Raw genomic sequence first — 60,175 nt, forward strand, 5'->3', positions numbered from 1 at the left:
GATCTCAGAAAATGCATTGATGTTCTGGGCTGAACTGAGTTCAGCCGTAAGAACTACACCATTTCTTTCTTTCATTATGACATGACTCCAGCAAGTGAAGTTTTTTCTCCAATTCATGCCAGTTTCAATTTTGCAAAGACTCCTTGATGCCTCACATAGTAACTGCCTCCCTGATGTCTTGACAAATTTGGCTCAATAAAATTCATTTTGATACCACTGAAATTAACCAGTTCAATATCTGTGATTAAAATGAGAAATTAACAAAGAAACAATTGAATACATATATATTTATACATATTCATTTTTATTAAACATGAAAAAATTATTAACATTTGCTTATATTAGTTACATAGGTTAACATGATCTACAGTGCAGAAGACTGACAGAGGACTCAGGATGTCTCCTAACAGAGATGCTTAAATGAAGCTGTACTTATTTGGTAAGTTTACCTCCAAATTGAGCAAAGGACTGACACACAGGCAGATTCTGTGATATCCTGTAATTCCAGCATCAGACCTCCAATGACAGAAGTGGGATCAGAATTCACAGTGCACTTCACTAACCCAGTCTTCTGAGAGGAAGGACCTCAAATGCATTGATCACTATAGTGTGTATTGTATAGTGGTGATAAAATAAAACTATTTCACAGAATGATCTGCCACATACAGCCCTTAAAGGACAAACCCTTCACTATCTTAATATTTAATTAAATTGTCCGGAAAACTCTCGGTATAAATTATCAAAATGAATTTCTTAAATCTCACTTGACCAAAGTACCTTAGAATATATACAAGTTAGCACAGCAGGCAGATTTGTTCAGAACACGTCATGTGAAAAATTGGCATGAAGAACAGCAAAAATGATGCTTTTTAAAAATTGCAACAGAAGTGTTTGCAAAACTCCGGAAGAAGAAAAAAAATCAGAAACGAAGGAATGATTTAGGAATGAGAATCCAGGGCTATTTTCTGACAGGCAGTAATACACGTTCTTTTAAGCCATTGGCAATTCATGAGCTGCTGCATACCTTCCTGTTACATGATGATAGATCTGAAGAAAAAAAATTAAACACATTTCAGCATATCTAAAAGCAAAAGATGTACATGATTAAGCATTTAATACACATTCTCAGCAGGTATAAGAAATTGCCAAACATAACCAGCATTATGTAACCGAAAGATAAGTTGCTGCTGAAATCCTAACCTGTCTTTCAATGTCAGTCAGTAAAGAACTGGCACCCAATCGGAAGAGATTCGGATTTAGCCAGCAGTCTCCCAGCTCTTCTTTGATCAGTATCAGCCAAGACAGTGCATCCTTCGCTGTGCGAATACCCCCTGCTGGCTTAAATCCAACCTGCAAAGCAAAATACAATTCTTAGGAATCTACATCCGAAGAGTCAGCTCGTACATAAGGATTCCCTTTAAAACACTGATTTCAAAATGGTGTTGTCCATTAAGTCTGTTCCGCCATTCAGTGAGATCACACTGGAAAAATTCGTGCTCCAATATAGTCCTGATCCATCACATTCATTTAACCCTCTACCTTCCTTAATTTTAAGATTCAAAGAGCATTTATTATCAAAGAATGTATAAATTATATAACCTAGAGATGTGTTTGCTTGCAGGTAGCCATAAGGCAAGAAACCAAGAAAAAAATATAAGACTAACACCAGTGCACAGAAGAAAGAATAAAATACACAACTCATGCAAACAACTGAAACAAATAACAACATTATGAACCAAACTGAGTCCTCAAATCCGAACCACGAGCAAACTGGAGTAGGCCCAAAGCCTCACTTGTCAGCTCTTCATATTAGTGGGCAGTGTAGTTCATACCCTCAGCTCCATGGAGAGAAGAGTGACTATTGCGGAGAATGAGCAAAATCAGCTCTCGCCTCTGATCCAACATCTTGTCTTTTCAGTCTATCTGGGCCAGCGTTTAAATCGACCAAACAACGGAACAGCAAAAAGCTCCGGAATCCTGGAGAGAGGAGTGAACATCGCAGAGAGCAAGCAAAATAGTCTCTTGCCTCCAAGCTGGGCTGGCGTTTAAATAGTCTAAACAGTGGATCATACCTCACACGCGGACTCGGCCGCTGTGAAAGGCTTGGACCACGCCACCCAGTGAATCACTCCAGGCCCAGATTTCACCACCTAGCCCAAAGCAGCTCTCAAGCTCTTCAAATCAGCTCGGCACCCAGACAGATCCAACCTCACACCCGAGCCAGCTGTGCGGGCATCGGAGCTCATCTGCAATGATTCTGCAATACACCATCCAAGATCATCCCCCTCACTGTTTGCGGTGATAATATAACACAATTTACCTCAGGAAAGGTGTTTCTAGTGAGATTTCTTAACTTTTTAAACTGGCAGTGAGCTGCCGCATGCATTCGATGGCACCATCTTAACTGGAGTTTGTAGCATATTTTACAACATAACCCCTGGTTTGCCATCTAACTCTTTGCTTACAAGTTGTGGTGTAGCTGTCAGCATGAGAAGTCTTGAGTTCTACAAGTGAATCCAAATTATAAAATTGTCATGTTGAATCACTTCTAGCAGTTATAATCCAACAGAAAAACTGTAAGCAGACTTAGGTCACAAAAGGAAAGCTTAAATTGTTAAAAGGCTACAACATCTAGAATCGTAAACACAAAAAAAGTTTGTAAATGAGTGAGTTTCTGAGCTACCTCAGTGTTCCAGTGCATGGATCACAAAAACTAACGGGCAGGTCCAACAAGTGGTTATGAAGGCAAACAACGTGTTGGTCTTTGTTATAAAATGGTTGTATTTATAGAAAAGGGAGGTTTCGTCAAAGTCAAGTTTATTGTCATATGCACAAGTACATGTTAGCACAGATGCAGTGGAAAACTTGCAGCAGTGTCACTGGCACATGACACACAAGTAGAATTCACAAGAAAAAACGTTAATTTTAAAAATGAGTAGGTCTGCAGATGCTGGAAATCCAATGCAATGCATACAAATTGCTGGAGAAACTCAGCAGATCAGGCAGCATCTATGGACATGAATAGATAGTTGACATTTCAAGCTGAGCCTGTTCTTCAGGACTGAAAAGGAAAGGGGAAGATGCCAGAATAGAAAGGTGGGGGAGGGGAAAGAAGCTAGCTGGAAGGTGAGAGGTGAAGTCAGGTGGGTGGGACAGCTCATGGGCTGGAGAAGCAGGAATCTGATAGGAGAGGAGATTGGACCATAGGAAAAAGGGAAGGAGGAGGGGACCCAGGTGGAAGTAATAGGCAGTGTGAAGAACTAAAAGGTCAGATTGGGGAATGGGGGGGGGGGGGGGGCAGGTAGGAAATTTGTTTACTGGAAGGAGAAATTGATATTCATGTCATCAGGTTGGAGAGTAGCCAGATAGATTATAAGGTAAACACGAGGAAATCTGCATATGCTGGAAATTCAAGCAACACACACAAAATGCTGGTGGAACGCAGCGGGCCAGGCAGCATCTATAGGGAGAAGCACTGTCGATGTTTCGGGCCGAGACCCTTCGTCAGGACTAACTGAAAGGAAAGATAGTAAGAGATTTGAAAGTAGGAGGAGGAGGGGAAAATGCGAAATGATAGGAGAAGACCGGAGGGGGTGGGGTGAAGCTGAGAGCCAGAAAGGTGATTGGCAAAAGGGATACAGAGCTGGAGAAGGGAAAGGATCATGGGACAGGAGGCCTAGGGAGAAAGAAAGGGGGAGGGGAGCACCAGAGGGAGATGGAGGAGGCCACCTACGCTCTGTCGGTCAGAGAAAGCAGGATCTCCCAGTGGCCACACATTTTAATTCCACGTCCCATTCCCATTCTGATATGTCTATCCATGGCCTCTTCTACTGTCAAGATGAAGCCACACTCAGGTTGGAGGAACAACACCTTATATACCGGCTGGGTAGCCTCCAACCTGATGGCATGAACATTGACTTCTCTTAACTTCCATTAATGCCCCTCCTCCATCCTTACCCCACCCCTGATATATTAGTTTTTGTCCCCCTCCTTTTTTTCTCTCTTTCTGCCCATCACTCTGCCTGTTCTCCATCTCCCTCTGGTGCTCCCCTGCGTCTCAATATCACCAAGACCAAGGAGATGGTGGTGGACTTTAGGAGATCTAGGCCTCATATGGAGCCAGTGATCATTAATGAAGAATGTGTGGAGCAGGTTAAGACCTACAAGTATCTGGGAATACAGTTAGACGAGAAGCTAGACTGGACTGCCAACACAGATGCCTTGTGCAGGAAGGCACAGAGTCGACTGTACTTCCTTAGAAGGTTGGCGTCATTCAATGTCTGTAGTGAGATGCTGAAGATGTTCTATAGGTCAGTTGTGGAGAGCGCCCTCTTCTTTGTGGTGGCGTGTTGGGGAGGAAGCATTAAGAAGAGGGACGCCTCACGTCTTAATAAGCTGGTAAGGAAGGCGGGCTCTGTCGTGGGCAAAGTACTGGAGAGTTTAACATCGGTAGCTGAGCGAAGGGCGCTGAGTAGGCTACGGTCAATTATGGAAAACTCTGAACATCCTCTACATAGCACCATCCAGAGACAGAGAAGCAGTTTCAGCGACAGGTTACTATCGATGCAATGCTCCTCAGACAGGATGAAGAGGTCAATACTCCCCAATGCCATTAGGCTTTACAATTCAACCGCCAGAACTTTTTAAAAGTTATTATTAATGCTTTTTGAGATAGTGATTTAGATGCATATCATATTTTTTTACTGAGTTAAGTATTGTATGTAATTAGTTTTGCTACAACAAGTGTATGGGACATTGGAAAAAAGTTGAATTTCCCCATGGGGATGAATAAAGTATCTATCTATCTATCTATCTATCTATCTATCATTCTTTCTCCCTAGGCCTCCCATCCCATGATCCTTTCCCTTCTCCAGCTCTGTATCCCTTTTGCCAATCACTTTTCCGGCTCTCAGCTCCACCCCACCCTCTCTGGTCTTTGGTCTTCTCCTATCATTTCGCATGTCCCCCTCCTACTTTCAAACCTCTTACCATCTTTCCTTTCAGTTAGTCCTGAAGAAGGGTCTCGGCCCGAAACGTCGACAGTGCTTCTCCCTATAGATGCTGCCTGGCCTGCTGCGTTCCACCAGCATTTTGTGTGTGTAGATTATCAGATGTCGGTCCATGGATTCCTTTCGTACCAAGATGAAGCCACCCCTTAGGGTGGAGGAGCAACATCTTATATTCTGTCTGGGTACCCTCCAACCCGATTGCATGAATATCAGTTTCTCCTTCAGACGCTTGCCAAAGCCTCAATCTCTATTATAACCCTGCCAGGCTCTCATCACACTATTACCCCAACTGGGGCCCTCAACCCCACCACTCTAATCCACAAGAAGTCAAATTTCTGGCAGTCAATCCCCAACTCATACAGCCCACAAAGATCCCCAGTCTTCAACCAACTAGGCTGCAGCAAGATATCTTTCTAATTTCTTTCTCATGGAACTTAGGAACTTCTTAGCTATTGTTCATTAGAATCAGCTTTCCTCTTAAGTGAATAAGCAATTTTCCAAAAAAATATACATAGAATTATGCTGAACAAGTTATATATGAATTTGCAGTTGCAAATATTTCCCCTTTTGTTGCCGTACCTTATAGCCCATCTTCCTGTAATAGTCTTTGATGGCCCTCACCATCACCAGGGCAACAGGGAATGTGGCATTTACCCCTTCTTTTCCTGTAGAAGTCTTTATAAAATCAGAACCTTAAAATAAAAAGGGAAATATGATCAATTAAAATGGCCTATGAAGTTAGTAAAGAAACAAGTTTTCAATATACTGCATATTTTTGAATAAAAATATTGTGGGTCCAATTGTGCATAGCTATAGAATATGTTTCTCAACTCAATGTTACTTCTGAATAATAATAGATGGCATTGGTAAAATGCTGACTTTCTACAAGAATTCCATTACAGTGACAATAAGAGGATAATACTGAACAGAAATGTAATTAATGAACTGTAAGTACAGTTATAGATTCAATAAGGAAAAGATCAAAAGAAGTTAGAAGATGGGGAGGAAGAAATAAGACAAAAGAACAAAATTAGGTCATTCGGCTCGTCAAGTCTTCTCCGCCATTCCACTGTGCCTGATTTACTATCCCCCTCAACCCCATTCTCCTGCCTTCTCCCTGTAACCTTTGACTCCCTGACTAATCAAGAACCTATCAGCCTCTGCTTTAAATATACTCAATGACTTGGGCTCCACAACTGTCTGTGACAATGAATTCCACAGATTCACTACCCTATGGCTGAAGAAGTTCCTCCTCATCTCTGTTCTAAATGGATGTCCCTTTATTCTAATGCGGTGTCCTCTAGTCCTAAACTCTCCCACTATATTTAACATCTTCTCTACATCCACTCTATCTAGGACAGCAATATTCAACAGGTTTCAGTAAGATTCCACCTCTTTCTTCTAAACTACCATGAGTACAGACCTAAAGCCATCAAACAATCATCATACCTTAACCCATTCATTCCTGGAATAATGCACTTCCTCTGGACCCTCTCCAATGTCAGCACATCTTTTCTTAGATATGTGGCCCAACACTGCTCACAATACTCCGTGTGGTGTGACCAATACCTTATAAAGCTTCAGCATTACATTCTTGCTCTTATATTTTAGTCCTCTCAAAATGAATGTTAACATTGCATTTTGCCTTCCTTATCACTGACTCAACCTTCAAGTTAACCTTTAGGGAATACTGCACAAGGACTCTTAAGTCCCTTTCAACTTTCTCCTGGTTTAGAAAATAGACTACATCTTTATTCTTACTTACTTTCCTACACTATATTCCATCTGCCACTTTTTTGCCCATTCTCCCAAACTGCCCAAGTCCTTTTGCAGACTCCTGTTTTCTCAACACCACCAGCCCCTCCATTTATCTGTATATCATCTGCAAACTTAGCCACAAAGCCATAAATTTCATCATCCAAATCATTGTCCTGAAACATGAAAACAAGCGGTCCTGACACCAACACCTGCGGAACACGACTAGTCAATGGCAGCCAATTAGAAAAGGCCCTCTTTATTCCAACTCTTTGCCTCCTGCCAGTCAGCCAATCTTCTATCCATGCTAGTATCTTTCTGTAACACCATGGATTCTTATCTTGTTAGACAGCCTCATGTGCAGTACTTTGTCAAAGGTCTTCTGAAAATCCAAGTAAATAACACCCACCGACTCTCCTTTGTCTATCCTGCCTGCTGTTTCCTCAAAGAATTCCAACAGATCTGTCAGTCAAGATTTCTCCTTAAAGAAACCATGCTGACTTTGGCCTATTTTATCATGTGCCTCCAAGTACCCCAAAATCTCATTATTAATAATGGGCTCCAACATCTTCCCAACCACCGAAGCCAGGGCAAGTGGCCTATAATTTCCGTACTTCTGCCTCCCTCACTTCTTAAAGAGTGGAGTGACATTGCAACTTTCCAGTCTTTTAGAACCATTACAGAACCTAGTGATTCTTGAAAGGTTATTACTAATGCCTCCATAATCTCTTCAGCTACTTCTTTCAAAACCCTGGGGTGTAGTCCATCTGGTCCACCTTCAGAGCTTTCAGCTTCCCAAACATTTGCTCCTTAGTAATAGCAACTAGACTCACTTATTCCCCCCAATACTCTTGAACTTCCATATTGCTAGTGTCTTTGACAGTGAAGAAGTTCATCTGCCATTTCCTTGTCCCCCATTACTACCTATCCAGCGTCATTTTCCAGCGGTCCGATATTGACTCTTGCCTCACTTTTATTCATTTTTTCTGAAAATTTTGGTACCCTCTTTTATATTATGCCCTTTCTTTTCCTTTAATGCTGTCTTTGACTTCTCTTGTCATCCACAGCTGCCTCATCCTCCTTTTGAAAGATTTCTTCATCTCTGGGATGTATCTATCCTATGCCTTCCAAACTGCCCCCAGAAACTCCAGCTATTCTGTTCTGCTGTCATTTCTGATACCTTGTTAGTGTTCCCTTCCAATTAAATTTTGCCAGCTCCTCTCTCATGCCTCTGTAATCTCCTTTATTCCACTGTAACAATGATACATCTGACAGTATCTTCTCCTTCTCAAACTGCAGGGTGAATTCTATCATATTATTATCACTACCTCCTAAGGGTTCCTTTACCTTAAGCTCCCTAATCAAATCTGGCTCATTGCACAACACTCAATACAGAATTGCCTTATCACTTGTGGGCTGAACCACAAGCTGCTCTAAAAAGCCATCTTGTAGGTATTCTACAAATGCCCTCTATTGGGATCCAGCACCAATCTGATTTTCCCAATCTACCTGCATACTGAAATTCCCCTTTTTACATGCCTTTTCTATCTCCCGTTGAAATTGTAACTCACATCCTAGCAACTGTTTGGAGGCCTGTATCAGGTTCTTTTTAATCTTGCAGTTCCTTAACTCTACCCACAAGGATTTTACATCTTCTGATCCTATGTCACCTTTTTCTACAGATTTGATTTTTTTTTTAACCAACAGAGCATCCCACCCCTTTACCTGTCCTTCCAATCAACATGTATCCTCGGATGGAGTGGGAGGGTGAACAGCCAGTGGTCGTGGTGCACATAGGTACCAATGATATAGGTAAAAAACGGGGTGAGGTCCTACAAGGTGAATTTAGGGAGTTAGGAGATAAACTAAAAAGTAGGACCACAAAGGTAATAATCGTTGGATTACTACCAGTGCCACGTGCTAGTCAGAGTAGAAATAGGAGGATATTTCAGATGAATACGTGGCTTGAAAAATGGTGCAAGGGGGAGGGATTCAAATTTCTGGGGCATTGGAACCAGTTCTGGGGGAGGTGGGACTGGTATAAACAGGACGGTCTGCACCTGGGCTGGACTGGAACCAATGTCCTAGGGGGAGCGTTTGCTACTGCTGTTCAGGAGGCTTTAAACTAATGTGGCAGGGGGATGGGAACAAGTGCAGAGAGACAGAGGGGTGTAAAATGAGGGTAGAAGCAAAAAGTAGTAAGGTGAAAAGTAAAAGTGGCAGGCAGGCAAATCCAGAGCAAAAACCAAAAAGGGCCACTTTTCAACATAATTGTATAAGGGCTAAGAGTGTTGTAAAAACAAGCCTGAAGGTTTTGTGTGTCAATGCGAGGAGCATTCGTAACAAGGTGCATGAATTGAATGTGCAGATAGTTATTAATGAATATGATATAGTTGGGATCACAGAGACATGGCTCCAGGGTGACCAAGGATGGGAGCTCAACATCCAGGGATATTCAATATTCAGGAGGGATAGACAGGAAAGAAAAGGAGGCAGGGTAGCATTGCTGGTTAGAGAGGAGATTAACGCAACAGAAAGGACATTAGCCTGGAGGATGTGGAATCGATATGGGTAGAGCTGCATAACACTAAAGGGCAGAAAATGCTGGTGGGAGTTGTGTACACCTAACAGTAGTAGTGAGGTTGGGGATGGCATTAAACAGGAAATTAGAAATGCGTGCAATAAAGGAACAGTAGTTATAATGGGTGACTTCAATCTACATACAGATTGGGTGAACTAAATTGGTAAGGGTGCTGAGGAAGAGGATTTCTTGGAATGTATGCGGGATGGTTTTCTGAACCAACATGTCGAGGAACCAACTAGACAGCAGGCCATTCTAGATTGGGTATTGAGCAATGAGGAAGAGTTAGTTAGCAATCTTGTCGTGCGAGGCCCCTTGGGTAAGAGTGACCATAATATGGTGGAATTTTTCATTAAGATGGAGAGTGACATAGTTAATTCAGAAACAAAGGTTCTGAACTTAAAGAAGGGTAACTTTGAAGGTATGAGACGTGAATTAGCTAAGATAGACTGGCAAATGATACTTAAAGGGTTGACGGTGGATATGCAATGGCAAGCATTTAAAGATCGCATGGATGAACTACAACAATTGTTCATCCCAGTTTGGCAAAAGAATAAACCAGTGAAGGTAGTGCACCCGTGGCTGACAAGGGAAATTAGGGATAGTATCAAGTCCAAAGAAGAAACATATAAATTAGCCAGAAAAAGCAGCACACTTGAGGACTGGGAGAAATTCAGAGGAGGACAAAGGGCTTAATTAGGAAAGGTGGCAGGAAACATAAAAACTGACTGTAAAAGCTTTTATAGATATGTGAAAAGAAAAAGATTGATCAAGACAAATGTAGGTCCCTTACAGTCAGAAACAGGTGAATTGATCATAGGGAACAAGGACATGGCAGACCAATTGAATAACTACTTTGGTTCTGTCTTCACTAAGGAGGACATAAATAATCTTCCAGAAATAGTAGGGGACAGAGGGTCTAGTGAGATGGAGGAACTGAGGAAAATACATGTTAGTAGGGAAGTGGTGTTAGATAAATTGAAGGGATTAAAGGCAGATAAATCCCCAGGGCCAGATGGTCTGCATCCCAGAGTGCTTAAGGAAGTAGCCCAAGAAATAGTGGATACATTAGTGATAATTTTTCAAAACTCCTTAGATTCTGGATTAGTTCCAGAGGACTGGAGAGTGGCTAATGTAACCCCACTTTTTAAAAAAGAGGGAGAGAAAACCCAGGGAATTATAGACTGGTTAGTCTGACATCGGTGGTGGGGAAAATGCTAGAGTTGGTTATCAAAGATGTGATAACAGCACATTTGGAAAGAGGTGAAATCATCGGACAAAGTCAACATGGATTTGTGAAAGGGAAATCATGTCTGATGAATCTTATAGAATTTTTTGAAGATGTAACTAGTAGAGTGGATAGAGGAGAGCCAGTGGATGTGGTATATTTAGATTTTCAAAAGGCTTTTGGCAAGGTCCCACACAGGAGATTAGTGTGCAAACTTAAAGCACACGGTATTGGGGGTATGGTATTGATGTGGATAGAGAATTGGTTGGCAGACAGGAAGCAAAGAGTGGGAGTAAATGGGACCTTTTCAGAATGGCAGGCAGTGACCAGTGGGGTACTGCAAGGCTCAGCGCTGGGACCCCAGTTGTTTACAATATATATTAATGATTTAGACGAGGGAATTAAATGCAGCATCTCCAAGTTTGCGGATGACACGAAGCTGGGCGGCGGTGTTAGCTGTGAGGATGCTAAGAAGATGCAGGGTGACTTGGATAGGTTAGGTGAGTGGGCAAATTCATGGCAGATGCAATTTAATGTGGATAAATGTGAGGTTATCCACTTTGGTTGCAAGAACAGGAAAACAGATTATTATCTGAATGGTGGCCGATTAGGAAAAGGGGAGGTGCAACGAGACCTGAGTGTCATTGTACACCAGTCATTGAAGGTGGGCATGCAGGTACAGCAGGCGGTGAAAAAGGCAAATAGTATGTTGGCATTCATAGCAAAAGGATTTGAGTACAGGAGCAGGGAGGTTCTACTGCAGTTGTACAAGGTCTTGGTGAGATCGCACCTAGAGTATTGTGTGCAGTTTTGGTCCCCTAATCTGAGGAAAGACATTCTTGCCATAGAGGGAGTACAAAGAAGGTTCACCAGATTGATTCCTGGGATGGCAGGATTTTCATATGAAGAAAGACTGGATCGACTAGGCTTATACTCACTGGAATTTAGAAGACTGAGGAGGGATCTTATTGAAACGTATAAAATTCTAAAGGGATTGGACAGGCTATATGCAGGAAGATTGTTTCCGATGTTGGGGAAGTCCAGAACGAGGGGTCACAGTTTAAGAATAAAGCGGAAGCCTTTTAGGACGGAGATGAGGAAAAACTTCTTCACACAGAGAGTGGTGAATCTGTGGAATTCTTTGCCACAGGAAACAGTTGAGGCCGGTTCATTGGCTATATTTAAGAGGAAGTTAGATAAGGTCCTTGTGGCTAAAGGGATCGGGGGTATGGAGAGAAAGCAGGTACAGGGTTCTGAGTTGGATGATCAGCCATGATCATACTGAATGGAGGTGCAGGCTCGAAGGGCCGAATGGCCTACTCCTGCACCTATTTTCTATGTTTCTATGTTAAGCTCTCAACTATGATCTTCTTTCAGGCACACCTCACTGATGCCTATAACATCATACCTGTCAAACCCTAACTGCACTACAAGATCATCTACCATATTCCATATACTATATGCACTGAAATATAAAACCTTCAGTTCTGTATTTATCCCCTTTTCAGTTTTGCTTCCTTGTTACATTTCAGCTCATTCCATTGACTGCAATTATGCTCTATCATCTGCTGGTCCTTCCCCAGTCTCATTACACACTACATCTACTTATATGCCAAGTATCCTGAGCCCTATCACTACAGTTCCCGTACCCCTGTCAAATGAGTCTAAACCCTTCCCAACAACTCTAACAGACCTGCCTGCAGGGAGATTCTTTCACCTCAGGTTCAGGTGTAAACTTTCCTTTGTACAGGTCATAACTTCCCCAGAAGAGATCCCAACGATCCACTGCACCAGTTCCTCAGCCAGTCATTCATCTGTACTATCATCCTGTTGCTGCCCTGACTAGCATGTGGCACTGGGAGTAATCCAGACATACTACCTTGGAGGTCCTGCTCTTCAGCCTCGTCCTTCGTTCCCTATACTCACTGCACAGGACCTCTTCCCCCTTTCCACCAATGTCATTGATGCCAATTTTGCACCATGACCTCTGGCTGCTCACCCTTCCTCGAGAATATTCTTCAGCCACTCTGAGAGACATCCTGGGACCAAGCACCTGGGAGGCAACACACCATCCTACTGTCTCATTCATGTCCACAGAATCTCTTGTCTATCCCCCTAAGTCTCGAGTCTCCTATCACTATCACTCTACCTGACTTTACCCTTCCCTGCTGATCCTCGAGCTGGCTACAGTGCCACTGGCCTGGCTGCAGCTGCTGTGTCCAGATAGGTCATTCCGCCCCCCCCCCCACCCCCAACACTATCTAAAGGGGTAAACTTGTTGCTGAGGGGAATGGCCACAGGGGAACCCTGCTTTAACTGCTGATCCTTATTTCTCCTGTTGGCCATTCATCAACTGTCTGAAGCCCGCACTCTGGGTACGACCACCTGAGTCAAAGCCTCATCTATGAGGTTTTCAGCCTCCTGGACAGTCCTGAGTACATCCAGCTCCAGCTCCTTGACCACTTCACTGAGGACTGCACTTGCTACAGATGTAGTCATCAGGGAGACCTTTAAGTCTGCAATCCCACATTTTCCAGGAGGAGCATTCCAACTCTTTCCTGCCTATAATTGTGCTACCTTGGGCTTGAACTTCTAAAGCTTAAGTTCTACAAGCAACTAAATTATTCTAAATGACTCAGCCCCCTTAGCTTCCACCTGTTCTCATCTAGGCCTTTTGAGACCAAGATGTACCACTCTAACACTGGGCCACTCCAACAATAGCTCTCCACTTACAACTTGTTTCTTTTATCGTCCCTTGCTAATTTAGTAATAACCCCAGTAATCTCCCGCTTGGCAGACAAGTTCTGAAAGGTCCCAGTCGCTTTTTAAACCCGGTGCATAAAGTCCACAAAGAACTATCTCTAACTCACTCCACTAAATCAAGGAAAATTTATGTGATTCAGTTAGCAGCAACTCTTGAGAGGAAGGTTTATCTCCCTGACTTCAGCAAATTATCTTGCCTATTACCTATGTGTAGTAAATCTGCCTTTTTAAAGATATATCATTTAGAGATATTAAAATTGGTTTATTACTCTCATAATTTTAAGCAGCTGGGGTCCCATATCTAAGGAATGATGTACTGTCCCTGGAAAAGGTCCAGAGGAGGTTTATGAGAATGTCACGGCGACTGTAGGGTTAATACATGAGGAGGGTTTGATGTCTCTCAGTCTGTATTCACTGGAGTTTAGAAAAATGAAGGGAGAATCTCATTGAAAGCTACCAAATATTGAAAGGCCATGGACAGAATGTTTCCAGTAGTGAGAGATTCTGGGACCAGAGAGCACAACCTCAGAATAAAAGGATCTCCATTTAGAGTAGAGATGAGAAGGAATTTCTTTAGCCAGGGGGTGATGAATCTGTGGAATTCGTTGCCACCGATGACTGTGGAGACCAAGTCATTAAAGCAGAGGTTAATAGGTTCTTGATTAGTAAGGGTATCAAAAGCTACAGGGAGAAGGCAGGAGAATAGGGTTGGGGGTAAAAATAAATCAGCCATGATCAAATGGTGGAGCAGACTCAAAAGGCCAAGTGACCTAATTTTGCTCCCATGTTCGGAGAACTAAGAAAAGCTTCACTTTATATGCAACTTATACAAATCATTTCAGTTACATCAGTGCATTCAGGTAGTACAGTGGAGGTAAATGATACATTGCAAGGACATAACAAGATAGATTGTGAGCAAGATTCCATCTGATTTTACTTGGGTAACATTTAATAGTTTTACACTAGCAGGACAAAGACTGTCCATATGCCTGGTCGTACATGCTATGAGGTATCTGATAGGAAAGGAGAGAAATGTGAATGTCCAAAGGGCGTAGGGTCTTTGATTATGTTGGCTGCTTTACAAAGCAAGCAAGAAGTATAAACAGAGTCCTTAGCGGAACAGTTGCCATACCAAGCCAAGATGCATCCGGATAGGATGCTTTCTATGATGCATCAATAAAAATTGGTGACTGTCAAAGGAGATATGCCAAATCTCATTAGCCTCCTGAGGAAGTAGAGATCTGGTTCACTTTCTTGACAATGGCATCTATGTGGTTGGAGCAGGATAGTCTATTAGTCACATTCACTCCTAGGAGCTGAAAGCTTCCAACACTAGTACAGAGAGGTAGAATGTCCAGTTTATGGATTTGCTGTGTTTAAATTTGCTGCCACATATACCTGTGACTTTGCATTTCCTCCCCATTCCCCACCACCATTAGATTAACTAATGGAATGTGAAGCACTCTGGGATGACCTGAGGATTTACGGAAGTACAATGTAAAACATTATTTTTACTTGCAGGAAGGACAATGAATTGCAAGGCATTGTATAATTTGCCCACCTTCTAATAAATCATATAGTTGATAATTCAGAGTAAAAGCACACTATATACTGTAGATAACTTACAGTGACCTAACAAGATTCACTTTGGAATGAAGCAGCAATGCAGGTATCTTATTCCCTGCACTGAACTTCATGTGTATAGCAAATAAATGAGAAAAGTTATATTTTCAAAGTAAGCATGTGCCTTGGATTTGGCGTTATGTGTCGATTCAGAGAATGCAAAAGCATTAGCATCATGAAGTTTTTCAACTGGATCAAAACATAGGGCAAGGAAAATCCATGCACCATCTTTAGAGACATCATACAGTATTTCTGTAAAGTATTTTGGACAAGATCCTAAAACGGCCATTTCCAAGTTCAAAATGCAATATGTTATTGGACCCCTGCTAGAGAGTGAAACTCATTTACTCAGCAGGCAGAAAGGAGTGCAAAGTGACAGTTTTTAGTGTGCAAAACCAAGGTCACAAGAAGCCATCTGTTCAAAGGAAAGCATATGTCTGCCCCCTGGAAGATAAGATTTGTCGGTGCTGGGGCTTTGCATTTCCCAAATAGTCTTCATAAGTCTCATACAATTGGATGCCATCCAACAGACTGTCCCTCCATAGGAGTCTGCTAGGTCACAATGGCTGCCAAGTAAGGCTGTTAAGTTTTGGGTGTGATCTCCAGAGAATAAAATTGTGAGAGTAATGACTTTGATTTGACCATAGACAGACTTCAGTAGAATTTGAAAGAATAAGCCTTTGAACATAACTCAAAGAGTTTAGTATTTGGAAGAAGAAATGCACAAATAGATAACAGGAGAAAGTGAAGAGGTGATCAAGCTCGAGTGATCACTCTGGATTGGATTATCCACCTTTTACACTGAATGCCATGACATTTGATATTCTGAAAACCTCAACAAGCCTACTAAGCCCACAGTAGGCTGCCTCTTCGATGTATTCCATGCATATAACCAATACTTGCTTGAGGAGAGCATCACATGGTTTGCCTTCATACCACTTCCTCCATTCCAAGGATGATGATGTGAAAATACTTCGGGATCTTTTTCAGTTTTTCCCATCGTGGGGTCAGGAGTAGATTGCATCTGTGTGTAGGTGCGTATACCAGCAGTGTTCCTGAAATGTACAAGAATTCTAAAGGGCTTTACAGGGTCGATGTACAGGACCTAATACTTTTGGTGGTTTAGGTGTGCAGAACCACATTTCACCACTCAAAATTAGTGGCAGACTACCTGGGATGGATGAAATCTCTTCACCAATAGATTAGCAAACCTTTGCAAGTCTCCATTCAAGGGAGTTGTAGAGGTTCAATTGCTAGCCATTTTCAAGACAGAAATTGATAGTTATTTATATATCTTAAAACTCCTTTTAAGAATTATTGAATACCGTACTCAAACTAATCTCATGATATTACAGCAGTCATCTACTACATCTAGTGTTCCCTGGGTGCCCTCGGTGAGATGCGATGTAGATTGGGTAACTGCTTTGTTAAGAAAATTCACTCCATCCACCATATTAGGAGGAATTTCCTGGTGGGCACCCATTTTAATTCTACTTCCCATTCCCATATGTTGTTCCCTGGCCTCTTCAACTGTCGTAATGAATCCACATGCAGGTTGGAGGAACAAAACCTCATATTTTGACAGGATAGCTTTTAACCTGTTGGCTTGAAAATTGACTTTTCCAACTTCCAGTAATTTATTCCCCCTTCACCTTCTTTCTTTTCCCATTCCTCATTCTGGTTCTCCTCTCACCCCTTCCTTTTTCTTCACCTGCCCATCATATTCCTTTGCTGCCCCTCCTCCTTCCCTTTCTTCTATGGTTGATTGTCCTCTCCTATCAAATTCCTTCTTCTTCATCCCTTTTTCTCTTCCACCTATCACCTCCCAGCTTCTCACTTTCTTTACCCACCCATTCACCTTCACCCTAACTTGTTTTCACCTATCACCAGCCAGTTTGTTCTCCTTCTACTCCCCCATCATCTTATTCTGGCCTCTTCCCCTTTTCTTTCCAGTCCTGATGAAGCACCTCAACCTGAAACTTCGACTGTTTTTTCCTCTCCATAGATGCTACCTGGCCTGCTGAGTTTCTCCAGCACTCTATGTGTGTTGGTCAAGATTTTAGGATTTTATTCCTTGGAATATAGAAGATTGAAGGGAGATTTGATATACAGAATTATGAGGGGTACAGATTGAGTAAATGCAAACAGGCTTTTTCCACTGAGGGTGGGTGGGACTACAACTAGATGTCATGGGTTAAGGGTGAAAGGTGAAAAGTTTAAGGGAAACATGAGGGGAAACTTCTTCATTCAGAGGGCTGTGAGAGTGTGGAATGAACTGGTACTGCAAGTGGTGCATGTAAGCTCAATTTCAATGTTTAAGAGAAGCTTGGATAGGTACATGGCCCAGGTGCAGGTCGATAGGACCAGGCAGTTGAAATGGTTCAGCACAGTTTAAATGGGCCAAAGGGCCTGTTTCTGTGCTATACTTTTCTAGCATCTGCAGAATCTCTTATGTTTATAATATTACAACTGTGTATATTGCATCTTCCTATATGGAATCCAAACAACTTTTCAATTTGTAAGTGCAAGTTCCTATTAGTATTGATATTTTTGTAGAGGTCTGAGACTGAAAATTATGGGATGACGTCTCGTGTGGCCTGAGCTAGGCATTTTACTTCATTTTAGCACAGGCAAATTCATTTTAAGATTGTTTAATACAGCCCATAACCAGACTTTTTCTTTTGACATTTAATAATCAGCTTTTGATGAAATAGATAGATAACATTCTTATTCTCAATGCTTCACAATGTGTCTTAATTACATCCACTACCAAATTCATTTGCTTCAATTCTCCAAGGGTTTTAGCTGCAATTCTGCACCTCATCACTAAACAGGACAAGATTAACATTTTTCAGTTCATTAAAGAAATGTTCTATGTGTTATTTCCTTTGTACTCATCTTTCTTAATTATCACGTAATGGCTAATGCTTTTTAAATACATTTTTGAGAATTAAAATACAATTCATTTGCAACCCAAAGACTGTGAAGAGTGATATAAAATTACTGACTCCGAAGATTAATGTATCAAATTATTACTCTAATTTTAAAATTCTAAGTCACGAATATTTAACGAGAAAAGAACAGATGAAAAAAAATCATTATTTGGAAGAAAGTGTTAAATTAATTTCCAAAGTAGATCAGTATGCAATTAGTTATAATCAGCTTTATCTGCAATTATGATAAAATGACAGAAATTATATTGTAGCCCTTTGAGGACTAGCTTTCCTTTTCATAACTGATTTCTAAAAAAATGTGATTCTGTTCTCATGCAGCTGGAAAGTAGAGAAATATCCTATTCAAAAATCTCGAGGCGTGGGTGGGAAAGAGGTACTAGGAGATGCCAGAACCAAGTTCAATATCATAGGCATTAATCCCCAAAGGTAAAAATTGATTACAAGATAATTCAGGAGACAATTAAAGCTTAGTGATTTAACAGAGTATTATAAAGCCAAAATGAGAGATTATTGCACTCTGGTACAAAACAGGTTAGCTTTAGTTTATTAGCTTTAGTTTATTAAACAAGTGGAAATTATGCTCATGTCTCCATTAGATGTATGTGAGGAAGCAAGTGAACATAATCTGAGCCATCCCTTGTACAGCTACACTGGCCTCATCTATACTGTAACTCAGGAGTGAGCTCCCCAAAAGCTATGCATGCATGGTTGGTGAACTTTCAATTGTGAACATGAATGGCTGTCTGGAGAATCCATGACACAAGTGTTTTTACAGTTCCACAAAGGCAAGTTTGATTAATTCCACAGAAGCACTACAATGGAAATATGTTAAAAAAAACATGGTTCTGGGAAAAATGTGATGGAGTTTTGGCCTCTAACAAGTGGAAAGACTGCAAATAGTGGTAGCTGTTATTTTTCAGAAAGCTTTTAAGTAATCAGTGGATCACTGAGAAAACAGGTCAACTTTTGATGTGTTACTCCTGCATCAGTTTCTCTTTTTCTTAATTCCCTTCAGACTTTAATCCAGGAGAAGGGCTTTACCAAGATAGCATCTTACTTTTTCAATATATATTGAATGACCTGTCTACTGTTAAAGCTGTATGATCTGGACACTGAGGCAGCTGAGAGATACAAGCTGCCATTCAAACAAATTTCACTAACTTTTGACCACGAAGATCTAAATGTAAGTTTGAACCCAAGTGTCTTAAATGTCCTAACCAATGAATAAAGGCTAATGCAATATCTATGGAAACTGCCATCACAAAGGGATTTGGGCTGGACCAAACTGTACAAGCATACTGCAAAAAATGGATTATGGGAAAACCCACTGGGATTTCATGGGGCTGGTGTAAGGAAAACCACCTGCAATGGGAAAAGCCTGTGGAACCCCTTCCCATTCAGATGGTAATATTAGCTATTTGGTAGGAGGTGGGGGTAAATAACATTAAAGGGTAAGAGAATCATACATCACCTGCAGTACATTAAACTTGGTTTGCCTACAATCTAATCTGTTGTCATTCTATTAACACAAGTTACTTATTGCTTGCAAAATACAAGTTTCATGCTCGAGGCATTTTTTTGTAAGAGATAGAACATAAATTTGGGAATATTTAGATTTATTTTGAGTGGACTAGAGTATAAAAGCAAAGATGTAATGTTGAGACTTGGTAAGGCATTGGTCAGACCGCACATGGAGTATCGTCAGCAGTTTTGGGCCCCTTATTGAAGAAAAGATGTTCTGTCATTGGATAGGGTCCAGAGGAGGTTCATGTGAATGATCCTGGGAATTAAAGGGGTAATGGATGAGGATTGTATGATAGCTCTGGGCCTGTTCTCAACGAAATTTACAAGAATGAGGAGAAATTTCATTTAAGCCTATTCGATATTGAAAGACCTAGAAAGAGTCGATGTGGAACGGATGCTTCCTAAAGTGAGGGAGTCTAGGACCAGAGAACACAGCCTCAGAATAGAGTATGCCCATTTAGAACAAAGATGAAAAGGAATGTCTTTTGGGTGACGGTGAGGTTGAGGAATCTATGGAATTCATTACCACAAATGGCTGTGGAGGCCACGTCATTGGGTATATTTAAAGTGGAGCTTGACAGGTTTTTGATTTGTCAGGACATCAAAGGTTATGGGGAGAAGGCAGGAAAATGGGATTGAGAGGAAAATTAAATCAGCTATGATGGAATGGCAGGGCAGACTCAATGGGCAGAATGCCCTAATTATGCTCCAGTGTCTTATGGACTTATAACCCAAAATTTAGATTAAAGATCTGGCCTAAAAGTTCTTCTGTACCTTAAAAGTAAGGTTAAGTAAATTCTGCTGGCATATGCTTCAAAATGGTGACAAACATACCAGTATCCAAGAAGAGCAGGGTGAGAAGCCTCAAACACTATTGCCCAGTGACACTCACATCTGATGTGATGTAAAACAAGAGAAAATATGCAAATGCCGGAAATCCAAGTACCGTAGATTCCGGATTTTAAGCCGCTACTTTTTTCCCACATTTTGAACAGCTTTGAACTCTGCGGCCTTTAAAACGGAGCGGCTAATACATTTTTTTTTCATGCCGCCGAAAACATTTTGCCTCGTAACAGTAGACCAATAAAATTGATGAGTAGTTCACAGAGGTCCAATGAAATTGTACGATAAATCAAGCGCACTTTCACAATTAAATTATTGTAAATCAGTCATTTGTACTCACCCTCATCAACATGGAAAACACTCGAAGAAAAGCATTGTGCTGCCTTTATGGCAGTTATTTAGTTTATAATATTTTTGCTTAGTAATTCATTTTCTAGTTAAAGTTAGAAGAGTTTTAACTATATTTGTTTTCTGTACTACATCGCGGGATGCTATGACGTCACACCTGGTTTCGCCGCGTCTTGTGGGATACCAGTTTGCGATAAACAGGAAGGAGGGGGCATTAGACCCGAGCGAAACGCTGCTTTTAAATGCCGTTTGCGATAAACGGGACGGCGGGGGGGGGGGGGGGAGCGGCGGAGCGAAAACGCTGCTTTTAAGTTAAAGGCGATCAATAACTTTTCCTGGTAGGCTGCAGTATATATATTTTTTACCAGTCGTTAGGAGATATTGGAATGTTGTTCAGTAAAGAAGTATACACAACGTATATTTAAAAGTAGCCGCGTTACGGGCACAGTTCGAAAAAAAGCATTTGCAATATGTATTTGTTTTTGTTACCATATGGATTTAATTAAAAGTTAAAAAATCCTCACGTGTAATATCTTTCTGTGTAAATATCTCATATTACAACGTGGGACACCTGCGGCCGAAAATCCGGTGCGGCCTAAAATCCGGTGCGGCCTTTACAAGTAAAAAATTGATTTTATTTCTAAAATTAGAGCCAGCGGCTTTTAATCAGGTGCGCTCTGTAGTCCGGAATCTACGGTAATACACACAAAATGCTGAAGGAACTCAGCAGGCCAGGCAGCATCTATGGAATAAAGCACAGTCAACTTTTCAGGCTAAAACCTTTCGGCAGGATTGCAGAACAAAAGCTGCCCCTACATCTCCTCCCTCACTACCTTTCAGGGCCCCAAACAGTCCTTTCCAGGTGAGATGACACTTCACCTGTGAGTCTGTTGTGGTCACATACTGGGTTCGTTGCTCCTGGTGTGGCCTCCTGTATATCAGTGAGACCCAACGTAGATTGAGAGACCGCTTCGCCGAGCATCTACGCTCAGTCCACCAAAACAATCTGGATCTCCCAGTGGCCACCTATTTTAATTCCCCTTTCTAATATGTCCATCCATGGCCTCCTCCACTGTCATGACAAGGCCACACTTAAGCTGGAGGAAGTACACCTTCTATTCACCTCCAACCTAATGGCATGAATATCGATTTCTCAAACTTCCAGTAATGCCTCCTCCACCCCCTTCACCATTTCCCATCCCCTTTTCCCTCTCTCATGTTATCTCCTTGCCCACCCATCACCTCCCTCTGGTGCTCCTCTGCCCCCTTTTTTCTTTCTTCCATCGCCTTCTGTCTCTTTCATCAATCAACTTCCTAGCTCTTTGCTCATCCTTCCCCCTCCAAGTTTCACATATCACCTAGTGTTTCTCTCTCCCCTTTCAAATCTACTCAGCTTTTTGCCTCCAGTCCTGCCGAAGGGTTTTGCCCCGAAACGTTGACTGTGCTTTTTTCCATAGATGCTGCCTGGCCTACTGATTTCCTCCAGCATTTTGTCTGCTTTAAGAAGCTGGTCTCGGCAAGAATCAACTCTTGCCTAAGCAAGGACCTGGACCTGCTGCAATTTGCCTATCGCCACAATAGGTCTACAGTGAATGCAATCTCACTGTCTCTCCACTCAACCTTGGAGCACCTGGACAACAGAAATTGCTAAATTGGGCTGCTGTTTTATTACTTACAGCTTAGCGTTCAATACAATCATACCCTCAGTTCTAATCAACAAGCTCCAAAACCTGGGCTGCTGTACCTCTCTCTGCAACTGAATCCTTCACTTCTTCACTGGGAGATGACAGTTCCACACAGATTGAAAATAACATCTCCTCCTTGCTTGATAATCAACAATGGCGCACATCAAGGACACACACTTAGCCACCACTCTACTCTCTCTACACTCATGACCAGGCAGCTCAAATGCTTTGCTGATGACACAACTATTGTTGGCAGAACTTCAGATGGTAATGAGAAGGCATACAGGACTGAGATAGGTCAGCTGGTCAAGTGGGTCTCAACAACAACTATGCACTCAACATCAGTAAGTCCAAACAATTGATTGTGGCTTTCAGGAAGGGGAAGTCGGGGGGGGACACACACCACTCGCCATTGAGGGATCAGCAGGGTGAGCAGTTTCAAGTTCTTGGGTACCAACATCTCTGAAGATGTATCCTGGGCCCAACATATTAATACAATCACAAAGAAGGCATGACTGAAGCTATATTTCATTAGGTGACTTGGCATGTCACCAAAGACACGGGCATACCATGGAGAGCATTCTAACTGGCTGGATCACCGTCTGGTATGGAGGGGCCACTGCACAGGATCAGAAAAAGCTGCAGAAAGTTGTAAACTCAGCCAACTCTATCATGGGCACTAGCTTCCCCAGCTTTGAGGACACCTTCAAAGCCGATGCCTCAAAAACACAGCATCCATCATCAAGGATCCCCATCATCCAGGACATGCCCTCTTCTCAATAAGATGGTGGCACAGGAGCCTGAAGACACACACTCAACATTTCAGGACAGCTTCTTTCCCTCTACCATCAGATTTCTGAATGGACAATGAACTCATGAACAGTACCTCAGTATTTTTACCTCTCTTTTTGCAATACTTATTTAATTAATGTATGTGCGTATATATATAGTTTTTATTATGTATTCCAAGTACTGCTGCAGCAAAACAATTAACTTCACAATATATGCCAGTGATATTAAAGCTGATTCTGACTCTGATTCTTGTTCCTGCCCACCACACAATCTCTATCTGTCAGTATCAATGCTCCAAATCACTCAAGTGTTAGAGAAAGGCTTTATACTCATGAATATAAATATTGAGTTATTTTCTACACTATCCCAGTCACTGCAAATCAAAGAAGGGTAATACACAAATAGGTTATTGGTGATGCTGCAATGGGAGTCCAGCTAAAAAGGGAGAGGGTGATTGAGATCATTGGGGGGGGGGGGGGGGTGAAGGAGAGGTATTAGAAACAGAATCATTTTGGGACCTAGTAGAAGAGATCAAAATGCCACCCACTATCAGTAGAGGTGGAATTGTGAGAGACAAGCTAATATCTTAAGAATTTTGGAATTTAGGACTAAGACTACCAAACTGGTTAACAGCTTCTTCCCTCAGGCTGTAAGCCATCACTGAGGCCTTGTCACTAAGACAGCGAGCTGTTTACTGTTTGCCTGTGCTGCACACTACATATGCTTTGAATAGCATTTTAACATATTTGTGCTAGCATTTTGTTTTATATGCTGTGTGTGATACATGTTATATGTGTACTCCATGGTCCAGAAGAACGTTGTTTTGTTTGGTTGTATAAGGCACTTAACCACACATTGCTCTGTGACGACACCGGTGCCAAGCTGCGTCGGCCCTTGCCCTTCCCTTGGACAACATCGGTGGCGTGGAGAGGGGTGTCTTGCAGCATAGGCAACTGCTGGTCTCCCATACAACCCTGCCCAGGCCTGCGCCCTGGAAACTTTCCAAGGTGCAAATAACTGGTCTTGCGAGATTACTGGATGCCTACATATATATATATGTACAGTCAGATGTACTTGAACTTAATACAACAAAGTCCTGGAATTAATGGACTAAGGAAGTCCAGGTAGTGCAGAAAGAGACCTCTTGTTGCTTATAACAGATCAGAAATTAAATTAATGAATCTGGTGCATAATATGAAGATGTGCATTTTGCCTGTAACCATTGTCATTTGTTTAATATACATACAAGGAGGGCCCAAAATTAACTTGGGAGACCAACACAACATTCATGTTATAATAAGTCAGATCAACTTTTAGCTTGATTCAAATTGCACATATACAATAGATCTATAGAACAATACAGCATGCTACAGGCCCTTCAGCCCATGATGTCATGCCTACCCTTTAACCTACTCAAAGGTCAATCTAGCTCTTCCCTTCAACATAGCCCTCCATTTTTCTTTCATCTATACTTACCACTCTGAGGTAAGCACTCCATTTAGGAATGATATTTCTAGGCTGATTAGAATGCAATTTTATTTTTCTTAACAAATTTATCATTTCTATTTGAATTAATTTAATTCACACACAAATTAAAACACATCAGATGGCATGAAAACAGTGTAAACGGGCTCCAGACAAACTTAAGTGTAAGTGATGAAGTAAAATTAAATTACCAGACAAGAGTCCATAGGAAACTCAGATCCTGCCTGTACTACAGGACTGAATAGATGCTGGAAAATTTATGGATGACAGTGAGCCCTTCAAGAGCAAGAACAGAAGACAATGGTGCTTGATTTTTCTTGTTTGGAAGTAATTGGGTGACTTCTTTTGTTGGAAATGAGGATCTTGCACTTACATGCCCTCAGAAAATCCCTAAGCATTTCACAGACCATAAACTGCTGCTTATGTACAGTCACTGGCTATAAAGTTAGATATTGTTGCTAACATGAACAAAGCAACACCCCAAAAAATATACATTAAAGGATAAATCCTGAACTGAGAAAACCAGATCTCCCTGAATTTCTTTAAAGAGTGCAGCACAATCTTGATTTCTGCACTCAAATGCAAGAATTTTTCTTTCTGAAAGATCAACCTAAGGAGTCCATATCAATTCACACGTACAGTACTAATACCAAATCTGCTGCATTTCCGATCTATGTGCTTTGTACAACTTGATAACATTAGCTCTACTCCCTGTACACTCATGAGGGTTGGCTAGATTCTGCTCTACGTCTGCAGATGGTACCATGCAGTGGGCCACATCTCAACCGAGTATGGGAAGGAGATAGAAATGGTGTTATGACAATAATCTTTCCCTCATTATCAAGAAGAGCTGCTCATTGACTTCAGGAAGAGGGGTGGTGCACATGCTCCTGTCTATATCAATGATGTTGAGGTTGAGAGCTTCAAGTTCCCAGGAATGAACATCATCAGTAGTCTGTCCTGATCCAACCACGTTAATTTCAGGGGCAAGAAAGCTAATTAACACCACTACTTTCCTAGGAGGTTAAAGAAATCTGGCATGTCCCTATCAACCCTACCAATTCTTATCAATGCAGTTCAGAAAGCGTCCTATCCAGATATATCATGGTTTGATATGGCAACTGCTCTGCATGTGGCACAAGAAACTGCCAAGAGTTGTGGATACAGCTCAGCACATCCGGAAACTAACCACCCTTCTATGGGCTCTGTCTACACTACTTGCTGCCTCAGTAAAGCAGCCAGCATAACCAAAGACCCTGCTCAGTCCCGACATTCTCTCTTCTCCTCTCTACCATTGGGCATAAGATACAAAAGCATGAAAGCAAGTTATTACCAGGCTTAAAGATAGCTTCTATCAGACTCTTGAAAGGATCTCCTGCACAATAAGATGGCTCTTGACCTAATCTCCCTCGTTATGATCTTGCACTTTATTGTTTAGCTACATTGCACTTTCTCTGCAGCTGTTACTTTATTCTGCTTTCTGTTACTGTTTTACCTTGGCCTACCTCACTATGTACTGAGTTGATCTGTATGAACAGTGTGCAAGACAAGCTTATCACTGCAAGTTGGAACAGGTGACACTAATAAACCAATTCCAATACCAAGCAGATCCACAAAAAAATGTTACTGCTGGCAGCTGGATGTAGCTTTAACTTAGACCATCTCAAAACATCAGTACTTTCGGAAACAGTTGCAGTGACAAAGGTCTTGCAAAATGCAAGAGCTTAAAGGGAGCTGGGAGCAAAACCATGTCTCTGTATGGATAAAGGTACAAAGGCAGCAGTGGTAACACTGTCAACTGGTTAAATAATAAATAGGTGTTGTGCAGAATCTTTGAAATCCCTCAGTCAGTATTCTTTTTGAAGGTTTCTGCTCATTATGCTGCACTTTCATATGATCAAGTTACTGCCATTATAAGAAACAGTGCCACCTACTGTAATATGGAATAACTGCCAAGTTAATAACCAAATCACACAAAAACAGGTATCTGGTAGATTTTAAGTACCTTAAAGAAAAAAAGGTACCTTTTGCTATTAATATTTTCTAATAGCAAGACATTAACACAACAATATTCAATAGAATCACAAAACAGTACAGGTGCTTCACAAGAACACACTGAACAGAATTGATACATAGTAGACAACCAAGAGCTGTGTCTTCTAAAGGAGTGCCTTAAGAAAAGTAAAGCCCTGGACCAGGTTACCTATGTCAGTTTGCAACCATCTCATTGGGAGCAGCCAGCAGGGCGCTGCCTGTCACAGTGATGCCCTGTGAGGCTCTGTCTCTGACAGCACCAAACCATCAACGTGATCAGGGACATTAAATGCTTGTGAGCATACAACTTCCAAAATATTCAATGAAACATGTTTAAGAACTACATCAAAAAGCTACAAAAATAACCTCCCAGTGAAAGTAAAGTCATTAAAATCACAAAAATTATTTGACACACAAAATGATGAAGGAACTCAACACCTATAGAAAGGAATAAAGAGGTGACATTTCAGGCCAAGACCCTTCATCGGATCAAAAGAAAGGGGAAGAAGCCAGAATTTCTTTCCAAAAAGCAGAGGTCTCCTAATATTTGTTTAGGGATTCCATACCAACCGGTTTTGCCTTTGGCCTTCTCGATTGCAATGGTGATCACTGGAAGTTGGAGAAATCGATGTTCATGCCATCAGGTTGGAGGCTACCTAGACAGAATATGAGGTGCTGCTCCTCAACCCTGAGATTGGCCTCATCATGACAAAAGAGGAGGCCATGGACCGACATGTTGGAACAAATACAAATACTTTTTTGTCACCGAACAATTGATACTAGAGCGTAAATCATCACAGTGATATTTGTTTCCGCACTTCGCGCTCCCTGAAGTACAAATCTAAGTAAAAATAATAAAAATTTAAATTATAAATCATAATTAGAAAATAGAAAAGGGAAAGTACGGTAGTGCAAGTCAGATCCAGATATTTGGAAGGTACGGCCCAGATCCGGGTCAGGATCTGTTCAGCAGTCTTACCACGGTTGGAAAGAAGCTGTTCCCAAATCTGGCCATACGTATCTTCATGCTCCTGAACCTTCTCCCGGAGGGAAGAGGGACAAAAGTGTGTTGGCTGGGTGGGACTTATCCTTGATTATCCTGGCAGCACTGCTCCGACAGCATGTGGTGTAAAGTGAGTTCAAGGATAGAAGATTGGTTTGTGTGATGTGCTGGGCTAGGTTCACGGGAATGGGAATCGGAATTAAAATGGCTGGCCCCTGGGAAATTCTGCTTTTAGCGGATGGCGCAGTGGCGCTCGACAGTCATCCCCCCCCCCAATTTACATCGGGTCTCACCAATGTAGAGGAGGCCGCAGCAGGAACACCGGACACAGTAGATGACCCCAAAAGACTCACAAATGAAGTGTTGCCTCACCCTAAATGGAGGTAAGGGAGGAGGTGAATGGGCATGTGTAGCATTTATATTCCTTCCAGGGATATGTGCCAGCAGGAAGATTAGTGGGAAGGGATGAATGGACAACTGAATCATGGAGGGAGTGATCTCTGTGGAAAGCAGTGAGTGAGGGAAAGGTGTGTTTGGTGGTACGATCCCATTGAAGATCGCGAAAGTTATGGAAAATGACGTGTTGGATGTGGAAGGGTGTGTGGTGGTAATTGAGGACATGAGGAACTCTACCCCTGTTTGGCAGCAGAAAGATGGGGTGAGCATGGATATCCAGAAAATGAAGGAGATGCAGGAGGGCAGCATCAATGGTGGGGAAAGGGAAATCCTATTCTTTAAAGAAGAACATCTCTGATGTCATCTGATGTGGTGAAGATAAAGGAACTGAGAAAAGGGAACAGCATTTTTATAGGAGGCAGGGTGAGAAGAGGTATAGTCAAGTTAGCTATAGGAATCTGTAGGTTTATAAAAGATGTCAGCAGACAGTTTGTCTCCAGAGGGAGACACAGAGATCAAGAAAGGGGAGGGAGGTGTCAGAAAAAGACCAAGTCAATTTAAAGGCAGGGTGGAAGTTGAAGACAAAGTTGATGAAATTGACGAGCTTAACATAGGTGTATGAAGCAGCACCGATACAGTTGTCAATATAGCATTAGAAGAGTTGAGGAACATTACCAGGGAAGGCTTGGAACATGGACTGTTTTACAAAAAAGCAAGCATAGCTGGGGCCCATGCAGATGCCCATGGCCACCCCATGAGTTTGGAGTAAGTGGGAGGATCAGAAGGAGAAACTGTTGAGGGTGAAGACCAGATCTGCCAGACCGAGGAGGGTAGTGTTGTAGGGGAACTGGTTCATCTTTTGTTGAGAAAGAAGCGGAGAGCTTTAAGGCCCTTCTAATGGGGGACGGACGTGTACCGGGACTGAACACCCATGATGAAAATGAGGCAGTCAGGGAGAGGGAATTAAAAGCTGGTGAGGAGATTGAGAGCATGTTAAGAACCACGGATGTAGGTGGGAAGGGGCTGAACCAATTGGGATAGAATGAAGTTGAGGTATACGGACACGAGTTCAGTAGGGCAGGAGCAGGCAGAGACAATGGGCCCACCCAGACAGTCAGGCCTGTGGATCTTAGGTAGGAGGAAAAAACAAGCAGTGCAAAGTAAGGAAACTTTGGTGTATCCTTTGAGTTTGGTGGCAGTGGATGAGAGTTCTGTAGAGTTGATTAGGTTAGTGATGGTGATAGAGACAATTTTCTGATGGTCCAGAGTGGGGTCCTTTTCAAGAGGCAAGTGAGAGAAGTGTCTAAGAGTTGCTGCCTGACCTCAGCAAGGTAACGGTTGTCCACAACAGCACTCTCTTTGTCTGGAGGGTTTGATGCTAAGGTTGGGATTGGTGTGTTGAAAGTGGAAGGTAGTACATTCAAAGGGAATAACATTTGAGGAGGAGACAGAAGTGCTGAAGTCAAGCTGGTTGATGTCTTGACAGCACTTAGAGATGTAAAGATCCAGAGCAGGCAAAGAATCAGAGTGGGTGTCCAAGAAGATGAGGAGTGATGGATACTGGTGAAAGGGTCATCAGTGCAGGGTGGAGACTTCTTGCCAAAGAAGTGGGCTCGGAGATGGAGACGATAGAAGAAGAACTCGGCATTGTGGTGGGCATGGAATTTACCGAGGTGCGGGCGAAGGGAAACAAAGGTAAGGCCCTTACTGAGGACAGAACGTTCCACCTAAAAGGGGGAAGGTCAAATGGAACGATGAAAACACAACAGAGATTACTGCTGGGGTCAGAGGGGTGAGGAGAGTTGGGGGCGTCAAAGGGAAGAGGAGGGTCAGTGTGTTCAGGGAAGGTGGAGTGAAAGGACAATGAAGACTCTGAGGACCCAAGAGATGATGGAAGGATTCTGAGAGAGCCAGGGATGGAGAGTGGTGGAGGAGAAAGGGGATCTCATGGGTCCAGCAGCAGTGAGTAAGGTCTCAGCCTGAAGGTGGTGGAGGCCGAGGTCTGTGCTGGAGTTAGTCACTTAATTCACAGTCTGAGGGCTTTCAGGGTCATTGGAACCAGGGTTGGTGGCAGTGGGATCCGTGGTCTGGAGCCACCCAGGGTCGTTAGAGCCAGAGACAGTACCATTCACGGTCTGAATGCTGTCAGAACTGGTTGTGACTTACACCCTTTGCCTCCACAGATGCTGTTCAACTTGCTGAGTTCTTCCAGTGTTCAATGTTCCTAAATTCTCATAATTTTTCTTGAATATACTCCCCAGCCATCTTGAGTTGACAATTCCAAATATTCATCATCCTTCCATCTTAATCCTGAGTAGCTGAATCATTCTTTTGATTGTGTGACATCTAGTTCAAGACATTGAAGGTTGATTTTGTTGTCCAGGATAATCTCATCCCTTGATTACCTAACATAAAATGCACTGGACCAGCCTGTTTCACATCTTATTATTATAGTTACCCTTTTCCAGATTTCAATCAGGTGAACTTGCTTTACACTTCTCCATCACCTACATCCTCCTTTGGGTAGAGAGAATACATAGTGCACAACATTCCAAATGTCAGATCACAAAGGCCCTATACAATCAAAGACAGACATACTTTATTGATCCCGAGGGAAATTGGGTTTCGTTACAACCGCACCAACCAAGAATAGTGAAGAAATATAGCAATATAAAACCATAAATAATTAAATAATAATAAGTTAATCATGCCAAGTGGAAATAAGTCCAGGACCAGCCTATTGGCTCAGGGTGTCTGACACTCCGAGGGAGGAGTTGTAAAGTTTGATGGCCACAGGTAGGAATAACTTCCTATGACGCTCAGTGTTACATCTCGGTGGAATGAGTCTCTGGCTGAATGTACTCTTGTGCCTAACCAGTACATTATGGAATGGATGGGAGTCATTGTCCAAGATGGCATGCAACTTGGACAGCATCCTCTTTTCAGACACCACCATCAGAGAGTCCAGTTCCACCCCCACAACATCAGTGGCCTTACGAATCAGTTTGTTGATTCTGTTGGTGTCTGCTACCCTCAGCTTGCTGCCCCAGCACACAACAGCAAACATGATAGCACTGGCCACCACAGCCTCACAGAACATCCTCAGCATCATCAGCCGACTTCTTCAAAGGCTTTGGCGACTTTTTCAAATCTTGTAATCAAATCGTCCTGCAATGTAGGCTAAAATACCATTCCTCTTCGTAACTGCTTGATGTACCTTCATGGTAACTTCACTTACTCATGTTCAAGTACACCCAGGTCTCTGTGAATGTCAACACTTTCTAGCATATTGCCATTTAAAAATGTACTGCTTTCTTTCCTTCCATAAAACAGTTGACTACACATTTTTCCACCACGTTCTTGCTCATTCATTTAGTTCTCTATATCCCTATGAAGGCCCTTGGGCCCTCCTCAGGGTGGCGTTGTGAACAATTAGCAAACTTGGACACATTACATCTGGTCTCATTGCTATAGATTGTGAACAACTGGGACCCCAGCACTAATCTCTGTGGTACCCCACCAGCCGCAGCATCACAACCCACAAGTGATCAGCTTATTCCAGTAAGTTTATGTCCATTAAACAATTCTCAATCTGGAAAAGTACATTACCTCGAATTGCATGCTCTAATTCTTGTGCAGCCCCATAGTAAAATATTTGCTCTGTCCAAATGCAAAATGCAAAACCTTATTTTACTGTCCACTTCCAAGCACAAAATCCAGGGAGCACGGAACTGTATTTATCAACGTGGAGCAGAGAGCACATTTCTAATCTGGTGGGAGCAAAGGATGTCGGAAATGATGAGGGTGGAATGCCGCAGGAGAGGTGTGGGACGGGCAGAGGAGTGGCAGTGGGTGCACACACTCCCAGCCTTGAGACACCAAGCAAGGTCTTTTGATTCCAAACTATTTCAAAGACCCATCTCAGATTCATCACTCACATGTCATAAAATTTGTTTTTTTCCTTGCATCAGCAGTACAGTGCAATACATAAAATCGCTACAGTACTGTGCGTCTTCGGCACGCTAACTATATATATATACATATATACACACAAACATACATACACACACATCTATGACTTTTGCACAGTACTATATGTCTTAATATGCCACCCTAATGAACCAGCATGCTTCAGTGATACACAATCAGAGACACCAAGAAAGAGACAGCTGAAGGATCTATCATCGAAGATGGTTTGTGGTGAAAAAACAAGCAAGCAGATTTAAAAATTAATTTTGTTCTCTAATCCACTGCAGATCTCAGATTGCAGATCCTTGACATACCCACACAACTCCTTCCAGACTCTGCCCCTGCTTAAACACCTCCAAAACACTAGTTCTTCCTCTCCCCATGATGGTGACGGATTCACAAATTTTTTGCAACCATTTCATAATTTCAGCATCAGCACAAATTTACTTTTGTTTCAATGTAATATGCTGGGAAATTAGCATAATCAGCACTGGAGAGCCCCTAGAGAGCCCAATCAGTCTGGCAGTAGCGCAGAGATCTGGATTAGGGTAAGAGCTTATTTCATCAGTTGTTGCTGGAGATGTGTTCATAGTGGCTTCAGCAGCAGATAAACAGAGATAAATAGAGTAATGTGAGTAATATTCACATGGCACTTTGATGGAAAGGACACAAAATATTCAACTCACCAAAGACACAAAGAGGATGTCAATATTACAGGCAGTTTGGAACAACTCTTTGTATTGCTCAACAGGGGTCACTATTTCCCTGCTGTTGGTGGGAACAATAGTGGAAGCATATCACTCAATAGTTATTCAAAAGAGACAGAGCTAAAGAAACTGATATGGAAGAAGAGGGGAAACTAGATATAAAGTTCACAATTCCTTCAGTGAACTGGCACAGTTCACAGTTCACACTGGCACACTGGCCAAGTGTGCTGCTACTGTGTTCAAAAATTCCATTTCTACATCAAATCACTTCTTATTTTTTCTTCTTTGATGGAGCCTTGCTTTTCTATTCTATGTGCTCTGTTAGTTACTACACCTTTCTAAGTTATGCCAGGATACTTCGATAGAGCACAGGCTGAATTTTCCTCAGGCTTATCTCCCCTTTGCTACTATCTCTGGCACACTGTTTTGGACATTCCCTTATACAGTGTTTTGAACATTCCGTTACAAACTGGAGATCCAGATAACTCACTGCATCTCACTAAGATTTAATAGGTGTTCAAAATTACTTTATAGAGAAAATAAAAGAAACTATTCCCACTGGGAAGAGAATCAGTAATCAGAGGGCACCACATAAAGATAAATGGTGAAAGAAGATGACAGATGAGGAGAATCTATTTATAAAGCACTCCCTACAACAGTAAAGGAAGGAAATTTAACAATAACCTTCACAAGGTAATTACATATATTGTTGGAAAGGGGAAAAAATTGCTGGGTTAAAAGGAAACAGCGGTGGAGTGGGTTGAATTGAATACCACTTCAAAGAGGCACAATGGTCTGAATAGTTAACTTCTCTGCTCAGATTCTATGCCTGTACGGCGAGACATATTAGACCTCGCCTTCACTGTCTGGTTCAGCTAGCATTCTAATGACAACATTATACCCAGAAGCTCATGTAAATTTCTGTACTTTCCTATCACTCCTTTTTAATTTAAATCACACCTTTCTGTGCAAAATGTCAAGGACTTGAGAAATCCTCCCGAGCCTCTGGCAATGCAGAATAAGCAAGCTGCTCAGAGTTGCGGGACCAGCCAAATGATTTCCTCTCACTTGCTAGAGAAAAGCACTTTCTTTCACTGAAAGATTCAGGCATGGAACTTGATGCAAATAACAACTACAGTTGCCATCCTGTTTTGTTAATATGTGACAGCACATCAGCATATTAAAAGTTGTCTTTTTTTTAAAAATGCTGAACGCTTAAAGAACTTTTGCCAAGTAGCAAAATTGCATTAAAAAAACAAATTAAATGTATTATTTTAGTTTGAAATTTTTTTGAACGCTACATGAACAATGATATCTAGGAGGCAATTTGGAGACAGCAAGAAAACACAAACTGTTTTTGCTGCTTTCAGCTGGATGAAAAATGTCGATCAAAGCAGTGAGAAAATACTTCTTTTATTTCCAATAAAATTCACAGGGCAGAATTAACCAGACTTGTCCTAATCTGAACGCCCATCCAAAATGTTGAGTACTCCCTCTAAATGGGTCTCTTTTGTACTGACAACATCAAATGCCCCTGCACAGACAGTGTATTTGAAGTCAATATCTACATATTCATATGCAAGAGTTCTACCAGATGATTCTCCCATTACCGATTCTCCTCCCAGTAGGAATAGTTTCTTTTATTTTCTCTAAAGTAATTTTGTACATAAACATATAGTGTACATTATTTCACAGAATGAATTCCATGTTACCTGCCATCATGGCCACAAGACTTGCTTTGTATACATTTGTCAATGATCCCAGTTCTCCTGTTCCTAGTATGGTTTTCATGTGTGCTTTTTCACAAGCATTGCGGCATTCTTGAATTTCCTTGTACAATTCTAAAACATTATAGAAACATTAAATAGCAAATTGCAATGTACAAATATTATCGAATAGTATTCAATAATACTCCTACACATTTTCTATCACCAACATGCTGTCTGCATTCTGTGATATGTTATGACAAATGCATCATTACCTCCCCTATCTGCAGACTTCAGCATAATTCTTGTATTGTCCAATTAAGGTGCTGACTGTCCCTCTCTGAAATAGAGTTGTTCATGGGCATGCAGTGATGCTGCTTATCACAACTCCAACTATTATACTGGCTTCAAACAAAGAAGACGTTTTAGAAGGCAGTTGAGTGTTAATCAAACTCTAACTTCTTAACACTGTACTTTCTGTTACAAAAATATCTGAGAATGCTAAGGCTCGGTAAACCAAGTGTGTAACTTCTTTGTTATTTGACATAATCGGTCAAATACCGAACAACTTCTCCAAATCAAACAAAATTTAAAACATGGAGTATCATTTTTTGGGAGTATTTATAATTATTAAATTGATTTTGTTTTAAGTTGCTATTGCTAATAAAACTTTACTGACTCAATCTATGTTTTACAAAATATGATGAGAATGTAAAATAGTTACTAGCTTTCTATGTCTTACTTTGCTAATTGTGGTAACATTTCCCAATCAGCCCACCTGCACCATGGTTACAAATTCAAGGTCATCAAATTTGAGAAAATAAATACTCCAGACCCACCATTCTGGTTACATTTCTTGAAAGAAGTTGGCAGCAAACAATTTTCAAACTAAACCAAGATAATTCACACTTATATCTTCTCTTTCTTACTTCTGGGAAATTAGCCTTCCTCTGTTCTGATCAACACTCTAATTTAGATCATTTCAGTGGAATTAAAGAGGGCATTTTTTTAGTGGGCATACTATGATTTTTTAAATGTAAAACGAATGCCACAGAGTCAATAACTACTTCTCAATAGTGACAATGTTTGACATAATGTACCAAATAAACTATTTCCTTTTTAACAAGCCTAGCTCAGAAGAGTATCTGGACAACAATCACAGGAATACAAATTCTAACCTTTTAGACAAAACATTTTCAAATCAGTTGTTACTTATTTGCAAATGACCAGCCCTTACCTTCCCATTGGCCTTTCAGCACTAAAGTTCTGTTGATTACGATGTCAATCTCTGTAGCACCATCTTGAATAGCCATCGTTATCTCCTGCAAGCGTATAGACAGTGGTGTCTGGCCAGCAGGGAAGCCAGTTGCCACTGTTGTACAGAAAAACCTGACTTCAGTTATTAAGAACAAACAAGTTTACATCATCATCTCCTTGGTGAAGAGTATACTTCAGTTCACAAAACAATTATAACATATAAAGAGGTCCAGGGTTAATTACAAATTGAGCAGAGAACATCAGAGTGGGAGCACAGCTGAGAGAATCCTAATGGCAGAGGAGGCAGTGGTCCAGTGGCAGAGCAGCAGCAAGGATACATGCAGGAAATGGCTGCTATGGCAGGGGTGGAACCAAGCCTTTCCTTGATCTGATTTGAAATATACTGCAAGTTTGGAAGTTAACTCTGCAGGATAGATAAAGCTGAAGTAGCTTTGTGCGATAAAGGAGGAACTTACTGGAGGGGAAGACATATTATAAATAGCTTACAGTATAGTGTAAACAGTATTATAAATAGCTTACAGTATTGGCTGGTAGGATGGAGATGCATCTCTACCAAAGGAGGTGTAAGGCACTCCTTCCCTCCACTAGCCTGCAGGTCACCCTTGGGCAGGGTGTAGCACCTGCTTAGCCCTCCTATCAGGGTCATGCAAAGCCATGGGAGCAGGAGGTGGATAATTGAATAGTACATATAACAAGTCCTGGTAATGCAACCACTGACACCAGGCAATCTCTGAAGAGTACTGATAATGACTGGGATCACCTGTCTTATAAAAATGCTGCCCAGGAGAAGGCAATGGCAAACCGTTTTTGTTGAAACATTTGCCAAGGACAATCATGGTCATGGAAAGACCATGTCATATGACACAGCACATAATAAATGGATGAACAGTATAGTACTACTTGAGGAAGATTACTGTAGGGGGAACCTGACAGCACAATCCTAAATAAATCAAGTCCTGGGTTAATGATGGCTACATTATGGGTTTAGGAATAAGACAGGGAAAAGTGTAAAGTTTCTGCACTGGAAGCTGAGACAAGGTTTGGAAGCAGGATGTGGAACAGGATAAGGAAATTTGATGCTAACTTCAGAACATAAAGGCATAATATCCAAACCAGATTGCTGATGTCATACCCGAGGCAACAGGAATATTGCACTGTATGGTCCTCAGAGCTCGTACTGCATCAGCCACCCTGGATGGGTAAACACAAACCGCACCAGTAGTAATACCTACAAACAAAAAATAGTTTGGTTAAAGATGTGTAAGTAATTATTCCTTGAAAGTAAACTCTACCCTTAGTGTACCTGTGCCTCACTGTGCCTATATTACAGTGACCACTACTGTTAAATGAGAAGTCCTCTGTGAATCTACCACTTTACTTTGCCTCAAATACTTTGCCCTGTGGATCATAAACCCCAAAATACCAGCCCTCCTCATCCAAACAATACACAAGTATTTCTTGCTCAACTTTTCATCCTGTTTAAATTCCGTGGACTGCAACTATGCAAATCTGCTCAGTTAGCAAGATTATCGATTTCCAATACTGTACACAGTCCTTGAAGACAAAGAGCTAGAGCTCCAGGATCACACAGTTCTACTTCAGAACTGCTCCACTTTTAGTAGGTGCAACTGGTTAAGGACAGTGGTGGAATACAGAATAAACAAGAATATCTCAGCTTGTTTTTTGATTTGGCTACTATAGGCTCAGAAACTGCAAACACAAAGCTTCCTTCAAGGTGTGGAGTTTAATTTGGAATTGGTAGAACTGTTAAAAAAGGGGGCTAGGGAGATTTATATAAGTTTCATTAGACCAAGTTGTGTATGATATAAACATATTAAAAGAATTTTGCGATTAATTATGAGACTATAATGATACAGGAACTTTGCCTTTTATACTCTTAAAACTTTTAAATTAAATGGTCATGCGACTATTTGACATAAAGTTGAGAAATGGATAGCAGGTTTAAAAAGGAAAGGGTCAATGCAAAGGTAAACCCTTTCGACGTGTGGGCTGCCTTCAAAAGAATGAATCCAAGGAAAGCATCCGGTCTGGGCGGAGTACCTGGCCGAGTACTGAAGACCTGTGCTGACCAACTGACTGATGTATTCACGGATATCTTCAACCTCTCGCTTTGGCAGTGTGTGGTACCAGCCTGCTTCAAGCAGGTTTCTATTGTAGTGGTGCCCAAGAAAGGTGTGGTGACTTGTCTAAATGACCATAGCCCAGTGGCACAGTGATGTAGTGTTCTGAGAGGCTGGTGTTCAAGCACATCAGTTCTTATCTGAATGGCGACCTGGATCCTCTCCAATTCGGCTTCCAAAGCAATAGGTCTACAGCAGATCCTATCTCGTTGGCTCTTCACACAACTATGGAACATCTGGCGGCAAAGATGCATAAATCAGGCTGCTCTTATCGATTACAGCATGGCATTTAACACCATCATCCTTCAAAACTAATCAATAAACTCCAAGGCCTGGGCTTCAATAGCCCCTTGTGCAATTGGATCCTGGATTTCTTCATTTGTAGACCCCAGTCAGTTTGGACCGGCAAAAACATCTCCTCCACAATCTCCATCAGCACAGGGGCATCACAGGGATGTGTAGTTAGTCCCCTGCTCTACTCGCCTGACTATGTGGCTAAGTAGAGCTCTAATATCATATACAGGTTTGCTAATGACACCATTGTTGTGGATTGTATCAAAGGGGGGTGATGAATCAGCATACACAACGGAGATTGAAAACTTGGCTGAGTGGTGTAATAACAACAGCCTCTCACTCAATGTCAGTAAGACCAAGGAACTGATTGTAGACTTCAGGAGAAGGAAACCAGAGGTCCATGAGCCAGTAATTGGTGGAGGATCAAAGGAGGAGAGAGTAACTTTATATTCCTGGGTATCATTATCTCAGAGGACCTGCCCTAGACCCACTATTTAAATATTGTGAAGAAAGCACAACAGCTCCTCTACTTTCTCAGGAGTCTCTGAAGGCTCTGCATATCTTTGAAAACCTTGGCAAACTTGAATAAGTGTGTGGAAAGCGCGTTGACTGGCTGCATTACAGCCTGGTATGGGAACACCAATGCCTTTGAGCGCAAAATTCTACAAAAGCAACAGATTCACCCCAGTACATCACGGGTAAAACCCTCCCAACTATTGAGCACAACTACATGAAATGTTGCTGTAGAAAAGCAGCATCCATCAACAAAGATCCTCACCACCCATGCCATGCTCTTTTCTCACTGCTGCCATCAGGTAGAAGGTACAGGTGCCTCATGACTCACACCACCAGGTTCAAGAACAGTTACTACCCCTCAACCATCAGGCTCTTGAACCAAAGGGGATAACGATACTCATTTAAGGAGTCTGTTACATTGTCAATTCATGCTTGTTATTTATCGCTATTTATTTATGTCAGCATTTGCACAGTTTGTTTACAGTTCCTGATGTTGACAGTTTACAGTTACTGTTCTATAGATTTGCTAAGTATCCCCATTGAAAAGGAATCTCAGGGTTGTATGTGATGACATGTATGTACTCTGATAATAAATTTTATTTTGAAGGACCATAAATTTGACTGTTAACTCTACAAATGATGCATGTCTATGAGTTTATTTAAAGGCTGCAGGGAAAGTTGGATGGGAGAAACAAATTGCATTCCCTATCACGTCCAGTAATTTAGAAAACACAACTTTTGCAAAAGGCTAAAATATCTGCAATTTCAGGAAAACTAAGTCACAGGGGTGGCGAACCTAGGGTATGCGTGCCCAAGAATACATGTACAAATAATTTATTAGCATATGGCATTAAGTGCCACCCCTCGATTCTTTAAACCCCATCCATAATTAGTACATGGATTGTTCAGAATGTCAGAAACACCAGCAAAGAAACAAAAATGTTCCAAGTGATGAGCGAAGCAGTATTACCATGGCACCTGGGAGAATTCGGGCACACACTCTTAAAAAGGTTCACCACCCCCTCTTGTGACCTCCATAGTGTTATGAGTGATGAACAGACCTGATGGAAATGGGGTGCAGAGTTAACCATTCCCCCCCCCCGAGAACTATGAACTATTGTTGTTGCTATGCTGCTACTGAGAGAGAGATGACGCCCAAGAAAGAACATCTGCTGCAGATAAGAGGGAGAGAGAGACTGTTGATTTATTGTATTTTGACTCTTCTTGGATTATTTACCTTTCACTACAAGGACTTTACTTTGCTCATTAACATTCCTCAGGAGACAGCAGGAGTGGCCTGATTTGATGGACACAGTCATTCAGAGTTGATGGATAGCTGAGACCCCGTGAGTAGGGATAAAAGACAGGTCGGGAGAGACACCCTTCAGACACACCAGTGGACACTGACTGAGTGTTGTGGACACATAAGAAAGGTGGGGGCTTCGGAGACCGAATCAGGCGATCAGTCAATAAAGCTCACAGTGTTACAGCAGGGCAGGTGGGGACTTCTATGTGTGTCCACTCATGCCAGAGTGACAAGTCCACCACAGAAGAACGGTCTAGCTGAGGAACAGAGGGGTCATAACTGAATGGCCACACCGACACGACAGGCTAAAGAAAGCCACAGAAGGTTTGCCTGCTGCAACTGCCTAATCTCTCGCTCTCTTTCTCTCTCTCTCCAACAATTACAACACAACAACCATAACTACCTCAGCACTCATGAACTGAACTGAACTTTATACTCTTCTATGACAATTCATTTACCCCTAGACATCGATAGAGCTTGTTTATTATTGCTTATTATTATTCCTACACTTTTAGGTTTATTATTGCTAACTTGTTTTATATGTATCTTTGCATTTTTGATACTGTATTGTGTAGTTTACTAATAAACATCTTTAGTTTTGGTACCACCAGACTCCAACGAATACTTCTATCTTTGCTGGTCTGACACCCAGTTACGGGGTACGTAACAATAGAGATGCACCTCTACAACAGATTATGATCACTTATGATATATCTCTAGACACAAACTTGTTCCCTTTAAAGAAGCCTAGGAGAATACCATACCAGTGTAGTAATCCCCATACAATGTCTTAAGCAAAAAGGTCAAAGGCTTCTAAATAGCACCAGCAAAAGCATTTTGCATTGTTACAGTCCAGAATCAGAATCAGGCATAGTTGTGAAACTTGTTGTTTTGCAGCAGCAGTATATTGCAATACCTAATTAAAAAATATATAAAATATAATAAGAAATAAAAAAATTAAATAAGTGTGCAAAAAGAGCAAAAAATAAAGTAAGTAGTCCATTGTTCATTCAGAAATTATTTGGCAGAGGGGAAGAAGCTGTTCCTAAAACATTGAGTGTGTGTCTTCAGGCTCCTGTACTTCCTCCTGGATGGTAGCAATGAGAAGAGGGCACATCCTGAGTGATGGGGGTCCTTAATGATGGATGCCTCTACATACCTTTATCATCCATGTTCAAACACTTCAGTAGGTCCTCCTTGATGGGGTGCTTAGCTTTATGGCACAGCCTCTGGACATTTGAAGGCGTGTCATCACCAGACAAGGTGGTAAGGTCAATACAGGTTACAGCCTTCAAGAGCCATGCAGCCTGCAAAATAGCAGAGAGGAAGTGAGTTAACAATGACAAGACGTGTGTGAGAGAAAAGTACTGCAATACCATTTTCTGCCACCAGATAGAGATCGCACATTTATAACCAGCACTGAAAGCTTGGACTGGCAGAAATACCACACTGATCACTGCACTCTAGCTCCTGCTAGTTAAAATTACCATTTTGTGTGCTTTGCTCCAGATTGCCAGCATCTGCAAAATCTCTTGTGTAAACATATTCACTCTCATGTTGTTGACTGTAGATCAGGGGTTCCTAAATGGGGTACATGGACCCCTCAGTTAATGGTAGGGGTCCATGGCATAAAAAGGGTTGGGAAACACTGCTGTAGATATTCAGTAAGAACCCACAGACCATCCTCAAGGTCAACTCTCATCACACAGCCCAGCTCATTCTGCTCCCGATCCAGCATGAGATGTGGATATGGGTTTTTCTCTCTCCTCTCTGACAAAGATCACCAGATGGTAGAAATATCCATTTGGTTTGAATATTGATGAGAGAACATTTTGATGGTCCCAATCCAATTCACCAATTCGCAAACCGTGAGATGTTGAAAGGAAACAAAAATATCCTATTATATAGGCTGCAGGCAGCCCCACCATCTTGCAACACACTGAGCATTTCAATTTTCTCACTACAATGTTTGTGGTAATTAAGTATTCCCAAAAGCATCCAAAGCTTTGAACTCTGGTCTTTTGGCTAGTCTGGCTTTTGGAAGTCATTCAATCCAATCTGATCCATCTGTTGAACACAATGAAGAAAATGACTGAAGATACCCAATGTATAAAACAGCAGCAAAGGCTCCATACTGTAAATTAGAAATAAATAAAATTTCAAACACACGACTGTTTACAGAAACTATTACAAGAGTACGTTTAAGCAAGGGTGCACAAATGTTCCCCCTCTTAAAAAGTTTTTGGTATGATCAAACTCTGCAAGGAAAAAAAGCATTTTAATTAAAACTTCTGTACAAATTTTATATACACCCTACCTAGAAAGGAAGAAGTCGAAGCCAGAATAAAAAGGTAGGAGTGGGGAAGCAGCACAAGCTACCAGGTGATAGATGAGTCCAGATGAGAGGTCTCTTCCTGTCTCAGCCTGAAACATCCACTGATCATTACTCTCCACGCATGCTGCCTGACCAGCTGAGTTTCTACACTATTTTGTGCAGGTTCCTCCACATTTCCACCACGTGCGGAACTGCTTGTGTAAAACATATTCACCATCATGCCGTTGACTGCAGATGTTCAGTAAGAACTCAGAGCATCATGGTCAACTCTCAATTATGATTTATTACAAACATATCACAGTAAGTCACTGCAGTACATGTGTGTATTTACTTTGTGATGAAAAGTGTCAGTATTTTTCAGCAGCATTCACTAAGCTGGTTATCGTTCTACAACTGCTTTACTTTCCAAGATGTACAGTTGGGGTTAGGAGTTGTGCACATGCTAGGTTGGTGCCAGAGCATGGTGACCCTTGCAAGCAGCTCCCAGCAAAGACCTAGCTGATTTGTATGGTGCAAATGACACATTTCATTGTATGTTTCAATGTACATGTGACAAATAAAGCTAATCTTATTTTATCTTAATTTTACAATCTCTTTTTGCCATTACACAACTTCTTTTCTGCTTCTCTTTCTTAAAGATAGGAACAAACACAATACAATGATTTAGTGAAAATTTTCCACATAGCCTCAGAAAAGCTGCACTAAAGTGATTCCTGTAATTTATGGTAACAGCACAAAACAAACAGTAGTCATCTGCAGAAAAAGATCTTCAGTTTACAGCTCACAATGAAATCTAATGTCTGGTTGTCTGATAGTAACCTAACTATTACTTTAACGTGTAAAAAGGTCTGTGCTTATACCGCATATTTTCAAATTTTGAAAATTCACATTATGGGATTGAAAAATATTTGTTTTCTTTAAGATTAAGAATGGATGTATACTACACTGGAAAGATCAGCCAGAAGCTGCAGAATTATTTTGAGAATTTAATCTCCCCTCAAAAATCTCTCTCATTCCCTTGTTGTTACCCAAAGACAGACAGGCCATTTATTATATTCTGGGCGAGAGGAACATTTTTGTAATATTGTCCAAGAATCCTCAAAAGTGAATTCAGTGTCCTTAAATAGCCTACTTCTTAGAAGCCATTCAATCCAATTGACCTTTTTGCTTGCACCACTGAAGAAGCCTACTTGCACAGGTTAGTTTGTGTGAGTTAATATAAAGGCCTATTTACAGAAGTGTGTGCATGTATGCAAATTAAAGTTCCATGTCAATTGAAGCAGTCTACTTAATTATATGGTAAAATCACTTTTACTTCAAGAAACTAAGCTCCAACTGTAATAAGTTCATACTCCTGCCACACAGAAAAGATGATGTAATGAAAATCACAGGATTCATCACTATTTTTGAGGAGCAAGATGTAAGTTTAGAAGCAGAATCACAAGAGCACAAGAAGCCATTAGACTCAATTATCTGGGGCAAGCCTTTGAAGGAACCTATGAGCCCATATATTGTTGAGGTGCAAGAAGAAGCCCATGCAGCTGGTGGGAGAACATGCAAAGTTCATACAGGCAGTTCTGGAAGTCAGGATCAAATTCAGGTCACTGGAGGTATGAGGCAGATGTTCTATCTCTGAGATGTGATACTCTGCTACTGCTATTTGTTAAGGAGGTGTTGCAGCAGAGCAGGAATAGTTCCAGGTTTCCATCTTAATAATAATGAAGAGAGAGAGAGATACATTTCCAAGTTGGTCTCTAACTCAAAAGATGAACTTGCAATGCACCTGATCTCCTTGGTTTCTAGGTCATACAGGTTGTCCGAACAAAAAGTTCTGAAAGAAATGCTGCAACGAATTGCTGTGGGTTTCCTCTGCGAATTCCAGTTTCCACCCACAATCCAAAGAGGTACCAGTCAATAGGTTAATTGGTCACTGTAGATGCTCCTATGATGAGGCTAGTGTTAAATAATAGGAATGCTGGATAATATCAATTCCTTCCAATATTAAAATCAATTATTTCCCAACAAATTAATCTCTCATTTCTTAGTTAACTTCACATCCACAGAACCAATGACTCTTTACCACCCACAGGCTTCAATTTCATGAACTGAATTGACCTTATTTCTTACATCCTTCACATACATGAGGAGTAAAAATCTTTACATTACATCGCCGTATAAATGTGTAATCATAGTAATTTATAATAAATAGAACAGTCAATGTAACATAGAAATACACTCAAATCAGTGTGAGTTAATCAGTCTGATGGCCTGGTGGAAGAAGCTGTCCTGGAGCCTGTTGGTCCTGGCTTTTATGCTGCAGTGCCACTTCCCGGATGGTAAGAGCTGGAATAGATTGTGGATGGGGTCACTCAGGTCCCCATTGATCCTTTGGGCCCTTTTTACACACCTGTCTTTGTAAGTGTCCTGAATCATTGGAAATTCACAACTACAGATGTGCTGGGCTGTCCACACCACTCTCTGCAGAATCCTGCGATTAAAGGAGGTACAGTTCCCATACCAGGCAGTGATGCAGCCAGTCAGGATGCTCTCAATTGTGCCCCTGTAGAAAGTTATTAGGATTTGGGAGCCCATACCAAACTTCCTTAACCGTCTGAGGTGAAAGAGGCACTGTTGTGCCTTTTTCATCACACAGCTGGTGTGTACAGACTGCATGAAGTCCTCGGTGATGTGGATGCCAAGGAACTTAAAGCTGTTTACCCTCTCAACCCCAGATCCACTGATGTCAAAAGGGGTTAGTCCATCTCCATTCCTCTTGTAGTCGACAACCAGCTCCTTTGTTTTTGCAGCATTGAGGGAAAAGTTGTTTTCTTGACACCACTGTGTCACAGAGATGACTTCTTCCCTGTAGGCGATCTTGTTATTGTTTGAGATTAGGCCAAACAATGTAGTGTCATCGGCAAATTTAATTAGCAGATTAGAGCTGTGGGTGGCAACATAGTCATGGGTGTACAGGGAGTAAAGGAAGCGACTTAGTACACAGTCCTGAGGGGCTCCTGTGTTGAGAGTCAGAGGGGTGGAGGTGAGGGAGCCCACTCTTACCACCTGCCGGCGATCTGACAGGAAGTTCAGGATCCAGCTGCACAAGGTAGGATCAAGGCCAGGTCACAGCTTCCCGTTAAGCATGGATGGAATTATGGAATAAAACCTTCAAGGAAAATTGTCCTTATGTACATACTTGCCACTCCTTGGACAAACACCTCCTTGTCTGAATTTGTTCAGCACGTCTCAGTACAGCAGGTTGATTCACACGAACACTGGAGATCCAGCCCAAGTCTGAAAAGACAGTCAGACAGTCAGGTCATGAAAGCCATGTCATTCCCAACATCTTCCTCCCCTCCACCCCTCCCGGCTAACAATTCAAAAAAAGAGCTTTAAAGAATACAATTTGTCAAGGGTTGATGAACAAAGGTGGTGTGGTCTTCTTATACAGTAAACTTCCATTGAAATTCCAGCACTTCCCACTGAAACCAAGTTGTTCCCAGAAAAATACAGAGACAACTGTAACCATTGAAAAACCTCACTAAACAGTGACACGTTTATAGATGATTATATAAAAATACAAACAAGCACAAGAAAGTTAAACTACAAGTAACAATTCTACAGCCAATCCAACAATTCCCAGATGTTACATTCACTGACATACCATTCACATGTTGCAATGCATACTGCAACACATTAGACATATCTTGATAAATTAGCCAAAATCGATTGAAATTATCCATATCACTTCAAATATACTTTTGCTACTTGCATCCAGTAGTTTTAAAGTGTGAGATTTAAAGGCAAACAACAATTCTGAAATCCAGTCTGCTATGAAATTTGTAAAAAGAGGTAAACAAAAGATGCTTGACACTGACAGGATCCCTTGCAGATTTAAAAACTACTTTATGCCAATAGATCCTTGAAAAGCCATCGATTTATTGACAACAGGAGTAATTAGTTGGAGGTCCATGAGCCAGTAGGGGAATGGAGGTGGAGAGGGGTAGTAATGTTAAATTCCTTGGCATTATCATATCAGAGGGTCTGTAGCGGAACCAGCAGGTAAGTGCCATCACAAAGAAGGCACAACAGCACTTGTGTTCCTTCAATGTGGTACATCTAATGATTAAGTGCCAACCATTCTACTTACCAAGAATTTCTCCTCCGTGATCCTGACCACAGTTTACATGCTGCCAAAGCAGATGTTACAAAGGCATTGGAAGTATTGAGTACCATGATCTGCAAAAAAGTAGTCTACCCTGATACCTTTCAAATCACTGTCTGGGACTTCAATCAGACTTGTTTGAAGAAATATCTACCCAATTATCATCAACCTATTACCTGCAGCACCAGGGATCCCAACACTCTCGACCACTGCTAAACTATGATTAGGAATACCTACTTTGGGAAATCTGATCACTTGGCTGTCCTCCTCTTAACCTGCATACAGGCAGAGGCTAAGGAGCAAAGCTCCAGAATTAAGGACAACAAAGAGTGGTCACAGGAGGCAGAGGAACGGCTTTGAGTCGGTGGACTGGGCAGTGTTCAAGGATTCAGAGGATCTGAATGAATACACAACATTGTCACAGATTTTATAAAAACAGTTGTAGACGAGTGTGACCCCACAAGGTCATTCCGAGATTTCCCCAACCTGAAGCCCTGGATGAACCATGAGATTCACTGAGGGCCAGATCAGTGGCATTCAGGTGTGGTGACCAACTTAAATACAAGATGTCCAGTTACAAACTCCAGAAAGTCACATCACGTTCAAAGTGGCAATTCCGGATCAAACTTGAATCACTGAATAATGCTCCACAACTATCACCTCCTACATAGCGAACCCAAGCAACACAGGTGAAAACAAGGCTTCACTCTCAGATGAGTGAGCACAATGCCTTCTATGCTCACTTTGAATGTCAAAACATGGAGGCACCTTAATGAATTCCCACAGCTCTCGATGACCTTGTAACACCATTCAGGAGGGTGAACCACGGTAAGCATTCAGCCCAGACCAAGTACTTGACCACGTACTAAAGATCTGTACTGATCAACTGCCTGATGTTAACCAATATCCTTAACCTTTTGCTTCAGCAGTCAGAGGTATCCACTTGCTTCAAGCAGGCTCCAATTATACCAGTGCCTAAGAAGAGCATGGTATCTTGTCTCAATGACCTATTGCCCAGTAGCACTTACATCCACTGTGAGCAAATACAGCTCGAATGCCATATTTCAGTTTGCTGATGACACCACTGTCATTGGGCAAATCAAAGGGCGGAGACTGAAAATCTGGCTGAGTGGTGCCACAATAAGAACCTCTCACTCAATGTCAGCAAGACCAAGGAGCTGATTGTTGACTTCAAGAGGAGGAAACCGGAAGTCCACGAGCCAGTTCTCATTGGGGGAATCTGACATGGAGAGGGTCAGCAACTTTAAATTCCTCAGTGTTATAATTTCAAAGAATCTGTCCTGGGTCCAGTATGTAAGTGTCATTACAAATAAAGCACAATAGCATCTCTTCTTGCTTAGAAGTTTGACGTATTATCTAAATCTTTGGCAAACTCCAGTAGATGTTTGGTGGGGTGTATAATGATTGGGGTTGCATATCAGCTTGATATGGAAACATCAATGCCCTTGAAAGGAAAAGCCTACAAAAAGTAGTGGATACAGCCCAGTCCATCACAGATAAAACCCTCCCCACCACTGAGGACATCTACACGGAGCAATGTCGCAGGAAAATAGCATCTGTCATCAAGGCCCTCCACCATCCACATATGCTGCTGCCATGAGGAAGGTGGTTCAGGAACCTCAGGGCCCACACCATCACATTCAGGAACAGTTATTATCATCAACCACCAGGCTCTGGAACCAGAGCGGATAACCTCACTGCCCCATCACCGAACTGTTCCCATAACCTATGGACTCTTCATTTACTGTTCTCAATATTTATTGCTTATTATTTATCTATCATTATTTTGTTTCTTTACTTTTGTATTTGCACAGCCTGTTACTTTTTGCACATTGGTTGTCTGTCTGTCCAGATGGTTGCAGTTTTTCACTGATTCTATGGTGCTTCTTGAATATATTGTGAATGAAATATGAAAGAAAATGAATCTAGGTGTTGTATGTGTGGACATACAGCTAGTTTGATAATAAATTTACTTTGACATTGAAAAACGAATCAAACTTCCACTCTATTTACTAAAACTGTGCCTCCTTAAGCAGTTCCTTGTTATTTGAGAGTTCTGATGAGCATGGGAATCACTTAATTTCACAGATGGAGCAGGTAGCACGACTGTGAGGTGGCGTGCTCCTCCCAGCTTCTGTGTTCCCAACGCATGTGCTTGAACTTCTCAATATCACCCTGCCTTTTATTAAGGGAAGGCTCCAGGGAATACCGATTTGACTGAAATCCATGTCTGGATAGAGACTTAAGTGCCATGCCGAATCAGAAAGCTCAGGTATGAGCCGAATCGAAGCGGCGGGGTCCAGGCACCAGAGCAGCCCAATTCAATGGAACTCTTGGTTTGGTTCAGTTCAGATCACTGCTCCATGAGCTTTACTTGGCTCTGGGACTCTTGCGGACTTCAGTTCAGAACACCATTTGTTTGCAGGTTTTGTCTTCTCTGCACATTGGGTGTTTGATTGTCTTCTTTTATATTTTAGGGGTTCTTTTTTTCATTTGCATGATGTGCTTTTTTTCTCTCTCTGCACTTTAGGCGTTCGACAGTCTTTTTTAATATGGATTCTTTTGGGTTTCTTTGTTTCGTGGCTAGGAGATGAATCTCAAGGTTGTATAATGTATACATACTTTGATAATAAATGTATTTTGTTTCGTGGCTAGGAGATGAATCTTAAGGTTGTATAATGTATACATACTTTGATAATAAATGTATTTTGAATATTTTGAGCAGATCCTTGAATCTTTTACTCTAGCCTACCTAACACTCCTGTCACATGACAAAGTGTTTGTTTTAGGAGTCTGTATTTACGATTCCAGAAGCTTGGCAAAGCAATGTACCGAAATTCTATCAATAGCCTGTAACTCATGAAACAACCCATTGTATATGAAAATTCACAAGATTCACTCTGTGCTGATTTGTCCTTGGGACTTGGTTCCCACATTAGTTCACTTCAAATGCATTAGCCAGACATACAATCTATTACCAGACTGCCTGCAACCAATGATATAAATACTAAAATTTATTCCTCAAGGGTTCATTCCTCAACCCTTGATTTAAAAATTGCAGTGTGGCTTTGTACAGCTGGATATTCCTCACACAAACTCTTTGTCATTCACAGACCCTCACTCAGTCAGTTTGGAAAGAGTTTGCTACAAATTTTACAAGTAGTAGACTATGCGTGAATGATGTGATTTTCATTTAACTCCTCTCCACCTAACAAAGGCAGGAAAGTCATTCCAACAAAGGATTTCCAAGCATCTAACTTTCCTATTATATTCATCACAATATCACAACACGAGTGAAGTTAAAATCTATGTGTCAAAAAAATTCAACATGCTGATAGAAAGTAGAGAAATGGTTGCAGATCTCCCAGACCAACATTAAAATCATTTTGCAGCATGTTGCACTTCCAACCTAAAGCAACACCAAAACAGAATTGGGCACGTTATGCAACCTGCTATATTGTTTTAAACAAAGCTATTAGCATAACACTATTAGAGTGCCAGCTGTAAGATCAGGGTTCGATCTTATTGGAGTATAAAAGTTGCATTGTTTGGTGTGTAACCAAAACTATGTAGTCTGAGTTTGCTATTTGCTATGCATGTACCCAATTGAATGTAGAAGACAATGGTGTGTTAATGAGAGGTAGCTAAGAGATGTAGATTAGAACATGATTAAGTCAATGGGTAGAAACAATAGTGGCGGATGTACTTGTGATACGCAACTGTAGACCGATTGGATATGCTAATGCAACTAAACCAGGAGATTGCCATAAAAAATGCTATGTACAAGGATCGGTGGGCAATCAGCGACTAGCTCACTGACTGTCTCAGCTTTGATTTACAAATTAAAGTTTAATACTTCTTGAAGAATCTTCTGCGTCTCCTGGTCGTTTGTGGGGCACGAGAAACCACGACAGTCTCTGCTGGTGTCCATAAGTTCACATGTTCTCTCTATGACCACGTGGGCTTCCTCCTAGTGCTCCAGTTTCCTCTCACATTTCAAAGGCTAAGATTAATAAGTTGTGGCTTCAGAAACTTTGTGACATTTGCAGGCTACCCTGCATGTTTAATGTAAATGACACATTTCACTGTACACACGTGGCCACTTCATTAGGTACACCTGCTCATTAATAAAAAATGTCTAATCAGCCAATCATGTGGGAGAAGTTCGATGCATAAAAGCATGCAGATGTAGTCTAAAGGTTCAGTTGTTGTTCATACCAAACATCTGAATGGGGAAGAAATGGAATCTAAGTGACTTTGACCCTGGAATGATTGTTCCTGCTAGACAGGGTAGATCGAGTATCTCAGAAACTGCTTATCTCCTGGGATTTTCATACAACAGTCTCTAGAGTTTACAGAGGATGGTGAGAAAAACAAAAAACATCTAGACAGTAGCAGAATTATGAGCAAAAATGCCCTGTTAATGAGAGGTGAGAGGAGAATGGCCAGACTGGTTCAAGCTGATAGGAAGGTAACAGTAACTCAAATAACTCTCCTATAATGGCGTGCAGAAGAGCATCTCTGAATGCACAACACATCAAACCTTGAAGTGGATCAGGTACTGCATCAGAAGACCTTGAACGTACACTCAACGGCCACTTCAATAAGTACTGTAGGTATCTAATAGAGTGGCCACTGACTGTATAACCAATAAAAGGACAAATGCAACAGGAATAGGTTCAACCATAAAAACCTCCTCCACCATTCAGTTAGAGGTACTGATCTCGACCTCACTGCACTTGTCTTAGCCAAGCCTACCGAGAGAAAAATATACTGATACACTATCTCAATAACGGGGATACCAGAAATTTTAAATAAATTTGAGAATAATGAACCACTCTACCGGTTGCGCAAGACTTAATGAGGAGGAAACTGAGTTCACATTCGAAGAAGCAATTAAAATTAATTTTAGTTCATTAGTTTATTTTTCAAATTCTGTAATTGTATTTACATCTTCTCTGTATTTAGAACAGGTTTGTTGTGTGCAATTTTGTGTTCAGACATAACCAAGAACCTGAAATTAGAGTGCCAATTTTTCATGATTGATAATAAGTGGCCACTGAGTGTATTTTTCGATATACATGTCACAAGTATCTCTTTAAACCTCCCTTTACTTCTCTTTGACTGAAACAGAAATGTTGCAGTACCCCCTTTGTACACAAGAGGGAAATTGCAAAGTTGTTGAAAAGTAGAACTGTGGCGGTTCTGTATTAGCTCCTTGTTAAAAATAATGACCTTAGAAAATGTATATTTTATAACAGGCTTATAGAAGAAACTAGAAAAATTCTTCTTTTCCTTCCATACTCATGCGAAGTTCAAAATCCTACTTATTTACATAAGTTGGCATCAAACACAAAGACTGAAGTTATGGTATATTTTATTATGATGCTGAAAGACCAATTTGTTTCTCAATAGCATGGAAATATTGCACAAAATGAAGTTTCATTAAAATCTGTCAGCAGACCAGAACAAGCTTCAGAGAGGAGAAAAATTCATTTGTGATGCAGTTAAGCAAATAAGAAGATTCCTATTTTTTTCTGCTCCCCAAAATACACTTTATTTTTGAAGAGGTATGATACAAGATAGTTCTCTGAGCTGGTTTAGACGATGCAAGGAAATTAAACTTGTATAAAATTTTGCCAGAAAGTATCTACAGATTAATATTTTTCTGATTGGCAATAAAACCTGAACTTGTTAGCTGATCAACATTAGAGCAAATGAATTTACAAGTTACAGTGTTTCCTTCATTACTGCATTGACAGTGCTTTGGGATGCCTTGAGTTTGAGAAAGTACATCACAAATTCAAGTCTTCTTTCTTTTACTGAGCAAATATGGTGTAAATAATGTGGCACTTCTTGTTTTAAATCCTTGCTAATCAGGTGTGTTCTCAAATTACATTAAGGCCCCAAAGAGGTAGTGTCGGTTTTAAGTGATTGCTCCAAATCATCCCCTTGTCAGGTTGCTTTGAGTCCAGATTTTGTTTAGCATTCCTAAAAGTGCTCCATTTTGATGATCATGGCTATTGTTCCTCCAGAGATTTAGTACAAAATTCTAGAGTTGACAGATATTGTAATCATTGCTGAGGGAGTGTGCATTATTGGCATTATTTCAGATAAATTCCACATTAAAACAAAGGGCCTGTTTTAATGCCAAAGTAGATATAAAAGATTTTGTAACTGCTTAAAGCAGAGAGTAGTTCTCAGTAACCAGCTCAATATTTATCACCCAGCAAGCAACACAAACACAAACCGGACTTTGCAGTACAGTATTTTGTAGTTTGATTGGCACATATTCCCACAACACTGACTATATTTTAAAAATTCCTCAGCGGTTATAAAGTAGTTTGGAACATTCTGAGAGTGACAAGTAGATTTTCTTTCTGATCTTGCACTTGCACTGTAAATGGAGCTTCTTTCTGCCTGACAGCTGGTAGATGAAGTTTGTGCATGATATTAAATGCTCTTGTTTAATTTTTGTACATTGATCCAGTAGGTGAGACTAGAACAGAGAGACATAGCCTCAGAATTACAGGGAACATATTTAGGATAGAGATGAGGAGAAATTGCTTTACCCAGAGAGTAGAGAACTTGTGGAATTCTCTACTCAGGAAAGCAGTAGCTAACTCACTAAGTATACTTAAAACGTAGAAAAATTTTTTGCATGGCAGAGTAATTAAGGGTTATGGGGAAAAGGCAGATAGGTAGGACTGAGTCCATGGCCAGACTAGCAATTATTTTATTGAATGGCAGAGCAGGTACAATGGACCAGATGGCCTCTCCTGCTCCTATTTCTTATGTTCCTACAGCCAAGACTGGCTTGAAGCTCTGCTGATGCCAAGAGCAAACCCATCCTCCTCAATGACAGATCCCAGATGGTGCTGAAGTTTGTTTATTGTCTGTCATCTGACATAACATTCCTCTAGACCACAGTACATCTACAATACATATGTATATCACACACAACACATAAAACAAAATATTACCACAAATAAATGCATGTGAAGTGTGAAACAAAACAATAAACAGCTCTCTGTCCTAGTGATGAGACCTCCATGGTCATTAGTCTCAAAGCCAGGGAGAAGACGTTGTTACCCAGTCTGCCAGTCCCAATCCTGATGCTCCTCCCTGACGGTAGTAAGTCAGAGAGATTGTGGGATGGGTGGTAGGGATCGTCGTCAATACTTCGGGTCCTTCGTATATAACATTCCCAGTAAATGTCACATATATGGGGGAGGGAGACCCCGGTGATCCTCTCGGCAGTTTTTACTATCCTCTCAGGGTCTTGCAGCTTCTGTGCCAACAATGAAGAAGCCAGAGAAAACACTCAATGGTGTTCCTGTAGAAAGTTGTTAGAGTGGAGAACAAAAGCCCTGCATGCCAATTTCCTCAGGAAGTGTAGTGAAATGAAGCATTCAGAACCACGTCCATTAAACAATGTTAGGTAACAGATCCAACAAGGCTTCCTCCTGAGATTCCCTTCATCAGAGACACCAGTCTCCAGCCAATCTGATTCACCTTTGAGAACTAGATACTACAAAGGAAATGGACCAGATAAACCCCAGCTCCGCCATGACCCGCGCGCATTGGTCTCCAGCCAAGCTGTTCCAGCTCACTTACAACACTGTCATCTACTTGATATTGTGGAAAGATGTTTAAGAAGGTCATGTTCACACAAGTTAATAACTGCCCAGTCACTCTCCTTTCACTCAAAAGCAGAAGTTCCTCACCAATGCTAAACCTGGGTTCCATCAGGACCACTTGATTCCTAACTCTATTGAAGCTGGCATGTAAATGTGTGGATACAACGAATAATTTGTGATTCTGTGACAAAATACTTCCTACTTTACTGGATGAAAACAACTTTAACAGCTATTAAGTAAGCCTACTTGCGTGGTTCCCCATCCATTCCCCAAAACCATCCGCACACCATCCACTGGCCAGTGTGAACTAAATGCAGTTACTCGCCCCAGCTAACTAGCACCATTGTACTCATAACTTTTAAATTCCAGAAACATATGAAAACTAATATACACAGAGGTAGAAACAGTGCAGAAACGTTCACATTAGTGATCAATATGATCACTAAAGAAAAATATAAACATATTAACCTCGCACTCGATTTGATCCTTCACTTGTTTACCTGCACTGCACTTACTCTATCTGATGCACTTTACTCTGCATTTTGTTATTGATTTACCTGCTGCTAGCTCAAATCACTGTTTAAATAGTTTGATCTGTGTGAACAGTGTGCGGAACAAACACCTTCTGTGCCTCCACTATGTGTTAACATTAAACCCATTCCGATGCCCGTCGTGATACCCCTTTTGATGGGCTTCTCCACTCAATGCTTGTGCGGCAGGAGAGCCACCGCACTCACCGCCTCCTGTCAGAACTGGAGCTCAGCAAACTGTTCCCTGTGCCGCGCCCCGCGTCTTCCTGAAGCGCCCGTTTCCACCGCACCCCGCACGACCCACACCATCGCCCTCCGGGTTCCTTACCCAACTGAGTACCGCAGTTCCTCGCTGCCATGACGCCCGAGCCCACTGAGAAACGTGCAATGAGCTCCAATCGTTACCACCGACTGAGAGAGGTGGTGACGCGCCAATCACAGCATCCCTAACTGCCTCACGTACAGCCAGTCACAGCAAGCTGCCTCCAACACACCCAATCACAGCACTCCGTAACTGCTTCACGTACAGCCAATCAGAGTAAACTTTCCTCAACACGCTCAATCACATTAGCCAGGCGCTTCACTAATCGCCCATAGGCTTTCTGGAACACCCAATCAGAGCAAACGGCTCCAAAGTCCCGAAACTTTCATCCCCAGCTCCGCTAATCAACGCAATTCTCCCCCAGCATAACCAATCACAAATGGATTTGGGATAGAGCGATCTCGACCAGACACCTTGTCAGATTCTGCTTGACTCCACTGTTCTTCCAGCGGTTTTTTGCTTGCCCCAGCCAGACTAGAAGAAGCACCCCGCGAGGTTGCTGTTATCACAGCAGCCCTGTCCAATCGCAAAACCAGTTTATCAACCCATGCCCTTGACTGTCAGTTTAATTGCAGAACAGACCTGAAAAGTGGTAGCCCGGTTGACCGTCCGGTAAACTACTGTTAAGAAAGCACAATATTGATCAGTCATAGGATGAAGCAAGGAGAGCAGGGTATCTGGATGTAGATCGCAGAAGACAGGGGCAGGCACAAGGTGATCAGCCAGCACACCAAAGTGGAAATGGCCAAGCAACTACCATAAACAGATCGCTTGCAATACCAGAGTTAACACCACACTGGACCATTGCTACACCACTACCGGGAATGGCTACTGTGATACTCCACACCCTCACTTTATAAAGTCTGATCACCAGCTGTACTTCTACTCCCTGAGTATAGGCAGAGACTGAAGACTGCAGCACCAGCGGTGAGGGCCAAGAAGGTTTGGACAAGGGAAGCACAAGAGCGACTACAGGACTGCTTTGAATCTGTGGATTGGATTGTATTCAGGGATTCATCTTCGAACCTAGATGAGTATGCTGCAGTTGTTACCGACTTAATTAAAACTTGTGTGGATGAGTGTGTGCCCACAAAGACTTACTGTACATTCCCAAACCAAAACCATGGATGAACCAGGAGGTATGTCGTCTGCTGAAGGCTAGATCTGTGGCATTCAAGTCTGGCAACCCAGGTCTGTATCAGAAAACCAGGTATGATTTGTGAAGGGCAATTTCGAACGAGGTTGGAGGTGGCATCAGATGCATGGCAACTCTGGCAGGGTCTGCAAGACATTACTTCCTACAAAGTGAAACCTAATAGCTTGAGTGGCAGTGATGCTTCATGACCAGAAGAACTCAACGCCTTCTATGCCTGCTTTGAAAGGGAGAACATAACTACAGCTGTGAAGATTCCTGTTGCACCTGATGACCCTGTGATCTTTGTCTCAGAGGCTTCAAAGAGAGTGAAACCTTGCAAGGCGGAAGGTCCCCAGTAAGCCTCTAAAAACCTGTGCCAACCAACTAGTGGGAGTATTCAAGGACATTTTCAACCTCTCACTGCTACAGGCAGAAGTTCCCACTTGCTTCAAAAAGGCAACAATTATACCAGTGCCAAAGAAGAATAATGTGAGCTGCCTCAATGACTATCGCCCAGTAGCACTCACATCAACAATGATGAAATGCTTTGAGAGGTTGGTTATGACTGGACTGAACTCCTGCCTGAGCAAGGACCTGGACCCATTGCAATTTGCCTATCGCCACAATAGGTCAACAGCAGACGCAATCTCAATGGCTCTCCACACAGCTGTAGACCACCTGGACAACACAAACACCTACGTCAGGATGCTGTTCATCGACTGTAGGTTAGCATGTAATACCATCATTCCCACAATCCTGATTGAGAAGTTGCAGAACCTAGGCCTCTGTACCTCCCTCTGCAATTGGATCCTCGACTTCCTAACCAGACGACTACAGTCTGTGCAGATTGGTGATAACATATCCTCCTTGCTGACAATCAACATTGGTGCACCTCAGGGGTGTGTGCTTAGCCCACTGCTCTACTCTCTATATACACATGACTGTGTGGCTAGGCATAGCTCAAATACCATCTATTAAATTGCTGATGATACAACCATTGTTGGTAGAATCTCAAGTGGAGACGAGAGGGCATACAGGAGTGAGATATGCCAACTAGTGGAGTGGTGCTGCAGCAACAACCTGGCACTCAACATCAGTACAACAAAAGAGCTGATTGTGGACTTCAGGAAGGGTAAGACAAAGGAGCACATACGAATCGTCATAGAGAGATCAGATGTGAGAGAGAGAACAGTTTCAAGTACCTCGGTGTCAACATCTCTGAGGATCTAACCTGGTGCCAACATATTGATGCAGTTATGAAGAAGACAAGACAGCGGCTATACTTTATTAGGAGCTTGAAGAGATTTGGCATGTCAACAAATACACTCAAAAACGTCTGTAGTTGTACCATGGAGAGCATTCTGACAAGCTACATCATGTCTGGTATAGAGGGACTACTACACAGGACCAAAAGCTGCAGATGGTTGTAAATCTAGTCTGCTCCATCTTGGGCACTCGCCTACAAAGTACCCAGAACATCTTCAAGGAGCGTTGTCTCAGAAAGGCAGCGTCCATTATTAAGGACCTCCAGCACAAAGGACATACCCTTTTCTCACTGTTACCATCAGGTAGGAGATTCAGAAGCCTGAAGGCACACACTCAGTGATTCAGGAACAGCCTCTTCCCCTCTGCCATCTGATTCCTAAATGGATATTGAATCTTTGGACATTACCTCACTTTTTTTTCCCTAATATACATTATTTCTGTTTTTGAACTTTTTTTAAAATCTATTTAATATACGTAATTGATTTACTTGTTTATTTATTATTATTTTTTCTCTGCTAGGTTATGTATTGCACTGAACTGCTGCTGCTAAGTTAACAAATTTCACATCTTATGCCAGTGATAGTAAACCTGATTCTGATTGTAACTGCTGCTCACATACTATGTGCCCATAATGCTGCAGGAAAGTTCCTCCTCCCCCCCCCCCCCCCATTTGCACCTGTGCTTCAGGTTTAATATCACTGGATATGTCATGAAATGTATTGTTTCACAGCAGCAGTACATCACAAAATGTAATTTTTTAAAAAACTATAGCTTACAAGAAATATATAAATTTAGTACAAAAAGAGGAAAAATTAAGTGAGGTAGTGTTCATTGACCACGCAGAAATCGGATGGCAGAGGGGAAGAAGCTGTTCTTGAAACGTTTGAGTGCATGTCTTCAGGTTCCTGTACCACCTCCTCCTCCAACAGGAAGGCAGCATGTCCTGGACAATGGGGGTCCTTACTGATGAATGCCACCTTCCTGAGGCATTGCCTTTTGTAGATGTCTAGGATGTTGGGGAGACTATTGTCCATGATGGAGCTGGCTGAGTTTACAACTTACTGCAGCTTTTTCCCCTCCATACCAGACAGTGATGCAACTAGTTAGAATGCTCTCCACAGTACACGTAGAAATTTGCAAAATCTCCTTAAACTCCAAATGAAATATAACTACTGTCATGCATGCCTTCTTTTCAACAGTATATGCTGGATCCAGGCCAGATCCTCAGAAATGGTGGGTCCACTTTGCTCTCTAAAGACAGAATGAATGGGGGGGGGGGGGGGAGAGAGAGAGAAGAGGGGGAAAGAATTGTAATTGGTTCCATAATTATCACTAACTCTTTCTACAGGAAGGCTTGGCTAACATACAAGTTTCATTGGCAGATGCTGATAACTAGCAATTTGATTAGATAGTTCAGATTATGAAGCAGAGTCTCCATCTCTGGAGATAGACTGTCCACTGATATCTTCTATAAACCCACTGACTCCCATACTACCTTGATTATATCTCTTCACACCCTGCCAAATGTAAAAACTGCTATTCCCCATTCCCAGTTCCTCCATTTCCACCGCATCTGTTCCCAGGATGAGGCTTTCCGTTCCAGGACATCCAAAATATCTTCTTTAAGAATCGTGGTTTCCCTTCTGCCGTCATCAATGATACCCTTACCCGCATTTCCTCCATTTCCCGCACTTCGGCCCTCACCCCATCCTTCCTTCACCACAACAGGGACCGTGTTCCCCTTGTCCTGACCTACCACCCCACCAGCCTCCGGATCCAGCATATTATCCTCCGCAACTTCCGCCACCTTCAGCAGGACCCCACCACTAAGGACACCTTTCCCTCTGTATCCCTCTCTGCTTTTCGCAGGGATCGTTCCCTTCGCGACTGCTTGGTCCACATGTCCCTCCCCACAGATCTCCCACCTGGTCCTTATCCCTGTAAGCGCAAGTGCTACACCTGTCCCTACACCTCCTCTCCTACCACCATTCAGGGCCCCAAACAGTCCTTCCAGGTGAGGCAACACTTCACTTGTGAGTCTGTTGGGGTAATCTATTACATCAGGTGCTGCCGGTGCGGTCTCCTCTACATCTGCGAGACCCGACGCAGATTGGGGACCGCTTCGTCGAGCACCTCCGCTCCGTCCGCAACAACAGACAGGATCTCCCGGTTGCCACTCACGTCAACTCTGCTTCACATTCCCATTCGGATACGTCCATACATGGCCTCCTCTACTGCCAAGATAAGGCCAAACTCAGGTTGGAGGAGCAACACCTCATATACCGTCTAGGTAGTCTTCAGCCCCTTGGTATGAACATCGAATTCTCCAACTTCCGGTAATTCCCTCCCTCATCCCACTTTCACTGTCTCTTCTAGCTGCCTATCACCTCTCATGATTCTGTCTTCTTCTACAACCCATAGCTTTCCCCTTAGATTCCTTCTTCACCTCTCCTGCCTATCCCCTCCCTGCTTCCCCTTGATCTTTCCTCTGATTGGTTTTCTACCCTCCCCCCACCTTCTTTATGGGGCCCCTGCCCCCTCCTCCTTCAGTCCTGATGAAGGGTCTCAGCCCAAAAGGTTGACTGCTCATTTCAACGGATGCTGCCTGACCTGCTGAGTTCATCCAGCTTGTTTGTATATGTTGATTTGACCACAGCATTTGCAGCATCCTGTGTAGGTTATGAAGCAGCCTTCACAAATGAGAAAATTAATGGCTTATAAGTCCAGTTTTTCATTCATGTGTACACTGTCAAGGCAAAATTAGATTTCATATCTTGACCCACTGATTTATCAAACCATTTTCTTAAAAGCAGAACTCAAT

The 60,175-nt window shown here is 41.8% G+C and overlaps 1 protein-coding gene across 1 annotated transcript; it reads right to left on the reverse strand.

Annotated features, from left to right (window-relative positions):
* Window positions 1–285: 285 nt before the first annotated feature.
* On the reverse strand, window positions 286–55,072 carry dera (deoxyribose-phosphate aldolase (putative)). Its single transcript, XM_073066189.1, has 9 exons — window positions 54,960–55,072; window positions 45,472–45,569; window positions 41,100–41,247; window positions 36,816–36,911; window positions 35,643–35,777; window positions 34,412–34,540; window positions 5,589–5,701; window positions 1,201–1,350; window positions 286–1,047 (listed from the first exon to the last, which is right to left on the reverse strand). Exons 1-9 carry the CDS (start codon window positions 54,988–54,990, stop codon window positions 991–993), a joined length of 957 nt encoding a protein of 318 aa, XP_072922290.1. The 5' UTR covers window positions 54,991–55,072; the 3' UTR covers window positions 286–990.
* Between the last annotated feature and the right edge of the window lie 5,103 nt (window positions 55,073–60,175).

Source organism: Hemitrygon akajei, chromosome 14 (assembly GCF_048418815.1).
Source record: "Hemitrygon akajei chromosome 14, sHemAka1.3, whole genome shotgun sequence".
In the NCBI taxonomy this organism is placed as follows: Eukaryota; Metazoa; Chordata; class Chondrichthyes; order Myliobatiformes; family Dasyatidae; genus Hemitrygon; species Hemitrygon akajei.

Coding starts and splice junctions, on each gene's coding strand:
- dera (XM_073066189.1), bottom strand. CDS start 54,990: ATGGCAGCGAGGAACTGCGGTACTCAGTTGG. Junction 45,570..54,959: donor GAACTGCGGTACTCAGTTGG/GTAAGGAACCCG, acceptor CTGTCTTTTCAG/ACTTGGGCTGGATCTCCAGT. Junction 34,541..35,642: donor GCTGAAAGGCCAATGGGAAG/GTAAGGGCTGGT, acceptor ATAATGTTTTAG/AATTGTACAAGGAAATTCAA.